Source organism: Gastrolobium bilobum, unplaced genomic scaffold, assembly GCF_033153095.1.
Source record: "Gastrolobium bilobum isolate Gb01-03AN ecotype WA unplaced genomic scaffold, APGP_CSIRO_Gbil_v1 utg4571, whole genome shotgun sequence".
Lineage (NCBI taxonomy): Eukaryota > Viridiplantae > Streptophyta > Magnoliopsida > Fabales > Fabaceae > Gastrolobium > Gastrolobium bilobum.
Window position 1 is genome coordinate 5,436 of NW_026897812.1, and position 72,089 is coordinate 77,524.

Consider the following 72,089-nt stretch of genomic DNA (forward strand, 5'->3'; position numbering starts at 1 on the left):
TGGAAAGACAGGAAGTTTGCCGAAAAGGGAAAAGGAGAGCAGTTGGTTGCTAGGCAGGCGGCTAGTCAATTCAAGAGGACTTCTTCGCAGCAGGGAGGTTTTGCTATACCTCTTTCCACTCCTAGATGTTCGGGGTGCGGAAAGGAGCATGCAGGACGTTGTGCTACCGGTCAGTTGATCTGTTTTCGCTGTGGCCAGGAGGGTTATTACTCCAGAGATTGTCCGTCGTCGACGACGAGAGCTGCAGCAGTTCAGGCAGTTCAATTTCAGATGATTCCTATGGCATCTACAGCGGCACTTGTTGTGCCAACTGCCACTGAGCGGGTTTACATTTTGGATCGTTTGCAGTCGGATAGGGCTCCGAACCTTGTCAGAGGTACTGTTTCCATTGGTTGAATTGTTGTTGATATTTTGTTTGATTCCGAGGATACGCATTCCTTTATTGCAACCCCAATTGTTGTGGGGCTTGAGTTGCCCATGTTTGTACTTTCTCCACCGTTGCGGTTGACCACCGCCACCGGAGAAAAGTGTGATACCTCCACCATACATCGAGATGTCGTGTTTCAGTGGAATGGCCATGGTTACTCGGTAGATCTGATTGGATTGCCGATGGCTAATTTGGAAATCATTATGGGCATGGATTGGTTGTCCAAAAATTGTGTGATGATTGATTTTTTTGTCAAAAGAGTGGTGATGTCTCTGTGTGATTCCACAACCAGTTCCTCGCCATATATTTCAGTCCTGTGGGCTAGGAGGGCCTTGAGAGCAAGGGCTTTTGGCTATGTTATGTGGGGAGGGTTGGTGAGTGGGGCACCGGGGGATCTCACTGGCATTCCTGTGGTGAAGAAATTCCTCGAGGTGTTTCCTGAGGAGATTCCTGAGTTTCCACCACAACAGGAGATAGAGTTCTCCATTGATTTGTTGCCTGGTGTGGGGCCTATCTCATTAGCTCCATATCGGATGTCGCCACCAGAGTTGGCTGAGTTGAAGTAGCATTGTGAGGGTCTTTCGGCGAAAGACTCCACTCGACCGAGCGTGTCTCCATGGGGAGCACCAGTCATTGTTGTTAATAGGTAAGATGCCTTACGCCATTACTATCGTGATGGTGCTTTGTTCGAGAATATAGAATTCTCTTCTAGGAAGACTAAGTGTGTAACACTTGGACTTTGTGGCTAGGCCACGCGTGATCTTGTATATGCGAGGCACTGCATGTACAATTCGTTTGTGAGTTGAGTGGTCTCCATGGCTTTAGGATCGTATGTTGATTAGTGATATGCTTCATAAGTAGTTGGTATGTTAACACCATGGGCAGTGTAAAGCATGAAATAAGTACGATAAACTGTGATAATATATCAATGTTATTTCACCTTTGACTGACTCTCGATTTTAAAGATACCATGGAGATTGAGGTATACCGTTACATAGAATTTTTGGTTTATTATGTTATGGAAATTGAAAATTTTGCAGGTGTACGTGAACTAAGGTACATTACTATGTAAATGAGTATGTTAACTAGCATGTATTGGTTGAAATGAACATGATTATGATTTTGTACTGTGGAATGAATATGAATTTGTTTTGGGGATATTGATTATAAATTGTAAGTCTTGTCGAGGTTAGAGTCATGGAATGAGACCAAACTCACTCAAGTTTTGTGTGGATTAGAGTAGGTAGGGTCAGATCACCTCTATTGAGAAAGTGACTGATGATCCCAGAGAATCAAATGACGTTTTGATGTCATTGTGAAACTTCGAGTTTGGACGGTGACCTCTTTGTTTGAGGGTGCACATCTCGAGATTGAGACTGTGAGAGTCGGGAATGAGCATATGGAGAAGAACCAGGACGGTGTGTCTTTGAATAAGGAAGGACATTGTTGTTGTGTGTCCAATTGTTGTGATGCCTGAAGGTGAAGATTGAACACCAGAAGCTGTTGATAAGCTTCAACCTCTTGATGTACCACAGTGGAAGTGGAAAAATATTTCCATGGACTTCGTTGTGGAAAAATAAGGAGCTATTCGGCTTGGACTTTGTCCAAGATACTACCCTGCAGATCCAGATGATCAGAGAAAAGCTGAAGCGGGCGCAGAATCGTCAGAAGAGTTACTATGATGTTAAGCATCATCCACTAGAGTTCAATGAGGGTGAGCACGTGTTTATGAGACTTTCACCTGTCACCGGTGTTGGTAGCTGAGCCCGCAATTCTTTGGGCCATACCAGTTACTTGGTAGAGTAGGACATGTTGCCTACCGGCTTGCCTTGCCACCAAACTTGGCCAACATCCCCGACGTGTTTCACGTGTCTCAGCTTCGCATGTATGTAGCAGATCCTTCGCACGTGGTACAACCGGATGATGTGGAGGTTCGGGAGAACTTGAAAACTCCCGTCGGACCACTCAAGATTCTTGATCGTGGCGAGAAACAGCTGAGGAGCAAGATCATTCCGATGGTCAAAGTGCAATAGTCAGGAAGAACTCCTGAGGAGTGTACCTGGGAGCGAGAGGACGAGCTTTTCTGGCAGTATCCCGATTTTCAAGACAGGTATATTCTGATTTTGAGGATAAAATCCTAAAAATTTGGGGTGAATGTAAGAACTCGCACCGTTAATTAAGGAATGTATGGTAATTCCATAATTGACCCTAATAATTGTGTTAAGGCTTATATAAGTATGGTAAGTGAGTAATAATGTTGAAAGTCGTTTTTCTAACGAAAAGTGCAGATACCGGTTCTGCTACTCGGTATAAATGTGTACCGATGAAGTATCCCGGAAAATTATAATAAGTACATGAATATTCCTAGAATAATATGTAGGACTGTGATTTCAAGTTTCAAGTTAAAATAATGAGAACTGGTGCCAGAAATAATACTGACTATGAAAAAGCGTGTACCGAAAAGGTGCTGCGAAAAATATAATAAAAATATGATAAATCTTTTAAAAATGAGTAGGTTCAGAATCCTAAGTTTGGGATTAAAATGCTAAGCGTAGCAATTGGCGCTAATACTGTGTGTTAAATTCCTATGTCACTATAAATGCAACTTTTGGCACATAACCCTAGGCCATATTGGCTTCCTACGTGAGTCTTCAGCAGCCGAGTGTTTCTCTTCTTGTCACCTTCACCTTCCCTCACTCTTTTGAACCAAAGGTGTCATTTTTACTCTTGGTTTCTCTACCAAAACACCATTGCCTTGTGTGGGTTGGTCTTGTGAGGTTGTGAGTGGCTTCATTGCTGAGTTGTATCCTCTGATTGTGTGTGTGGAGGTGCTGAGTTTGAGAGTTTGTTTGAGGGAGCTTGGTTCTTTCATTTTAAAGCTCCAAGGGGTGATCTTTGGTACAAAGAACCAACCTTTGATCACCATTTTCGTGCACCTTGTAGTCAAAATCTTTGGAGCTGGTTGGTGAGTTCCAAGAGCAACCTTTTTCTGAGTTTGAACCTTGGGTAAGTTGTACAACTTTTGATCATGAGTTTTAATGGGTTAAAGTGGAGTCTTGCCATGTTTAAGGTGTTAAACAAGTAACCAACTGGTATATGAATTTAAAAGAGGATAAATATGCATGCTTTAACGTTGGAATGGGTTAAAAACCCAACCTTTGGAGTGATATCTCGCGAAATGCAGAAACTGCATTCTGTTGCGAAATATCCGGATATGGGTTTTGAGATATCCGAATATGGATATCCGGATATGATATCCGGATATTGATATCCGGATATGGCCCCGACAAATATTCGGATATTCTGGGTTTTCGAGAACAGTGAAGGTACTGTTCATACAAAATGGTATTCTGGGTTTGTGGACCCTAGATTGATGAAGTTGAACTTCTGTAATATTTAATCTAAGTCAAAATCTATGTGATTAAGAGCTTATGGCTTTGTGAGAAGCCTAAAGACTTGAAACGTAAAGGAAATGCGTTGTCTTTATGTTGTATGCTTGTAGAGTATGTTTATTGATATGTTAATTGGTTCATAACAGATTGTGATTCTGCTGTGTTTGGACTTTGAGCTTGTGTGGACTCTTGGATTGGATAGTTAGCTTAAGAGGTAAGCTTTCGTGTTCTCGGTTTAGCTATTGTTGGTTGCACCATACCCCATGGGGGAATGGTTTATATGCATGATGTGTTTTCATGCTTTAATATTTGATATTTGAAATGCTTGTGAGTTGTTAAGTGCAAGGGCCTTATAATATGCATGTGTTGTTCCATCTAGACGGTAAGCCTGAGTATGTGGTGTCATACAAGACGGTGATCCGTGGGTGGATGTAAGTGGCGTCTTGCACTATTGTAGGATTTAGACGTACGTAAATCCTGCATTTCTCTGGCCAGTAGAATAGTATTGACACACATGACATGATTATCTGTTTGCATTGCACTGATTTTGGGAACTGATATTATATGTTGCTTTTAGAACTTATTTTGCACATGTAAGTGAGCTTGGGGTGGAGAAATCCTTGAGGACCCTTTGCCTTACTGAGATTTATGTTTAGAGATCTCACCCTACGTTTGGGGCGCTTATTTCAAGTAACTTGGGGGTTGATGCCTCTGGCGGCAGGAGGCCGGAGCTTAGTTGATTATTTTATGTTGTATGATGACATGACTGGATATTGGATGTTGTTTATGTTTTCTGTCATTATTATGATATTTGAGTTGAGACTCTTGTTGGGCTTGTTGCCTTATTGGGTGAGAATAGGGTTTGTCCATGCCGCTTTGATGTTAGTACTTTCTAGCTTGAGTTGTATAAACTATCAGGGTTGTCCGGTCTACATGTTATAGTTCCGTGACTAGATACATATTTATGTTATTTATATATTGAGGTATTTCAGTTAGCTGTCTTTTGCAATTTACATACAGGTGATGTTTTGAAAATGATTAAGTAATCAAGTTGGTAATGATAATGACGTCATAATTGAAAAGAAAAAGATATTCTGCAATATTTAATTAAGCGTAGCTTAATACGATGACATGTTAACAAACCGGGTATACACGGGGTGTTACACCCGGCTTTGAAGAGTGTATTTTTGTTGAACCACATGTCACCAAGACTTAAACAAGTGAAGTTTTGATGATTACAAAGCATCAATTAGCTCAACATACTTGCATAATATTAAAGGCAGTATAACAAGTTCCAAATGAAGTTAGAAGTCTAAAGCAACATGCAAAAGTGAAGGAACAACTTAAAAGTATAAAGTCAACTCTAAAGTCAAAGTTCTCAAGTGAAGAAAAAGAACTAGAAGACTCAAAACATGAAGACATCTGAAGACTCAAAGCTAACATTGTTTGTAATGTAAATTGGAGTTTTAGGAAGAGTCAAACAATGGAATCTGTATATCTCTTCCTTTGTAAAAAGGTAATTATATATACTAATTTCGGGCTTCAATCAATTCACAAATCACTCTAAAAAATAAAGTTAAAATCAGAGAATTGATGTCTCCTATCAATCAATTCTATTTACAATTAATTCCTATAATTGCTACACAATTAAAATCAAATTAATTACGGATACTATTAAATGTATTCAACTCAACACTCCCCCTCAAGTTGGAGCATAAATATCTATTATGCCCAACTTGCCAATAGCATCTTGAAACACCTTCCCTAACATAGCTTTGGTCAATATATCAGCAAGTTGATATTCAGATTTTACAAAAAGAAAGTGTATGATTTTTTGATCTAATTTCTCCTTGATGAAATGTCTGTCCACTTCCACATGTTTAGTCTGATCATGCTGAACTGGGTTGTGTGCAATTTAAATGGCAGCTTTGTTATCACAGTGCAGGTTCATAGGATGGTCATAACAAACTCCTAAATCTTTTAGGACACTTTTGATCCATAATAATTCACACACACCATGAGCCATACCTCGAAATTCAGCTTTTGCACTTGACATTGTTACAACTTTTTGTTTTTTACTTTTCAAAGTCACCAAGTTGCCTTCCACAAAGGTAAAATAACCAGAAGTGGATTTCCTGGTGGTTTGATCTCCAGCCCAATCAGAATCTGTATATCCCTCAATGCAGGAAGTGTTATTTTTTAGAACAACAAAACTCGGCCGGGGGCACCCTTTAGGTACCTAAGAATTCGATATACAGCATTCATATGGTCCACACTAGGAGCATGCATGAAGCGGCTCACAACATTTACGGCATAAGCTATATCTGGCCTTGTGTGCGATAAATAAATTAGTCTACCAACTAACCTTTGATACCTGCCAATATCGGTTGGGACTTGATTAGGGAAGATACCAAGTGTATGGTTCATCTCTATAGGTGTTTCCACTGGTTTGCATGCAAGCAATCCTGTATTAGCAAGAAGATCAAGTATATATTTTCTTTGAGAGAGAAAGATTCCCTGTTTAGATCGAGCAATCTCGATGCCTAAGAAGTATTTGAGTTGTCCCAAATATTCCATATCAAATTCAGTTACTAGAACTTCTGTAATAACTTCATTTCGCATGGATCATCACGAGTCAGAACCATGTCATCAACATACACAATCAATGTTGTTACCTTTCCATCTCTATTCTTTATGAAGAGAGTATGATCTGCATTACTTTGGTTATACCCAAAGTTCTTCATGGCATGAGAAAATATTCCAAATCAGGCTCGAGGTGATTACTTGAGCCCATATAAAGCTTTCTTCAATTTGCAAACTTTATTCTTTCCTATGGAGCTTCTCTTGACACCTGGTGGTATCTCCTTATAAACCTCATCTTCAAGATCTCCATTTAGAAAGGAATTTTTAACATCAAATTGTTTTTTGGGCCAATCTCTGTTTGCAGCAATAGACAGAAGGATTCAAATAGTATTGAGTTTGGCAACCGGGGCAAAAGTGTCTTGATACTCTACTCTGTACTTCTGTGTATATCCTTTTGCTACCAATCTAGCTTTGTACCTATCAATGCTTCCATCTGCTTTTAGTTTAACTGTGAACACCCATTTGCACCCTATGATTTTGTTTCCATTTGGCAAGGGAACCAGCTCCCATGTTGAGTTCTTTTGTAATGCATCCATTTCCTCATTCATTGCTTTCTTCCACCTTGGATCATGTAAGGCCTCCTACAAATTGTTAGGAACATATACATTAGACAATTGATTAACCATCAGAGCATACGATTCAGATAGCCTATGAGTGGATACATAGCTACTAATTGGATATTTAACATTCTCTTTTGGGTCTGGTTCATATTGATTTTTTGGCACACCTTTGTTAGGTCTGAAGGAACACATAATATTAATATGTGGAGGATCTAAGATATTTTCAGTAGGAATATGTGTTTCAGGTAAATCAAATGGAGTTGAGAAAGAAGGTACCTCAGTATTTTCCTCGGGTGAGGTATCAGTGACATCCCTAGATGATTCTTCTGTTATAGGTGTTAAAGTTGGAAGTTCAGTAGATGGAGTATGCACCATATCAGTAAGGGCATGATTAGGGGTAGTGATAGTAGGTGGAAGTCCATCAAAGAGCAGACACATTTTCAATTATTGGGGAAGAGTTGCTCTTGGTTGGATTCCATCCATCAAAGAAGACTTCTTCTCCACTATAGCTCTCCCCCTGAGTAATAAGGCTCAGATTCTTGAAAAGATGCTTCTAGAGTAATATGCATTTTGTGAAGGATGGGATCATAACACCGGTATCCTTTTTGAAGATCTGAGTAACCCAAAAATACACACTTCTTGGCACAAGGATCTAACTTGGTGCGTAGAGGTTTAGGGATATGAACATACACAGTGAAACCAAAGACCCTAGGCTCCATGTTTGGAATATGAGGGATAGAAAAAAAAAGATTGCAACTTTTGTTGAAGAGTTTGAAAAGCCAAGACCCGAGAAAGAGTACGATTAATCAAGTATACAGCTGATTTTACAGCCTCTCCCCAATAAGTCCGAGGCATATTCATGCCAAATAGGGATACCCGGACTACTTCCATAAGTTGTCGGTTCTTCCTCTCAGCCAAGCCATTCCATTGTGAAGTATAAGTGCAGGAAGTTTGATGCCTTATGCCATGATGACTAAGAAAATCAGTAAAATTTATATCAAGATACTCCATGTCATTATCAGATTGTAAAACACGAATTTGGCACTGATATTGGGTTCTAACCATGCTGAGGAATTATTTAAAGGCCATAAAAACATCACCTTTTTGTTTAATAAGCTTACCCAAGTCATCCTGGTGCATTCATCAATAAAAGTAACATAATAACATGCCTTAAAAAAAAAGGGAACTTGGCAAGGTCCCATATATCCGAATGAACAACTTCAAAAGGAATAGAACTTTTATTACTACTTGGAAAATAAGGAACACGATGGCTTTTAGCCAATTCACAAGTACTACAATGGAAATCATAGGAATTCAAAGTTGAAAACAAATGTGGTTGCAATTTCAAAAGGTAACTAAAGGAAAGATGTCCTAAATGCCTATGCCAAAGCCATATGGTTGCTCGAGCCTTATCTTCACTGCTGGTGTGATATGCCTTGCCCAACTTATTCAATCCACCATTGGTGATCTCAAAGTAATAAAGCTTGCCTCGTTTAACACCATAACCAAGAATGATCCAAGTGGGAATGTCCTGAAAAGCACAAAATGTAGGAAAAAAAGTGACAGTGCAGTTAAGTGCAATGGTAAGTTGACCAACAGACAACAAAATGTAATCAAGAGATGGAACAATCAGAACTAAATCAAGTTTAATATGGTCAGATATGATAATAGACCCTTCACCAGTAATAACAAATGTGCTACCATTAGCAGTATGTATGATAGATTGAGAAGAATGGGATAAATAATGCAAGTTACTCGTATCTGAAATCATATGATCTGAGGCACCGGTATCGATTATCCAAGTATTGTTCCTATAATTTGTAGAAAGGACAAGAGTTTTACCAATAATACCTGATTGGACAACATTAGCAATGGGAGAAGGTGCGTCTTCAGCGGGGGGAAGCAAGCATAGCCTTAACAGGAAGCTTTGTTCGGGGACGTTTGGTGAAGTCCCACCATTCAGGGTAGCCAATCACTTCATCGCATCGTTGCTTAGAATGGCCAGATTCACCACAATGAGAGCAAAGGAAAGTGTTGGATTTTCCAGAAGAGGAGTCCCTGCGAGGCTTGCCTGGTGCAAAAGTTGGTCCTTGGCGTGGTGGTTAAGTGAGAAAGACTGAATGAGCTGTACATGTAACACAAAGGAATGAGCTGATCAGGCCCACACTGAGGAATCACATATACATTAATCATAACGAGTCTACAGGTAGCTATGCAACACAAAATACAGTCATACAAACTCAGAGTTCCCTAATAAACTGCTCTTATACCATAAAATGTAACAGCCTGTTACGTACCGGTAATATTATCATTGCATATGGTATTAAGCGCAGTTACAATCATAGTAATTGAGCTAATTAAATTACGGGTAAAATTTTTCTTTTATTACATCCTTATCTTTAAACATTAACCATTTTCGTAATCAATTAAAAACAACACCGTAATTGTAAATGCAAAACTCGCAGAAGCATAAAACTTATTTATTATAACCCCTCCAAATAATACCATTAACTCTAGGTTATAAAATCCCTCATTTTCAAAATATGCACAGTGGTAATCGATTACCATGTTTGAGGTAATCGATTACCGAAAGCTACAATAACGGACAGTAGCTCAATTGGGCTCCCTGGTTTTGGGTAATCGATTACCTTGACATAGGTAATCGATTACTGAACTAGGTAACTGATTACCTATGCAAAGGTAATCGATTACCTTGATCACAGTGGCTCAATTATTTGCGTCCCCTGTTTCAGGTAATCGATTACCACACTGAAGGTAATCAATTACCCTACTGCAAAAATCACAGATGACAGCTTTTTCTTTATAAAATGGACCCAATGTTCTACCCTTAACACCTTATTGCTCAATTTACAACTTGTACAAATACCAATGTAGGCTCTAGGCCCTTCCATCATGCATAATCTAATACCAAGTATCATTTACAACATTCACCATTTGTTTTTCCATTTACACATTATATGGCTTATTTACAACACTAAGTCTCCAAATGCCTCAAAACATAATGTGTGGCCATGGACAAGTCTCATGCTCACCAAAAAGGTCAATGTAAACAATAGGCATAAATATACATCAACTACATAGACTTAGAATCTAGTCATGAACACCCAAAAGCATGACAATATCGACATGCAATATGTTCATGATCTAAGTTCAAAATACTAAATGTAATGCTATGTGCATCAAATATAATCCTCCAAAATGCTATGCTCTCCACATGCACATCATGCTCAACTCCTCCACTAAGCGGGCCTCTTGCCCGAAGATCCTCCGTGCTCTCCATAACCTGAAATCATGTCCCCAAACGCAGGGTGACATATACAAATATATCTCAGTAAACCAATAGTACTAGAGGATCACTCCACCCCATGACTCGCTCAATGTGCATACAATGATCATAATATAAAATGCATAACATACAAAATCACAACACACTGGGCTCACATCTAAGAACATCCATACAAGGATTCCGTTCAAGGACCCCATCGTATAACTCCCGGGAAGCTTCTTAGTGCCTCTCCCATGGATGAGACGATCTCATGGCAAAACCCAACTGAAACTCCTCAAGAGACCTATCCAGCGGAAGTCCCATGTTTGGATCATCCTGGTACTGCTCCCAGAGACGGCCCCACGGCAAAACCCGACCGGAATCCCCCAAAGGGATATCTCAAGCGGAAGTCCAAACCACACACATCTACTAGCCAGAGACCACAGATATGTCACACAATCAAAGCAATAAAGCATGAACATACAATTTCACACAATGTCATAGAGCACAAAATCCAACCACAACCTTCCACTAGGTGTGGCGGAACACACAAGGGGATAAAACCTTAGTTCCAAAAGTTTACCTTAACTCCGTAAGGAATGCTCCACAACGTAAGCTCCAAGCTTAGTCCACCTCTATCGAGTCTGTGCGAGGTAACCTATACTGATCAAATAATCATGATCAGCAACACTTGCATACAATCAATTTACTATGCAATAATAATAATCAACATAATCACTTAGACCTAATGGCCACCTCACATTTAATTCAACTACCTCAACCATTTTAATCATCAAACTAACTCACCATTCCACTTCTTAGGAACCAAAGTGTCAATCATTGATCACACCCTATTTTCCACACCATTTTTCCCTATTCTTTCCTTATAGGTCGAATTCCTTATGGAATATTACTCCAAGGTTTTCAATTCAATTCCACATTATAGACATCATATAATCCTATAATTAATTCATACCAACAACAAACCATTAATTCTCAACCATCACATTTATGATTTTCAAGACAACTCCCATCATAATTTTTGCCTAAGTTACTAAACATATCACTAATAATTTTTATTGCATCAATCATCATTATTTATCATTCTAAGCATTTAATTCCAATGGAGAAACATCATTAAAAGCCCCTAACTACCATAACCCATCATCACATAATCAAAACCCTGACCATTTTATGATCTCAATAAAAACTCCATGAGAGTGTGAAAACTTACCACCAATAGCTTCCTAGGATCCAAGGGAATGGTCTCCAACCAATGAATCCAACCAAAAAGTCCCAAAATTTCCCCAAAAAGCTTCAAAATTCGTGGATGATTTTGGAGGATTTCTCCTTACACAATGATCCCCACAAGATGCTCTCTACATGAAAGGCATTCACAAGATGATGTGGAACAACTTTGTAGTTGGGAGTTTCTCTCAAAAGTGTATAGAAAAAAAGGTAGAAGTTCAAAGCTTCAAATGCCCTTAACCATGGAGAAGGCTCGACGGGAAGGAGAAAGAAAGGAGAGAGAAATGTGGGAAAATCTGATTTCAAGTCTATTTACCCACTTAAATCACTTAAGTGGGTCCCACAAGCCACTTAAATTTTTTAAATCCCCCAATTTAACCCACAATTTCATAACCTACGTATTTTCTCGTTCACGTCATATTTTTACTTCCTAGAAATACTGATCATATTTTCGCACTTATCGATACAATTGTACCGTAGTATTTTACACTAGTAAAATCACTATTCATCAAATTTGCCGAAACTTGCATATCCACTCAATTTTTCGTTCTGAATCCATTTTCAGTGTCCGTTTTTGAATTTGAGACCTCCTACTCAAATTTTATTTCCTAGGGTTACGTGTTTGGTAAATTACCATTTTACCCTTTTTATGCAATTTGACCCTAATTTCAGGATTTTCACTAATCCTACCCTTTAAACCATATTTTCATATATAATAATACATTTACGAAATACGAGGTGTTATATTCACACCTCCTTTTTGAAATTTTTTCTGCAAAATTAAGTCATACATGTCCGCCAACTCAGGATACAATTGGAGAATCTCATCCTCTCGTTCCCAAGTAGCCTCCTCAGGTATACGACATTCCCACTGAATCTTTAACATGGGAATTACTTTGCTTCTTAACCTCTTTTCAGTGCGGCCCAGTATTTCCATAGGACCGATGAGAGTCTTCAAGTTCTCCCGAATTTCAATATCATCCGGTATCACCACATGTGATTCATCCAGAACATAACGCCGCAACTGCGACACATGAAAAACATCATGTAGATTTGACAACTATCGGGGAAAGGCAAGCTGATAGGTCACCAATCCTACACTTTTCATAATCTGATATGGCCCAATAAACCGAGGACTCAACTTCCTCACACCCAAAGCAAGGCCAACACCCGTGACCGGAGATAACCGAACAAATACATAGTCACCTTCTTCAAATTCTAGCGATCTGTGCTTATTATCATAATAGCTTTTCTGCCGATTCTGTGCCTGTTTTAGTTTTTCTCTGATCATTTCAATTTGCACTGTGGTCTTCTGCACAAAATCTGGACCAAATCTTTCTTTATCACCTACCTCAGTCCAACAAGTAGGAGTACGACATCTTCGTCCATACAATGCCTCATATGGTGCCATGCCCAGATTGGAATGAAAACTGTTATTATAAGAGAATTCCACCAATGACAAGTATCTGTCCCAAGCAGTACCTTGCTCCACTATGCAAGCTCTCAGCATATCCTCAAGTGTCTGTATGGTCCTCTCAGTCTGACCATCAGTTTGCGGATGATACGCAATGCTCAGCCTGAGCTGAGTGCCAAAAGCCTGCTGCAAGGCTCTCCAAAAGCGTGAAGTAAACTTCGGGTCCCGATCGCTTACGATACTAACCGAAATCCCGTGGAGCCTTACAATCTCATTTACATATAACTTGGCTAATCTCTCCGTAGATAAATCCTCTCGCACTGGCAGAAAATGTGCAGACTTCGTAAGTCTATCCACAATAACCCCAATTGAATCGTAACCAGCCTGAGTCCGGGGCAACCCAACAACGAAATTCATAGAGGTGCTCTCCCATTTTCACTCTGATATATCCAATGGCTGAAGTAAACCATCAGGTTTTTGATGCTCTGTCTTCACTTTCTGACAAATTAAACACCTTGATACATACTCTACAACATCCTTTTTTATCCCAAGCCACCAGAACTTAACTTTCAGATCTTGATACATTTTTGTGGCACCTAGATGGATAGCATACTAACCCTTATGGACCTTAACCATAACCTCCTCTGCAAGCTCCCTGGGCACAACAATCCTGCCCTGATATAGTAATAACCCTTGTTCATTCACAGATATGCCACTCTGGCCTTTTAAGTATTTGATACTGTCATTCTGTATCTGAGTTTCTTTAATCTTTTCATGCAATTCATTCTCAATCTGAGTCAATTCAATATCACACATTCTACCTGCAAAGAAATCTGTTATTCTCATATCCCTAAACTGCTCAATCACTTCATTATCCCACATCATCATTTGAGACAAACTGACAGACTTCCTACTCAAGGCATCTCCCACCACATTAGCTTTACCTGGATGGTATTTCAATTCAAAATCGCAATCCTTTAGGAATTCAACCCATCTCCGTTGTCTCATGTTCAGCTCTTTCTGATCAAACAAATATTTTAAACTTTTGTGATCACTGAACACAACAAACTTCATCCCATACAGAAAATGTCTCCATATTTTCAAGGCAAATACAATAGCAGCAAGTTCCAAGTCGTGCGTCGGATAATTTTCCTAATGAGGCTTCAACTGCCTAAACGCATAAGCAACCACTCTCCTTTCTTGCATCAACACACTCCCTAAACCTTTCTTGGAAGCATCACAGTATAACTCAAACTCACCTTCTGGATCGGGAAGAGTCAACACAGGAGCAATAGTCTTTCTCTTTAAGCTTCAGAAAATAGTCCTCATATTCATAGGTCCACACAAAAGGAGTATCATTTCGTGTCAATCAGGTCAACGGCAATACCATAGCAGAAAACCCCTCTATAAACGCGATAATAACCAGCAAGACCCAGAAAGCTCCTGATCTCAATCACAGTCTTAGGTCGTTCCCAATCACTTACCGCTTCAATCTTACTTAGATCCACCGCAACACCACTAGCAGAAATCACATGACCCATCAATTGCAACTCAGATAGCCAAAATTCACACTTACATGGCTTAGCATATAACTTTTTGTCTTTCAACACCTGCAACACTGTCCTCAGGTGATCGGTATGCTCCTCCTTGCTCTTAGAATAAATCAAGATGTCATCAATGAACACAATTACAAACTGGTTCAAATACGGTTTAAAAATGTGGTTCATATAATCCATGAACACCGCAGGGGCATTAGTAGGCCGAAAAGGAACCACTTGGTACTCAAAGTGTCCATATCTGGAACAAAACGCCATTTTAGGCACATCCTCCGGCTTAATTCGGATCTGGTGGTATCCGGACCGAAGATCAATCTTAGAAAATACACAGGCACACCTCAACTGATCCAGCAAATCATCAATACGTGGCAACGGGTACCTGTTCTTAACGGTAACTTTATTCAACTGTCGGTAGTCCGTACACAATCTCATGCTACCATCCTTCTTTTTCACAAATATTATCGGTGCTCCCCATGGAGACACACTCGTTCTGATGAAATTCTTTACAGATAGATCTTCAATGTGCTTCCTCAACTCAACCAAATCCAGTGGCGACATTCGGTATGGAGCCAAAGAGATAGACCCCACACCAGGCAACAAATCAATAGAAAATTCAATCTCTCTCTCAGGTAGAAACTCTGGTATCTCATCCAAAAATACATCAGCAAACTCATTCACCACCGGAATACTAGAAATTTCTAACTCCTTGTCACCAAGTCCACCCAAAAGTACATAACCCAGATCACCATCCTTCAAGGCTTTAATGGTTTGACAGACAGACAGATAAGGGGGCGGACAACCAGGGGGCTTCTTATGAGATAATATCAACATCTTTCTGCAGCAATCAATCATTGTGCATTTTTGAGACAACCAATCTATGCCCAAAATCAGGTTGACAGAGGCCAGGGGCAAGATAATTAAATCAATGGTGTTACCCCTGCCTTCAAAGACAAACTCGACCTCTCTACAAATAAAGGAGGATTCACTTACCTCTCCTGTAGCAGTAGTAATACGCATGGGGATAATCATTCGTGTCACACTTAAGTTCAACCCCTTCGCCACATATTTCTCCATGAACGAATGTGTTGCTCCCGAATCAAACAACACAGATAAATCAATATTAACGATGAAAATTATACCTTTGACCAGATTCGGTGCCTTCTCTGTGTGCTGCACATTTGTAGTATACACTTGTCCAACCGTAGGAATAGCAGCAACAACAGTAGTAGTAGTAGTCGGTAAAGCCTGCAGATTCGCAGCCTGTCCCGCAGTAGGAGCATAATATGGCCAAGCCTGTAGATTCGCAACCTGCCCAGCAGCAGATGGACAACTCCTAGCAAAGTGGCCAGTCTGACCACACTTGAAACACGCCCCCTGGGGCCGCACCACACACTCCGTTGTGGTATTTCTTGCACTTCCCACATTGTGGGGTATAATATCTATCAATCATTCCACCACGTATCTTAAATTGGGCAGGAGGTTGCCTTACTCGCAACGCCTACCTCTGCTATTATTATTGTTATGACCATATCTGTAATTAGAACCAGAAGGATTATTGTTCTTCCTCATCTCTTGCTCTTTAGTAGAATTAGACTTGGGATATCTACCCTAAACAGTCTCGACCCTCTTGCATTGGGTCACAAGATCAGTAAAATTTCTCACTGCCGTATTTGACATCCTTTTGGCAATCTTTTCACTCAGCCCTCTTTGAAACTTAGCAGATAAGAATTCGGGCGTAGGCAGAGTACCCCCATAATAGGCAAGCTTGAGCAATTCATTGAACTTGGCCAAATAAGCATCCACAGATAATGAACCTTGCACAAGTTTATCAAATTCTCCTTGATTTGCCTCCTTGTTGTCACGGGGAAAATATTCTTCTTGGAATAGGCCCTCAAACAAGGCCCATGTCAGCTCCTCACCCTAAATAATAAAAGGGTGAGATACGTTGCACGACCATTCGTGTGCATCTCCCTCCAACATATAGACGGAATACAACAACTTCTGAGAATCGTGGCACCTCATCACCTGGAATATCTTGTCCATCCCCATAAGCCAAGTAGTAACCTCCTTCGGGTCCTATGACCCCAGAAATGTTGGCGGTTTATGTTTTCGAAACGAAATGAGTCTACGCTCATCCGCAACAACATCAACAACCTGTTCAGTAGGCGCAGAAGACTGAGCAACATATGTAGGATCAACAGTGGGCTGACTAGCCTCACTAGTATGGTGACTAGCCCCACTCTCTCCGTGCGGGGGTGTAACAAATGGCGTAGGTGTAGGTGTCACCGTAGCCGTATGTGGAGGAGAATCATCCCTTCTATGCTAAGCTCTCTCAGCCCTCATCTCAGTCATGAAGGCCTGCAGCATATCCTGATTATTCTTCATCAAGTTTTCAGTTATAGTCCGATTAGTAGCCGTCTCCGCCTGCAGAGCATTAAGAATTGTAGTAACTGAATCAGGCGCTGGAGGATCTGCACCTCGTGTCCCACGGCGACCATGAGTCCTCCTCATGATATCTGTACATGTAACACAAAGGAATGAGCTGATCAGACCCACACTGAGGAATCACATATACATTAATCATAAAGAGTCTATAGGTAGCTATGAAACACAAAATACAGTCATACAAACTCAGAGTTCCCTAGTAAACTGCTCCGATACCATAATATGTAACAACCTATTACATACCGGTAATATTATCATTGCATATGGTATTAATCGCAATTACAATCATAGTAATTAAGCTATTTCAATTACGGGTAAAATTTTTGTTTTATTACATCCTTATCTTTAAACATTAACCATTTCCGTAATCAATTAAAAACAACACCGTAATTGTAAATGCAAAACTCGCGGAAGTATAAAACTTATTTATTATAACCCCTCCAAATAATACCATTAACTCTAGGTTATAAAATCCCTCATTTTTAAAATTTGCACAGTGGTAATCGATTACCATGCTTGAGGTAATCGATTACCGAAAGCTACAATAACAGACAGTAGCTCAATTTGGGCTCCCCTGTTTTGGGTAATCGATTACCTTGACATAGCTAATCGATTACTGAGCTAGGTAACTGATTATCTTTGCAAAGGTAATCGATTACCTTGATCACAGTGGCTCAATTTTTTGTGTCCCTTGTTTCAGGTAATCGATTACCACACTGAAGGTAATCGATTACCCTACTGCAAAAATCACAGATGACAGCTTTTTCTTTATAAAATGGACCCAATGTTCTACCCTTAACACCTTATTGCTTAATTTAAAACTTGTACAAATACTAATATAGGCTCTAGGCCCTTCCATCATGCATAATCTAATACCAATGTATCGTTTACAACATTCACCATTTGTTTTGCCATTTACACATCATATGGCTAATTTACAAAACTAAGTCTCCAAATGCCTCAAAACATAATGTGTGGCCATGAACAAGTCCCATGCTCATCAAAAAGGTCAATGTAAACAATAGGCATAAATATACATCAACTACATAGACTTAGAATCTAGCCATGAACACCCAAAAGCATGACAATATCGACATGCAATATGTTCATGATCTAAGTCCAAAATACTCAATGTAATGCTATGTGCATCAAATATAATCCTCCAAAATGCTATGCTCTCCATATGCACATCATGCTCAACTCCTTCACTAAGCGGGCCTCTTGCCAGAAGATCTTTCATGCTCACCATGACCTAAAATCATGTCCCCAAACGCGGGGTGAGATATACAAATATAACTCAGTTAACCAAGGGTACTAAAGGATCACTCCACCCCATGGCTCACTCAATGTGCATATGATCATCATATAAAATGCATAACATACAAAATCACAACACATTGTCTCACATCCAAGAACATCCATACAAGGATTCCATTCAAGGTCCCCATTGTATAACTTTCGGGAAGCTTCCTAGTGCCTCTCCCATAGATGAGACGACCCCGTGGCAAAACCCAACTGGAACTCCTCAAGAGACCTATACAGCGGAAGTCCCACGTTTGGATCATCCTGTACCGCTCCCAGAGACGGCCCCACGGTAAAACTCGATCGAAATCCCCCAAAGAGATATCTCCAGCAAAAGTCCAAACCACACACATCTACTGGCCAGAGATCACAGATATGTCACACAATCAAAGCAATAATGCATGAACATACAATTTCAAACAATGTCATAGAGCACAAAATCTAACCACGATCTTTCACTAGGTGTGGCGGAACACACAAGGGGATAAAACCCTAGTTCCAAGAGTTTACCTTAACTCCGTAAGCAATGCTCCACAACGTAAGCTCCAAGCTTAGTCCACCTCTATCGAGTCCGTGCGAGGTAACCTATATTGATCAAATAATCATGATCAACAACACTTGCATTCAATCAATTTACTTTGCAATAACAATAATAAACATAATCACTTAGGCCTAATGGCCACCTCACATTTAATTCAACTACCTCAACCATTTTAACCACCAAATTAACTCACTATTCCACCTATTAGGCACCAAAGTATCAATCATTGATCACACCCTATTTTTCGCACCATCTTTCCTTATTCTTTCCTTATAGGTCGAATTCCTCATGGAATATTACTCCAAGGTTTTCAATTCAATTCCACATTATACACATCATATAATCCTATAATTAATTCATACCAACAACCAACCATTAATTCTCAACCATCACATTTATGATTTTCAAGACAACACCCATCATAATTTTTGCCTAAGTTACTAAACATATCACCAATAATTTTTATTGCATCAATCATCATTATTTATCATTCTAAGCATTTAATTCCAGAGGAGCAACATCATTAAAAGCCCCTAACTACCATAACTCATCATCACATAATCAAAACCCTCACCATTTTATGATCTCAATAAAAACTCCATGAGAGTGTGAAAACTTACCACCAATAGCTTCCTAGGATCCAAGAGAATGGTCTCCAACCAATGAATCCAACCAAAAAGTCCCAAAATTTCCCCAAAAAGCTTCAAAATTCGTGGCTGATTTTGGAGGATTTCTCTTCACACAATGATCCCACAAGATGCTCTCTACATGAAAGTCACTCACAAAATGATTGGGAACAGCTTTCTAGTTGGGAGTTTCTCTCAAAAGTGTCTAGAAAAAAGTTAGAAGTTCTAAGCTTCAAATACCTTTAACCATGGAGAAGGCTCGACGAGAAGGAGAAAGAGAGTAGAGAGAAATGTGGGAAAATCTGATTTCAAGTCTATTTACCCAATTAAGTCACTTAAGTGGGTCCCACACGTCACTTAATTTTCTTAAATCCCCTAATTTAACCCACAATTTCATAATCTACGTATTTTTCTCGTTCACGTCATATTTTTACTTCATAGAAATATTGATCATATTTTCGCACTTATCGATACAATTGTACAACAGTATTTTACATTGGTAAAATCACTATTCATCAAATTTGCCGAAACTTTCATATCCATTCAATTTTTTGTTCTGAATCCATTTCTAGTGTCCGTTTTGCATTTGAGACCTCCTACTCAAATTTTATTTCCTAGGGTTACGTGTTTGGTAAATTACCATTTTACCTTTCTTATGCAATTTGACCCTAATTTCAGAATTTTCACTAATCCTACCCTTTAAACCACATTTTCATATATAATAATACATTTACGAAATACGAGGTGTTATATGCACGCAAAGGCGAGACATGGAAGACTGCATTTGAAGGACACCATTAACAGTGTCAACCTGAAAAGAGGAACGGTGATCGATTTCCTGAAAAATAGACACAAGTTCGTTAAAACAAACAGATAGAGGATGTCCTTGTTGCTTGATGGAGAACGATCTTTGGTTCAGTTCAAATAGGTAAGTCTCGTCGGAGCCATTATAAAAGGTTTCGGATAAGGCATCCTAGATCTCTTTGGCCGTTTCGAGTCGGATGAAACGATGAATTGAGACCATAAAGGAGATAACCAGCTTTGTTAGGGCGCTAATACAGATATCCATAAGTTGAGACCATAAAGGATAATTTGATTCATCCAAAATGACAGACACAGGGAGGGATGAATATTCTTGTTGGATGATTATATTCTGGGTGAGAAATTTATGATAGGGGTAGGGGTTGCAGGTCCAATGTTTTCCATATTATCGAGGAAAAATTACGAATCTGGGGTTTTACAGAAGATGTGATATGACCACTATGTGAGAAATATATTTACAAAGTCTTTTCCCTGGAAAAGCTTTGATACCATGTCAAACAATGGAATCTGTATATCTCTTCCTTTATACAGAAGTAATTATATATACTAATTTCGGGTTTCAATCAAGCCACAAATCACTTTAAAAAATAAAGTTAAAATCAGAGAATTGATGTCTCCTATCAATCAATTCTACCTACAATTAATTCCTATAATTGCTAACACAATCAAAATCAAATTAATTACGGATACTATTAAATGTATACAACTCAATAGGAAGTCTTGAGATTGAGTTTATTGAGCTAAAACTCTCAAGGTTGCATTGAGAAGCTATAGACTCGAGCATCGAGTGATTAACATACTTGATCCATCCATACAAGTCTCACACACATGGAACACTATTAGTATGATGTTAGAAACATACATTCATGTGTGAGAAGTAAGTAAAATTCATTTAGAAATTAATTGGATCGAAATTGGACCATATAGGGTTGCTGCACTCAAATATCCGGATATGGATATCCGGATATGAGTTCGATGAATATTCGGATATTGATCTAGAAGCACGTGATTACTTAAAATTAGGAGTCTAACAGCTATAACCAGTCATGTAATCCATCATGCTCATATATAAACATGTGCCAAGGGTTCCAAAACATAAATTAACACATAAACACCTCATATCATTGAAATTCAAAGATTAAACACCATTTAGGCTACATTTTGACATCTTGAGACAAAAGCCCAATACCTCTCTTCTCTCTTGATCTTTTTCTGATCTTCTTGTAATTGTGGACAGGGAGAGGCTGCTCCTTTGTTGTTTAAACGATTTTCATTGTTGTGATTATGATTGAAAATTTGGAGAGATCTTATAGGTTATAGGTTGAGAGTGATCACAGGTTTGTTCATAGTTCTTGTAAAATGGTTTTCCAATCACTGGTTGCAAGCTCTGGACATAATGGATTGACAATCTCAGTCTGGATGTAGCTCTCAAATGGTTATAAAGTGAAACATGATAAATCTTGGTGTTATTCTTTCTTTCCCTTTATCCCTTTGATTATTGCTGCAATATCTCTATTCCTTGATGTTATTTGGTATGTTCTAAATCTGTTTTTATGTTAGGAAAAGTTTGATTTTATTGTATCTTATTTTTGGTTGATTTCTTGAAAAAAAGGCTTTGTTTTCTTTGTCTCTTACATTGTAAGTAACACACAATTCACTCCCCCTCTTTTCTTTACAATTGGTCTCAAAGCTTAGGTTCTCTAATTATAGGTTTAATCACCTAGAGATAAAGATTCATAAAATGGCTAGTTTTAAACAATGAATTGCCTCAAGAGGTGGTTCAATCAATAGGCCACCATAATTTAATGGAACAGACTATCTGTATTGGAAGGATACAAATCTTCTTACATCTATGAGTCCAAGGATTTAGACACCATGCAAATTGCTACTCTCTTTGAAAAGATTTAAGAATATGAGTTTGAGATGAAGAGACATGCGTTAAGGGATCAAACCAAGAAGAAGGTTAAAAGTGTTGCTCTCAAGTCCACCACCTCAAAGGAACAAGAGAATGATGAATCAAATGAGGAGGACATTAATGTAGATGAAATTTAAACTTAGTTGTAAGAGTTGTTAAACTTTTTTTTGTGTTTTTGAACTTATGTCTTATATAATTATGTCTTATATCTTTTAAATATGAAGTTGTTCATTAAATTTTGAGTAGTGATATATATATATATATATATATATATATATATATAGGGATTTGCATTCATCATGCAACATGACAACAAAAAGTTTCCTACACACACAACATTTTGTGGGCCCGCATTTTTTAAAGCAAAAAAAAAACTACGGCACGGAAAACGAATCTCTAGAACATAACACAATCACTTTTCCTACAACATAACTTTTATAAAATCCATATATATATATATATATATATATATATATATATAATTTTGTATCTTGACCTTAAGTAATAGAAACTTTATGTTTAGTCTTATTTCTATGATTTACGTTTTTATTATTTATTTCTATGTAGAAACTCGATTTTGAAAATATTGGTGTAGACAGAAAGATTAGAGATTAAAAAATAAATAGCGTACTTGAAGATGCAATCCTGTTAATAAGGAATTTGTGATGATTGAGTGATTGCTTCGCTAGCTAAAGATGGTGACAAAGAGAGGCAAGAGGGTTCTTGCATGTGAAAGCGAAACACGGATATGAAACCATAGGGGGTATATTTGTCAAAAAAAAAATAAAAAATAAAAAATTTGTAGAGTGATTTTATACTGTTTCCTTTAATTTCACTCCTATTAATAGAATCAAGCTGTATTGCTTTTTTAATGTTATGTCCCATTTTATTCTACTTTTTTTTGTTTGGATACATATTCTACTTTTAAATTGCATCAAGAATATAATAGAACACATTATATTCTATTATCTTATGATAAGTTTACGTGTAGGGAGTACTTTATTCTCAACTAAACTACATTCTTCATAATTTTGAAATGGAAATATGGGATATAGAAGATTAATGTTGAAAGGTGAAAATTATGTTCCAATACACAAATTGAAGAAGGCTGGTAGTATAAGAGCTTAATCTAACTCTTGACTGATGCTCACCTGCGTTACACGGACACGCCAATTTTTTTCAAATTTACATGTCGGACACGTGTCCGACACGGACACGCTCCGACACGCTCGGACACGCGTCCGACACGCGGTCAACATTTGGGGACACGCGGTCAACTCTCCGACACGTTCCGACACGCAGTCAATATTTGGGGACACGCGGTCAACATTTAGGGACACGTTTTTTTATTTATTTTTTATTTTTTTTAAATCTTAATTTTATTTTGTTAACTAAATATAAAAGAAATAATTTATAAATTAATTTTTTTCCGTTATAAAATTTGACATTAAAAATTAACAAACTACGAAAAATTATTTATATTTATATTTATGTTATGAAATTTAAATATTTAATTGATTATATGACTTATTATGGACTCTTATATGTATTAAATATAAATCATATTATATATATTAAAATTTTTATTTAATATCAAAACGTGTCCCAACGGGTCCAAATATGACATTTTTTAAAATTAACGTGTCGGCGTGTCGTGTCGTGTCCCGTGTCCCGTGTCTGTGTCCGTGCATCATAGATGCTCACTCCCTATTATCGAGAGTGAGGACAATCCTTATGTGACCGGTTAGTTTGGACCTGCCTTTCATAACACAATATATTCAAATAGCTCCTCTAGAGCTAAATATTATCTTTATCTCAAATATAATGAATATTGAAATCTTTCAATTAGGGATGTAAATGTACTGGGCCGAGTCAATTTTTGGCTTAAATATATTAGGATTGTGTAAAATATGTTAAGTCTGGTTTGGTTTGTTAGTTTGATGTAGGTCAAATTATAAGTTTGACATGATTTATATTTTAAAAACAAAAGACATGGCCCAGACCTAGTAACCTGTTTAAGCATATCAGGTATTCAAGAATTAAAAAAATAATTAAAATAATATTGCTTTATTATTCAAATTATTTAAGTAATAATTTTATTATTTTATTTAAAATAAATAATATGATATAGGCTAGAATGTAGGAATATAGGTCGGGCCTTGTAAAAGAAAGCCTATGACCTAATTTCTAAATAGGAAAAAGTTCACCATTGCCCCTGTGGTTTACTCTAGAATCATCTATGCTCCTGTAGTTTTTTTTATCACATATGTCCGTGTGTTATTTTGCAAAAGGGTATATTTTTTATCACATATGCCCCTGTTGTTTTTTACTTTTTACAAATCACAGGGGTGTATGTGATTAAACAAAAAATTACAGGGACATAAGTGATTCTAAAGCAAATCACAAGGGTACTGGTGAATTTTCCCCTTCTAAATATGCTTTTTTAAAGGTTTGAACATATTCTTTGTTATTAGATGTAATAGACCAAGTCTAGTCTGATGTAGGCTGAGCCATGGGCTCTTGATAGGCTGAGTGACCCAGTAACATTCCTACTTTTTTTGTCACTTGAAAAAAAAAATATTCTAACATCATATAAGTCTGCACTCTCATCAACATCTAACATTTGACCTAAAGTTTGAAATATTTTGTTTCTATTATCCATAGTTCATCAATTACTCGATTTGTCCAATTCAAGCCAGGTAGGATTACATAAACAACAAAATTCACTTTATCAAATTTTAACATAACTGTATTTTCAGGAGCTCAAACTCAGACCATTGGTTAAACTGAGATAAATTCTTATAAATCGATCCACATATTTGATATATTTGGCGGTAAAATTTGTAATTTTACAAATAACAATACAATACTTTTCCTACTTTCCTCGTTTTAAGAGAATAAAGAGGTGGATCCTAATAATATGTTTTATGACATCAAATTTGAATGTGGTCCCATAGATACGAGCATTGGAGGTGGCCGAACCATATTTTGTCCGGAACCACAACGGAGAGAGTTAGGCTTGCTCTAATACTTTTTATGTAAAACCCAAAAAACTGTACAATGAGCAATTTTTTTTTTTTGGTAGACATACAATGAGCAATTTTAATAATATATAACAACTGGGTTGCCAGGTATAAATTAGTTAAAATAATTCCAATTCTTTTAGAAAGCAAATATTAGATTTAAATTTAGCGGGCTTGGATACTTATTCTGTGTTGGTGACGTCATCCTTTTAATTATATAAAATTCAGATTAAAAAGTAATAGGTAAGTAAGTGATGGTATACCGTACTTTTATTAATTAATTAATTAAAGAGAGTTCTAGGCATGGGCAAATAAAGTGTGGTGTTAAACAAAAAGACATAGTATATTCTTTTCTTTTCTTTTGAATGAATTATTACAATAATTTTTTTGTTTTATAAAATTAGTGTTACTCAATTAGCAACACAGTTTAAATAGGTGAAGAGAGAATTTGAATTCGATTCTCACCTCATATGTTTATGAGAAAGAATGAAAAAAAAGGAAAAAAATTCGGTAAATGAATGAAATTTTTTAATTATAACTAAATTTTAATTTAGAATTAGTTTCATTTCAATATATGATTTAAAAAATTGAAATTTGCTGGATATCCAGAGCAATTAGCTTCAAAATGAGAAAATTAATGTCAGTTTATAAAAAAAAAATCTCTTTGTTTTCATGCAAAATAATGAACGATACAAAATTTGGTAACGCTTCTTTCAATATTATTGAACAAAATTACGATTCCTCCATAACAGAGTGACAACTTAACGGCCTAAACTCAACTTTTCTTTGCTCCCTCGTAACCGCCAACCCTGTTTAACTACTCCTATTGAATAAGCTTATTACCACACGCACAGATGCACAATATGCTACTATTTTCTTATTCTTATTCCTTTTTTTTTTTTTTGGTAATCTCTTATTCTTATTCCTTTAAATATTAGTTAAGATACTAAAAAACATAAAATGTTATTACAAAAAAAAAAAAAAAAAAACATAAAATGAAAAGAAGAGGATTTAAAAAGAGACAGCTGGGAAGCACTTTTCCTTTTAAACTTTTTTTTATTACTTTTAGTGTTATTTTACCATTTAATTTTTCTGATAAGCTGAAAGCCGTCCATGGAGCTTTGTTTGGTTCGACAAAAATTATCAACAACGTCACCAATTAAATTTCGCCACGTTAGCAAAAATTCCGGTGTGCCCTTGATGAAGTTGAAAGCAAACATGTGAAGCCAGCCAGTAATATTAATTTAGTGATAAGTGATTTGGATATATTGTATTAGGATTTTTTTTAAGTAAATCAGGATCATATAGTTTTTTTACTAAAAAATTGACACTTCAAATTTTTTTTTTTTCTTTTTCCATTGTACTTATGATAAAAAAATATTCAATTTTAATTGGTCCGGATCATTGAATAAATGGTGATCCAAAACACTAAATTCACCTTAATTATATTAGATTATATATTTAATTCTTATAAATTGTGACATGGCGACAAAGTTGGGTGCATAGAAAGAGTGTGCAACGAATAGAATCAAAGGTTTGAAAAGAAAATCTATTACAGGCCACAAAAACTTGTGGCCAAGAATCAAAACCCCATGATGATGTGGCACCCGGCACTGGTTTAAACGGATCAAAATCCAAATCGTCATGTCTCCAATGTAACTTACGATCAAAACCCGAACCCCAAAAAAACAGAACACTTAAATACGTTTGAAGTAACGAACCAACCTGCTTCAACTGCAACCGGAACCTTAACCTTAACCTTCTCGCGCCTTTTCAGTTTCATTAACCCCTGTTGTGTGTTGTTTCTGTTTGGATCTCCAGAAAATGCTGGAAACTAAGGACCCTGCAATTAAGCTCTTCGGCCAGAAGATTCCCTTTCCTGGGGAACCTGAGGCTCCTGTCATTGCCGGCGACGACAAGGCCTTGCCGGCGGCGATGGATGTCGACAAAGAGGAAGAAGAAGACAGAGACGTTGATGAGTCAGAACATGAAGATGAGAAAGACCATGGAGACAAGGTAACGTTGGTAATATGATTAAGGAAAAAAAAGGGAGCGTTTTTTGTGATACGTAGGTTGAATACATGCTAAAACAACTAATGGGTCGGTTTTACCTTCTTTTCTTATTTTCATTTTTCCTTTTATTGCATATTATGGTTTTGCCTCCTTGTGCTAAATCTTCCCTTTTTTTGAAAATCTTTTCTTTTTTTACGTTTTTACTTGAGTTTTTCCAATTTTGTTTATATTGTTCAAGTTGTTTTCGGTATGCAAAACGCCTATGTACACTTTTTATTTTAACTTTTGAAAACTAGTATTTCCTTTGTTTTCCAATTGCAAAATTTAGGATTATATTTTGTCGGGGGTTGCTTCTTTTTCAGTTTTTTGTGTCTGGAATCTGGAGCCAAAGAAACAGAGCATTCGAAGCAGAGTTGACTGAAAAAATAAATAAAAAAATCAAGTTTTTTGCATTAAGTTGCAAAACTGGCTAATTTTAGATTTTGTGAACTTCTTACCTTGTTTAGAAGTGGAAGTGAAGTGTTTCTTTTTAGTACTGATTAAAACCATATACTGAATAATTTCACTCAAATATACCTTAGGAAGCTGGGTGTTTATTTTTACATCAATTAATATTTAGTTTAAATAAACTAACTGGTCCTGCTTAAAGAGCAGTGTTTTCTGTCAGCACAGTCCTACTTCTACCCAAATCTTTCTGTTCATAATCTACCATATGACTCTAAAGATCTCATTTTCATTTTTATACCTTTTATTAGCTTTGTAAGAAATATATTTTATGCTTCGAGTATTCAGCTCACAGCTAAATTATCAACGTAGCTCCTTGAGTTCCTGAATCAAAAATTTCCTTAACCCTTTTTTATTTTCAAATGGACTTGCTCGTATTGTTACATAGCTTTCTTTGTACCAATAGAAAATATATGCACCCTGCACATAGATTCAAGCATAAATGATCAGTTTTTTCTATTTTTTATCTTAAAAAAGGTAGAGCATAATGTTTTTGATTTTCTTCAACCTTCTTGATCTTGTTGTTGGTGTTATAATGCCATTTTGGAATGTATACTTAGGTCTCATTAATTAAGAAAACATTGTGTCAAATTTCTAGGATTCTCGAGCTGAAGAAGAAGTTACTAAGAAAAAGAAAGATGCTGATCCTCCTCCAAATGCTGCAGAGACTAAGAAGAATTCCGGAACATTACTGCCTGAGGGTATTCAGAACCCAAAGACACCTTCAATAGAAGAAGAAACTGCAAAATCACAAGATGGCAAATCAGAGAACGAGCAAAGTGATGCAACCAACAACTCACAAGAGAAAACACTGAAGAAGCCAGATAAAATACTTCCATGTCCACGCTGCAATAGCATGGACACTAAATTCTGTTACTACAACAATTACAACATCAATCAGCCACGTTATTTCTGCAAAGCGTGTCAAAGATACTGGACTGCTGGTGGTACCATGCGGAATGTGCCAGTGGGTGCAGGGAGAAGAAAGAACAAGAATTCTTCCACCCATTATCGCCATATCACCATCTCTGAGGCTCTTCAGGGAGCTAGAATTGATGCTACTAATGGAACTCATCTTCCCACTTTAAAAACCAATGGTAGAGTCCTTAGCTTTGGATTAGACCCACCGATTTGTGATTCCATGGCATCCCTCTTGAACCTTGCGGAGAAAAAGGTTCTTAATGGCACAAGAAATGGGTTTCATAACATTGAGGATCAAAGAATTGCTGTTCCTTGCAAAAGTGAGGAAAATGGTGATGACTGCTCAAGTGGGTCTTCCATTACTGTTTCAAATTCCATGGAGGAAAGTGGGAAAAGCACTTCCCAAGAATCATTATTAAGAAACAATGGTTTCATTCCTCAAGTTCCATGCTTTTCCAGTGTTCCTTGGCCTTATCCTTGGAACTCTCCAGTTCCTTCACATGCTTTGTGTCCTCAAGGATTTCCCCCCATGTCATTCTATCCTGCGGCGGCTTTTTGGAACTATGGTGTACCAGGGAATTGGAATACTCCATGGTTTCCCTCTCATGATGCATCTGTTCCAAACCCAAGCTCTCCAAGCTCAGGTGCAAATTCTCCTACTCTTGGAAAACACTCCAGGGATGATGACATGGTTAAACAAGACCATTTGCGCAATGAAGAACCATCAAGACATAGAAACGGGTGTGTTTTGGTCCCCAAGACTTTAAGAATTGATGACCCGAGTGAAGCTGCAAAGAGTTCTATATGGTCAACTCTAGGAATTAAGAATGAATATGTGAGTGGGGGAGGCATGTTTAATGCCTTTCAATCAAAGAAGGACGAAAAGAATCATGTTGAAACCTCCCCATTGTTGCGGGCTAACCCTGCAGCTTGGTCTAGATCCCTTAATTTTCATGAGAACTGCTGAATTAGCACCACCACAGCGAGTCTTGGATTGTGTCTGAGGATTGAGGTTTAGTCACTTCTTCTTGAGTGAGCAAGAGACGGTGACCATCTTTCAGCAAATGGGCATTTTGATTATGACCTTGGAATGAAGCGAAGGTTGGTAGTCTCTGATTTCCTCAGCATAAGTAGGGTGAACTAATCTACTAGGAGTTTTAGTGGGATTGGTGGGAACTAATTTTGTCTTTCTTTTCATGTTTCACTATGAACAGGTGTCTTTACGTGCTTATTTTGCTGAGTTTGAGTTGATGTACATATAAATGTCTGTGAAATACTGGCTAGAGATGGAAAAGATCTTTACTATGTATAAATGTTCAGAGTTAATGTATTTTCTTATGGAAAATGGAAAATGGGACTTCCTTTTGTTTTACATGTTTTGGTTCTTTGTGGAAAAATCAATGCAGTTTGTGAGTAGTTCAACATCCCTCTGAATCGAACAGCTGAGGAGGTATCTGCTTTTACAAAGATTAGATAAGAAAAGGGTCCAAAACTAGAATGTAACCACTTGCAATAGGACGCGAAAGCAGTGGATGCTATTTTAACAATCATATCTCTTATGAGTTGTTACAATGCTAAATAATTATCAACTTTCTGAATTTATAACAACAAAACAAAAAGCATTATACTTTTGGGGTAAATATTTCAACATCCACTTTAGATAAGGTAGGGAATACATAGTTATAATTTATTTTTTTCTCACTTTTCAGAACCTGTTTGTTAATGTGGAAAGAGAGAGAAAAAAAAGTAACTTTAATGTTATAATTATGTATTTCTAGATAACTTTATCTAAAGTGACCGTAGAAATATTTTTTTCCTTATATTTTTATTGCTTGTTTTGTCTTGGATGTGATTTCCACATATGTATTGGTAATAGTAAAGAATCAGTTCAATCCAAAAGTTTAAGCTGTTGAATGAGACTACATTAATGGTTTTATATATTTCTGATACACTAGAGCCGATTGAGTTTAAAAGGTGGATGATGCATCATGCTCAGTTATCTGTGCTAAGAAATTTCACAAAGAAAATAGGTGGTGAGGATCGAACCCGAGACACCGAGATTCTAATACGTTAGAAGGTAAAAGAGACACAATGATGATTAAAACTAGTGTTTTAAAACTCGGACCGGTCATCGACTTGGTCGATGTTCAACCGGGTTCAATCGGATTTACTGTTCACATATTAAAAAAAATATAAACATATTACTTATATTAAAAATTCACATAAGAAAACTATCAATGAGCTTCAAAAAATAAATTGGTTCTCAATGATAGCAAATATTATATACTTCTAAGCTTCTAGCTCTAGACCATATCCTAATATTGGATTAAAATTGCAATGTAAGCTAAATGTACCTTTTGTGCCTTGACATAACACGGATAAATTAAATCATGATAGCAAATAGTAGGTATGAAATATACACGAAGGAGAAAGTTTCACCATTGAGATGAGACCATTAGTGTTTATCCCCACTTAACTTCTTAAGATCATTATAAGATGCAACTAAATTACATAAACGAATTGCACTAATCCAAAATATCTTCTTATTTGCACCTTACTTATTAATCATATTTACCTCAAACTATAAAAATGATTTAATTCAAGAGTTTTCATCAACCAAAAAAAAAATTACCAAAAAAAAGAGGGTCAACCGGTCTAACCAGGGTCAATCGGGTCACCGAGTCGTTGGGTCTCGACCAGGTCAACCGGTTCAAACTGGGTTAACTGCAGAACTGGTCCCAATGACCACTCGGACCGGGGAACCCATCAGGTTACTGAGACTTGAATCGACCCGGTCGATCCGAGCCGATTCTTAAAACACTGATTAAAATTATGAAAATTTGAATATTCTTATGATTACCAATTAATCTTTTTAAATTACTTCTAAAGTTAAGAAAAGATAAATCATCTATGCAAATTTGAATATTCAACCTTAAGCAGAACCTATAGTTACAACTAGTGGCGGACTCAGGAAGTTGTATTTATGTTTGCACATTTAGTGGTGAGGGTTGCTGCCCCTGAATTTTTTTTTAAAAGCTCTCGCTATGCACAGGATCCATGAAAGGATATACGATAAATAGCCTTATCTTGCATTTGCAAAAGGTTAGATATAATAATTAAAATTGTGACTTTTGGGTACATGACCACAACACCAACTATTAAGACAAGATAAAGTAACAACTTAATAAATCTAAACTAATATAAGCACACTAGCACAAATATAAGCACAACGATACTAATTTCAAGAACGTAGTATAACATATCTATTATTCAAACATACAGGTTATAAGTAATTGAGAGACCGAACACATTTGGTTGCTTATAAGTTGGCAACTCCAGAAGCAAAATAAATCAATTTTTTAATAAAAAAAATAGTTACTTTTGCAAGTTAGTGTCTCATTTGCCCACATGGACAATAGTGCAGGTCCGCCATTGGTTACAACTTACAAGTGACATCGTAATAAGATCGTATCCAAAATTAAAATTTATAAAACCATCTATAAATATATGAGATAAGTAAGGACAAGGAAAAAAAAAACAACAATAAGAATTATTTCGAAAGGGTGTCATGTAAAAGAAATAGCTATAATTTTATTTTATTTTTTGAAATACTTAATAAATATACCTTAAGATTTATAGGTCAGAATTTTTAAAATAGGATTATGGCCTGCTTGCTAAATATTATTTTTTTCTAACCCAAAAATACTCTATTTTATTATTTGGATGAGATTAAGTTTGGCTTGAAATAGGTCAACCTGTAAGCTCTGGTATCTAATCTTTACAAATTTAAAAGATACAAAGAAAATTAAGTTAAAAAAGAAAGAGAAATAAGAGGAAGGATGAAAATTTATTCTAGCGGTCCAACTTTTACAGCAATTGTTTAGATCCTTGGGTGCAGAAAAAAGAGAGCTACGAGGCATATTTTATATTCGAGTTTATCCTCCTAAGTAGGGGTGCGGACCGTGCGGTGTAAAGATTAGATACCTTGCGACAGGCTGCTTTAAATTTATATAAATTTTTAGAATTAAGTATTATTTCTAATTTATTAATCATATTTCAATATTCGCTCCCTTCAAAATCTACCGAAGCCTTTATTTATAAGCATTTTTTTAAATAATTTTTTTTGTCATATAAATTATTACAACTCTAAAAGAAAATTTTAGATTATAATTTTACCCCTTCAAAAAATTTACTGACTCCGCTAGACTACAAGGATAGAAAAAAGAAGCATGTTTATCTTACTTGTTACAGCCTTACAAGGGAAAGATCTTCGCGGATACATTCATCTATTTGTCAACAACGGATATTATGATTCATTACTTTTATACCTATTGTAGACTAATATAATCAAGACCATGAATACAAATTTGAGTTTTAATTTAATGAAATAGTGTGATTTCAAACTCAGTATTCCTTTAGAGGGTGTTTGGTTGAGGATAAATTTTTTGAATACTAAAAAAATGTAATTGATAGGGAAATGGTTGAAAATTGAGTTTGGTAGGAAAATGTAAAAAAAGTTGTTTGGTTGAAAAAAAAATTACTGGGCAAATTAGATAAGATTATAAAAGTCTATGTTTGGTGTGAGATAAAATATAGATGGGGAAATGTGTTACAGTTACAAAAATATCCCTCTTTTTACATTTTTTTAAATCACCTACCCTTTACCCTTCCTTCACCTTCCACGCCGCTTCAAGATGTGATTGGGGTAGGATTATAGGGATCAGCTAATTTTGCACAGCCACCATCCAAGTGGCAGAGCAATCAATTTCTCAGGGGTAAAAAAAAATCAAGCCTACCAAAATCTTAAACACCCCATTTGATCTCTTTCTCTTATTCAACCTCATCTGGAACATCCCATTGTACCTCATTCTCTCATCTGAACCCTAATGCAATGGTCTGTGCTTGGGGCAACTTCAATTTGTGGGTGGTTTGACTGGGTCCTGCTTGGGTTGGTTTGACTGTGGCTAATCTGGGTTGTGGCTGAACTCTTTCTCCTTCAATCTGTTACTGTTTTGATCTGGGTGGGTGGTTATTGGTTTGTCTTTGCCTATTGTGCTCTGTTTCAGTGTTTGGTTCTGTTTTGGTTGCTGGTGGTGGTGTGACAACGTCGTTCAGTTGCTGGTATCCGGTGCCGGTGCGGAGAGTGGTCGTGTATGTACAGCTGTCACCTTCCTTCAGATGTGATTTGGGCTCCAAGTTGAGGGTATGGTGGTCATGTGGTTAATCATTCATTTCTTCATTTAGGTAGATATCCTCAAATACCACATCTCATATGGGAATCGGTTGCCTTGCATTTAAGCCAAATTGACATGCAAACTTGATGGATGGGGAACTGATTTCGCTGGAGAAATTTTTGAAAATCTTCAACCAAACATGGTGATTCATCTTTCCCACTTATCAGAATCCTATCTATCTGATAAGATACCTCCGACCAAACGCCCCGCGCAATATAGAACCTCTACTCAAGTGCTTTGAAGATGGAATAAATTGCCCCCTGGTTTAATATGATCAATATGAGTATTTATCTAACTCTATTAAGATTAAAATAACAAAAATGGGTAATACAAAAAACAAACAAAAAACAAAAATGGTACTTTCGCAGTTCACATTTTTGCACAGAAAAATGAGTGGGAGTCATTCATGAGTGTGAGAAAAAAGAAATAAAAAAGAAAAAGAAAAATGAATTGTTTGGACTTAGGATTGGATATTTCTGAGTTCTATAATTTGCATTTTCTGTGAAAGACTGCAAGCATCATAACCCTTTAAAAATTGCTAACAAATGTCAAAGTTTAAGTAATGTTTGGCCTGCAGTCTTAAAATTTTAATTGAATTGAGCAAGGAGTTTACAACATTTAAGACTTGTTGTTACGTATAAGGTAATAAATGGTTAAAAAGTATTCATCTATATAAAATTCAATAATAATATTACTTTTATATTATATTTTCTTAATTATTTAAGATGAATAGTGACAAACCTTGAACGGTTCTCGTTTCTCTCAGGGATGATATCTCTGCGGAAACTTGGGTCATTTTATGAGGTAAACAAATGAAAAATATTTATTATTTTAAATGATATAAAGTGGTGTCATTTTAAAAGAAATAGACATAAAATAATATTTTTATTTAAAATTTAAATTAAAAAAAATCATTCACTTTCTCTCCCATGATTTTCATTCTTTATGTTTATCTTTCTTCTAAAATGACATAACTTATGTCATTTAAAATGATAAACATCAAATCTATATTTTAATATTGGGAAATGTATCTCTACTGTTGTACGATATATGCGCCAACTTTTAAAAAAAATAAAATTTATGGGGCTCACTTTTTGGAGAAAAAACACAAAAAAAATTAAGCCGTTTAATATTACTTTTAAGGATTTTTTCTAGAGTTAATGTAGATAAGTTATTTACGTTGAGTCCAAAATGAAGTATTTTTGTAATTATATTTTATTTCAGGATTATAATAATCTTTTTAATTATAATTTTTTAAATTTTCAATCCTAAATAATATCATTTTGGAAGTGAACCTATATAACTATAAAAATATTAAAGCCTACTTTTAATACCACTTTTTACTCCTTTTTTTTTTTTTTTCCTTTTTGTAATGTCTCACGCATGATCTGTTTTCTACAAGAACTGGATAAATTTCTATATAATAATTGCAATACCTTTTATATTTTGATAACTATAAAATTATTTTTAATTTGAAAATTATTAAATCATTAAAACATTATAAAAATATTTCTACATTTACTGCAGATGAGTTATCTGTATTTTCTCCCTAAACGACATAGTTTTAGAATTAAAAAATTATAATATTAAAGACTATAATAATCCCGAAAAAAATTAAAATTATAAAAATATCATAATTTCGGTCTCAAAATGACATCGTACTAAATTTACTGTAAATAACTTATCTAAAATAACTGCAAAAAAAAACGCACCCTTAAAATATATACTTACCTCAATTAAAATTATGTTAAAGTTAGATATTAGGAGATAAGACGTCCATTCATGCCGTATAAGCTTGTCATGCGTATAATGATCGCGTGATGTGATTTAATTAATATAATTAAAGAGATTTAATCTTCTTGGGTCTAATTTAACCAGTGGCAGTGCCGTATATAATTTGGACGTGATTTTCACTCTGGTTAAATTTTAACAAACTGTATTTATTTATTATAATTAATTAATTAATTATAATTTGACCTGGGTTAAAATTATAATTTAACTCAGGCTACAATTTGTAATTTGGCCTTATCTAAAATTTAAAATATTTTTGATGAAAGATTTGGGTAAGTTGTATTAAATTATGTGTTCAATTTTCACTTGTATAAAAAAATAAAATATTTTTAGCAAAATTAAAAAATATTTAATAAAATTATAACTTCTTTGAGTGCCTGCTCAGGTGCTCTATATTTAATATAATTTAAATATATTATGATATGAACTAACTAAAATTAAGAAAAATAAATACACATATAATTTTTTGGCCCGAACTTAAATTGGAGCTCGGCTCCGCCACTGAATTTAACATTATAAATGATTTCAAATATTATTTTTTTCTCACTTCCTAACCTAATGCATTCTCTTTGTCTTTCTTAATCATTGATTTGTTTATAAATAATTAAAGGATTAATCTAATATCAAGTTATATGAAAGAAGATTTTTCATGTTATAGATACATATGTGGTGGGACTCACAATTTACAAAAAAAGAAAAAGAAAAGAAAATGATGTCACAATTTTCGATGGGTCTATTGGAGATAAACTACTCTTATGTTGCATAAGAGTAGTTTTTTTCCATAATTATAATCTTCTTATATAATTTTTTTATTAGATAAAATATAAGAGAATATATTTGTATATAAAAAAAAAAAAAAAAAGGTAATACGTTTTGTAGTTGGTATTATTACTTAACTAGATTACGTACCCAAAACAGATATTAGTATTACCACTTAAATTTCTATATACAATACATTAGTGGTGGAAACATCACAATCAGGGTAATTAAGCAATCACCCATATGAAAACATTCAGATATTTTCTCAGTTTCAATCTAATACAAACCACACGTTGTGAATAAGATGAGTTTGGATGGGACCCTTTTTAAATGCTAAAAAATGACGCGTTGACGATATGCACTGCCACTTGCCATTGTACTTTGATAACTTTTTTTTGGCTTTTCTCTCTCTTTTTTCTTTTTTCCTTTCGCTTTTTTTTTTTATAGAAAGCAACCATTGATTTCTTTTCCTCCATATAATGTGTATGCCAAATTTCAATTATTAGGGGAACTGAAATAATAAAGATAAATTCGTTGGAAGCAAGCATCATCATCCATTTCTAGCCTTCACTAATTAATATAGCTTCCTACAAATTTCATATATCTATACCCTCCTCCATTGCAAAATACTATCAACTCACTATTTTAGGATATTCAGTAGTTTCCATTTCCCATTTATCTCAAGACTGTGAAATGAAAAGGACTCCTAACATTTTGGCAACCCTTAGCCACACATCCATAACATATCAACCGAAAAGTCATGACCAAACTAGAGGCCAATATACAATGGTTAGAGACTGCCAAATTATCGGTTTTTTAGAGACTCGCCAAAATTTTAGTTAGTAATGGGTTTTCCGGTTTCCTAGTTTAACACGACAAAGTTTCCGTTCAAAAAGAAGGGGCAAAGGGAAACCAAAATAGAAAGCTATCTCTTAGGGCCTATTTGACACATTTTTTTTAAGAGTAAATATTATTTTTAGTCCTTAACAAAAAATACGGTCTCCACTTTAGTTCCTTACAAAAATAAATTAGTCAGTTAGTCCCTAACAAATTTAAAGTGGACTCATTTAGTTGAAATCGTGGTCCCTCACAAATTCAAAAAAGACCCATATTAATCCCTCAAAAGGACTAAAATGTGTCCACCTTGAATTTGTTAGAGACTAACTGACTAATTTATTTTTGTAAGGGACTAAAGTGGAGACCGTGTTTTTTGTTAGGGATCAAAAAGGGTCTTTACTCTTTTTTTAAGTTAAAAGTTACTCTTAAGAATAGTGGTTTAGAAGTCTCACATCATGTATATCTTATTGTAATTCCGTTCTTTTTAGTTATATAATAGAATATACATTGTATAGTTTAAACACACGGATTACTCACAAATATCTCGGATCCTGATTTAACATGATATCAAAGTCTCACGAGTTTGATCCTCGCCCCCAACCCAATTTTCTTTATGAAATTTCTTAGCACAAGTAGGCTGAGCCTAATGCATTATCCATCTTTCAAGCTCAATGGGCTCTCTTGTGAGGGGACGTGTTAGAGATATATAAAACTATTAATGTAGCCTCACCCAACAACTTAAGTTTTTGAGTTGAATTGATTCTTTATATGGTATCAGAGTCTAATGAGAGAAATTTGAATCTGCGTCTTAATTTCTCTTTTCCATAATTTCAATATGGTTGTAGAGAGATATCACCACTTCCCATAGGGATTCTCGTTGCCATCATTTTTGTTCCGGTGACTCCTTCGTCGTATGGTCTCTGGTTTTTTAGTTCGCGTCTCCGTTCATGCTGCCCATTGTCTCTGTTTGTAGCTGTTTAGAAAACAAGTCGGTTTGTCTTCATTTGTGCTACCCTCTACCCATTTTTGTCACAACCACCGTTTGGTTTATCTCCCGTCATGTTTGCCGCTCGACAACCACCGTGCCAGCTTGTTCAAGTAGATCTTCTGCCTCACCATCGTTCCTGCTCTCAGATCTGTTTCCTCTCTTTTTTTAGCATTGTTCGTCCCTCCAGCAACGGTGAATGCCATGCCTCGCCGCGCTGCCTATCTCTGCTAGCATCGTTCCTGTTCATGCGATTTGTTCCCATTCTGTCCATTGTACCTCCATCGGATCATCACCTCTTCGTCTTCATCGGACCTCTGGATCTAATCCTGTTTGTCAGACATTCATCGCCAGCCCTATTGTAGCATCTTCTCGCTGTCCCTATTCAGTTTGTCCATTGTTCTCCCATGTTCCGGCCTGGTTCGTTGTGTTCGTGAAGGTGTTGTTCGTTCCTTGTCAGACACCCTCTTCAACTATATGATTGTAACGCCCGGCCGCTTCAAGAATCAATGATTGTCCCACAAATTAACATGAGACTTTTTTGGCGTGCTTTGTCCTCACTCATACACTTCCTGGAAAAACTTCCAAGGAGATCACTCATCTTAGAATTGCTCCAAGTTAAGCAAGCTTAAACTATGGAGTTCTTCTGTTCTGGGCTACCGAAAAGTAGATGCATCTTTTTAGTGTAGGTAGTACCAATTAATTCTTATAAGCTATCCCCAAATGTAGAGTCATATACATGTACATTCTTTGGAATCATTCTCTTTCGGGTGTGTATTTGATTCATTTATGTACCCTTCCGCTGGAGGCCTGCCAGGAGTTGCTCCTTGTGCGTGCCTCTTTGCACCGGCGATCACTCATTGCCCTTTTCAACCACCGGGATGTTACATGTACAATCTTTGGAATCCTTCTCTTTGCCACGTCGGCCCTGTTGCAGCATTTTCTCACTGCCCCTATTTAGTTCGTCCATTGTTCGCCCCTGTTCCGGCCTGGTTCGTTGTGTTCGTGAAGGTGTTGTTCGTTCTTTGTCAGACAACCTCTTCAAATGACAAGATCATCCCCTTATTTTTCAGTTCGTCGGCCTTGTTGCCGCATACCACTGTTGCAGCAAAGACCCATTGTTGGTTCTCAAATCAGCCCACCGTTGTAAATCAAACTGTTGCTGCCACTTGTGTCATTGGTCTTTTTGTTTCTTTTACAAGTGTTTTTTTTTGTATTTTTGGTGCCATCATTGTCGTTGTTTCAGAACTGGTCGTCCACCATCGTCACTATCGAAGACCCGACCGTCTTCTAGTTCGCACCTTGAAATCAGATCTGCCGCCGTCGATTGTGTCCCTATTGTTCACATCTCTGTATGCGTCTCTCCTATTGCACTTGTCGTCCCAGCACCAGCAAGTCCCCTAGCCATCTTCGATGGTTAATTTCCTTCGTCGTCGGTCTACTGCCTGAGTGTGCCACCACATCCGCTACCGATTCAGCTTAATTCACGGTCATCATCGTCTTCCTTCCGGTTGCTCCTCGCGCCAATGTTTGCTATGGTCATCTGTTGCTACCAGCTCTTCAAACTAATGGTCATTCTAGTTGATTTGTTGCGCTACTGATTTCTCCAGCATATGTTTTGTGAAGCTTTGTTTTAGTCTTTTTTCTTTCCAAGATGAAGTGTATTTCCATCTTAAGGGGTAGTGTTAAGAAGTTCCTCTTGAGGGGGAGCATTGTTCATGTTGCTGATGTTTATTCCAGCAGCTCAGTTGTTTTTGCCGATGTTCATTCTGGCACCATTCATAATGCGAATGGTCATTCCAGCATAGTTGTCTTTGTCGTTGTTCGTTTCGGCAACATCTATGTTGCTAATGGTCATTTCAGCCCAATTGTCTCCGCCAATGTTCATTCTAACCTCGTCTATGTTGCTGATGTTTATTTCAGTACAGTTGTTTCTGCCGATGTTCATTCTGTCACTGTCCATGTTGCTGATGATCATTCCAGAACAGAGGTTTAGCCGATGTCCATCCCGGCACCATTTCATTTCGTCGATGTCCATCCGAATGCCATTTTAGCGCACTGTTAATTTTGTTTCCTCATTCAGGAGGAGATTTATTTTGATGTTATGTTTCTTATTCTTTTTTGTTCAAGCTCGTTGCATATAATTTATATGCTCCATCTTGAGAGGGAGTATTAAGAATAATGGTTTATAAGTCCCACATCATGTATATCTCATTGTAATTCCTTTCCTTTCAGTTATATAATAGAATCTTCGTTGTGCAGTTTAAACACAGATTACTCACAAATCTCTCGGATCCTGATATTTAACATAGTATCAGAGTCTCGGTGTCCCAGGTTCGATTCTCGTCGCCCCTTATTTTCTTTGTGGAATTTCTTAGCATAAGTAGGCTGAACCTGATGCATCATCTACCTTTCAAGCCTAATGGGCTTTCTTGTGAGGGCACATGTTAGAGATATATAAACCATTAATGTAACATCACCCAACAACTTAAACTTTTGGGTTGAATTGGTTCTTTACAGTTATTTTTAAGATAAAGCTAAAAGAGAGCTTAAAAAAAACTACAAGCTATTTGATAATTATATAAAAACTTTAGCTTAAAAATTACTTAAAAGCTATTCATTTTAAAAAAACACACATTTCAAAAAAAGCTGATACAACTTAAAAAAAAATCTCCTCTTAAAAGCTTTTGGTTTTTGGCTTCTTCTTTTTTCATTATAAAAAAAGAACTGTTTTTATTATAAATTTTTTTGTAAATATCTATTTGTCCTCACTTATAGATAACCTTAAAAAAAGACCTTCCAAATAAACACTTTATCACTCATTTTTGGAGTATGATAAATTATGGCAAAATTGATTACCATGGAGAAAGTGCATCAATAGCATCATGCTTTAGACCACCCATATGCAAATGGCTCAATACAATTGGTCCCACGAGTTTTCTTTTCTTCTATTGGTTTAAAGTGTTGAGTACTCTTTATCACGAGGTTTGAAAAATGCAGTTGCTAAACCATTTTTATCTCCCTCTTTGTCATCTGCAATATAATTATAATGAAAAGAGTAAAGTAGAATCACTTAGACAATGCAACACGGTTTATGAAGTATAGCAACTTATAAAGCTGACTCACTACCAAACCTAATCTATTATCATCACTTGTTTCTCTTATCCCTCTTTTTAATCTGTTATCAACTCCAATGGACTCGGAGTCAGCTTCCCACTAAAGCCTCCCGCTTATTCTATATTTTAAATTGATTTCAATGTAACATATGGATGAACCACAATATGTTTTATATCTAATGGCTAGGTACGCATGTATCATCTTATTATTCGGTGCAAATTGATTTCTCTCATCTTTCCTTCTTCTTTCCCAGAGGATTGGGTGACACTTGAAGTCAACAATTCATCACTATTTTTCAGTTTGAGTGGAACATTTATCTCAAACATTCAACTCAAAAGCTTAAGTTAGTAATTGACAAGCCTATAATGATTTTCTATTCTCTCTAACATATTCCCTTATACAATAGTCATTTAGAGTTGAAGTGTAGATATTGTAAAGACCTATTTTTTGGTTTTATCTTGTACTGACTCAATTCCTTTAGAAAAGGGATGTTGAGGAGCGAACTCATGACCCCCTTAGCCATAGAGATTCTAATACCATGTTAAGCGTCAATTCAATCCAAAAATATGTGATGAATTTAATGGTTTTATATTATATTTCTAGAGTCTCTACCCCTTTAGTGTCCAATTATGCTGATATACTTAAGTACTAACAAAATATTAAGGTACTTCCCACGAAGATTGGTACACCGTACCTGATTGAACCTTTCACCCACGTTAACCATTACTTGGGTTTGATTTTTAAGTTTATCACCTTGGTAGGTGTTCTGGATAGCCCACATACATAGGCTCAACCACTGGGTCCAGCCTAAAAAGTCCACTTCTAGAAGACAGTATAGGATTCTCCCTCTTCCCCATGCACATTACTGCCCCTACACATTGGCAGAGGTTTAGCATGCCTAGCCTGAAAAGGCTAGGCTAGCTAGGTTGACTACAACTCTCACTCTAAATACCCATTTCATACTGAGGTATAGGCTCTTCTCCTCCATTGAACTTGATGCTCTGCGACCATTGAGAGTGATCCTAATTCCTAGCCACTCCCACACATCCCCCTTATGCACACCATGGGAAGTTTCACTAGTGCTTTGGTCTCTACCATTGCCACTATTAGCACCCCTTATATCAACATACTTCACCCTCCATGAGACACATTTTATGTACACCAATAGTAGATTGGCGCCGTCTGTGGGAATCTACAAATTCCTATTCCCACCCAATTGCGGAAAAAGCTTTCTGCATCTACCTTCTCCGTGTTTATCGTCTCCACCACTAGTTTGGGGTCAAACCCTTTCTTTTCAGCTCTGAAGACAAAACCAGAATAGAGAAGGAAGAACCCGGATCTACGCAAAAGAAGAAGAAGCAGAACCAATCCAGAAGAGCCAGACATCGAGCATTGAAGAACCAACCACAAATGAAGCAACAGGTGAACTGGTCAGAAGAGACGAGCAGGAATGAAGCCAATCGTTAACCGACCTGTAAGAAAAAAAGGGATGAAGAAAAGAAGCCACAAAAGAAAATCAGAAGAACCGGCCAGAAACAGCAAGAATCATGCAAGGACCACACCAGAAATAAATCAGAAACCAAAGATCAAACACTTATCAACCAGAAAGACCAGAGATTCAAGACTGCCACTCAGTCGGGCAGAGCACTAACATCTTGTCTCCATATTCATCTGCCTGACACCCTCTCATCAAGATATATACAAACCCATCCGATATACCATCAGAATGTTTCGCAAACTAAGAAACATGCTCGTCCATTAATTGGTCGCCCATAAGGCTGTCTCACCCATCAAGTTCTCCAAACATCAATTGATCAACACCCTTTGGCGTTCCCATGCCCTCTTTGGTGTTCACATACATTGTTTGGCGTTCACGTTTACCCTTTGGCGTTCACATGCCCTCTTTGGTGTTAACATGCTTCCTTCACATCAACCAGACAAACTAGTCGCTCCACTACTTGTTCCTGTGCTTGATCTTCCCAAAAGATTGAAGTCTCCGTAATGAAGCTCCTACCAACCGCCCATATGTCGGTCGCCCACTTGCAGACTGTTAGTATATGGATGTCCTAGAGACAATATTTTGATTAGTTTAGGACATATTTGGACCTTTTTATATTGTCGCAAATAAATAATAAGCACTCTTTATCATGTTTCATATTTTGTCTCAATATTATTGTTAATATATTATATGAGTAACTGGATAAACCCCTTGGAATAAAATAGGTATCTCTTGAGTATTTGTAATGAGATCACGATCGTGAGGATTTAAGGATACCGGATGTTTATTCCTAATTTTATGTTTCTAGTCTAGAGACACTGAGAATGGGGATCAGTAATCTCGGGTAAGACTAGCACGACTTATCTACTTGTATTCGGATACAAGGTAAAGACCTCATGAGCTACAAATATGGAGATGTCTTAGCTAAAGTCGTGGGTGGACCTATAAGGGTATAACTCGCACTGAAAAGACCCACAAAGAGACTCTATGAGGAAATCTTACAAAAGTATCATTAGAGCAGTCTCTTAATATTTGGGTATGTCTTTCCTTAGACCATAAGTTGTCACCTAGACTGTGTTCTAGAAGGCATGTTTTGATTGTATACCTCGTCTGCCTGAAACATGGAGACTCATAGGTATACTTTTGGGCATGTTCTGAAAGAGCACAGGCCTAGGGTGATAAACTGAAGGAATTCGTCAAATCTCTGTAAGATATTGAGTTATCTGTAAATCGGAGAAATCGGGATGACATTTACAGGACTCGAGAATCTATGCATAGTAAAAAAGATCATGAGATGATCTGCCTTTAGAGTCAGTAAATTGAAGATTCCTTATTTCGAATTAAAGCTTACCCTAAACCGCAAGGGTTGATACGTATCCTCACCCTAGGTTTAAAGGGAAGGTAACCGAGACAAAAGGAAATACATACAGTAACCAAATATATGTAATAGGATGATCATGTCATTAACCTAACTAGCTCTGGGGCAACAAAGCATTGCTAGTGCTCTGTGTTGTCATTAAATGGGTTGTGGACTTGTTGGGTCCAAGCCCATTTATGTCAGTGGCTATGTTGGGCTTAATGGGTCACACATTAACACCTTATTGTCTTGATGATATAACATTAAAGGTATTGATGATATAACATTAAAGGTATTGGGCCTAATATTACAAAAAAAAAGAAGGTATTGGGCCTAATAAAGGTTGTTAGCCCAAGAAGAAGTTTGGAAGCCCACCTAAGAGGGAAAAGGCGCATGGTAATTGTAATGGGCTTGGATGGTTCAAGACATTATTAATTAATTTAATTAGTTAAATTAATTATCAAATATTTAAATTTAGAATTTAAATTTTGAATTTGAATTTTGAATTTAAATGTTTGAACGTTTGAATTTAAATGTTTTAACGTTTGAATTTAAATGTTTGAATTCGAATTTGAATTGGCTATGAAAAGTTGTTTCATAACAAAAGGATAAGATAAGATCTTGTTGGAACAAATCCCTAGTATCAAGATAAGGTATTTGAGCATCATCCAAGGTTGTTTGGGGCGCTGATTTGGGTTGTTATGAGTGTCATTTAGTCAACCAAATAAGCTCCAAATCAGATTTGGTTGGTTGAGAGAATAAGTGAGTAAGTTGGTTCAAATTTGAATGCAACTACTCAATGTATTTGGACTGCATTGTGAACCAAAGGGGCGCACCATATGGCTGGCCATATGATGGTCATTAGGTCATAATTTTGACAAGGTTTAGACCTAGTCTCATGAGGATTAAAAGATAGGTTGTTGAGAAAATTTGAATTGCAACAACTCCACCGTTTTCTCCCTTGATGTGCGCCATTTTGATAAGATTTTTTAAGTGAAAAATTTGACTTGAATGCTTAGACTCTCTCATCTCTTTTGGTTATCCTTTTGTTAGGTTTTTCTTAAGAGAGTTTTGAAGAATATCCTAGCCACTTCTCATCAATTCCATGCGCCACTTTTGTGAAGTTTTAAGCTGAAAATTTCACTCATCTAAACACATTAACCTTGCCTCCTCCTTCATCTATTGAACGCCTAGCCAACCTTCTTTGTGGTGTTTAATTGGTGGCTTTTCAAGAAGGGTTCTTGCATCTTGACGTAAGGTGGTGTGGATCAACATTAGAGGGTTTGAACCCTTTCAAACCTTACATTGATCACCTTGGACTTTTAATCACGAACAAGGTATATCATTACGTCCTAAAGTACATATCATGATTGGCATGTGTGTTTTCGCTTTTGAAAATTTTTGTTTTCATCCTCACATGCCTTCGGCCTTCAAGGCCCAGACTTGGTCAGTCTCAACGTGCAATTTTTATGCCTTGCCGAGGGGTACAAAGCAGATCAGGTCGCCAGCCACACCGGTCGCCAAGCATTGGTCTTTGACAGTTATCAATCTTGGTCTCCAAGCACCGTCGTCAAACCCATACCGGTCGCCAAGCACCATAGTCAATACCAACCAGTTCATCCAAATCCTACAGTGTCGTTTCGTCCTCCCTATCGGTCACTGGCCGGCTTCCCTCCCCGCCAAGATCGACCAAGATGACCATCTATCCCAGCCAGTTCTTCAAAAGCCCACCATATGGATCTTTCCCATGTCATTTCGATGCCAAGACTGGTCAAGAGCATCAATAGTTCATGAGAGTTCAATCGCCAACCACAGGGATGAAAGAATAACGAAAGCGAGCAAGTTTAGATGAAGAAAGCAAGTTAACTTCACAGGGCCAACCGCACCACTCCACAATGAAAAAGAATAAAGACTGAGAGAAAGCGTTGAAGACTTATGTTTAAAGCTTATTTGTTTACTGGGAGCCTCATGAATTCAACAAGAAACTAATAGCCAAGCAAATTTTACAATTCAAACGAATTATTATTATTATTATTATTTTATTTTATTTTTCGTAGGTCCCGCCACTCTTCAAAGCACATTTAAATGAAAATCATCAACGTGGAGCCAAGGAAACCGTGGAAGTCATCAACCTGGAAACAAAACAATGCAATTCAACAACAAAACAAAGCACATTTCCGGATGGTTCCTCTTACTCTGAAGTTTCTGGCTGCTAAGTTCCGCAGAGGCCTTAGTGAGGTGATGGCTGAGCATATTGCTGGAGCTGCTTCGAGGGATTTTGGTACACTGGTTCAACAGTGTAACGACATTGAGGATGTCTGCATAGCGAGCAAGGCCAAGAGGGCCAAGGTCGACGAGACCAAGGGGACTGTTAGTTCCACTCCTGCTCCTACTTCTTGGAAGGACAGGAAGTTTGCTGGGAAGGGCAAAGGTAAACAGTTGGCGACTAGGCAGGCGCCTGGTCAGTTCAAGAGGACTGCTTCACAGCAGGGGAGTTTTGTTAGGCCTCCTTCCACTCTGAGATGTACGGGGTGCGGAAAGGAGCATGTTGGTCGTTGTGCTTCGGGTCAGTTGATGTGTTTCCAGTGTGGCAAGGAGGGCCACTTCTTTAGAGACTATCCGTCGTCGACGGCGAGAGCTGCAGCTGTTCTGGCAGTTCCTTTGCAGATGGATCCGATGGCTTCTACTTCGGCACCTGCAGTGCCACCTTCTGTTGGGCTTGTGTACACCTTGGATAGGCAGCAGTCAGACCGCGCTTCGAACCTTGTTAGAGGTACTGTGTCTATTGGTGGTATTACTGTTGATGCATTGTTTGATTCCAGGGCTACGCTTTCATTTGTTGCGACCCCGATTGCTTCGGGGCTTGAGTTGTCCATGTCTGTGCTTTCTCCACCGTTGCGGGTGACTACCGCCACCGGAGAAAAGTGTGATGCTACCATTGTACATCGAGATGTCGTGTTTCAGTGGGAGGGCTGTGACTTCTCGGTAGATTTGATAGGGTTGCCGATGGATATTTTTGGAAATCATCCTTGGCGTGGATGGATTGTCCAATAGTTGATTGATTGATTGTTTGTTGTGCCTAGCGAGTGGTGATGTCTCCGTGTGATTCCACAGCCAGTTCCTCGCCTTTTATTGCTACGGGCTAGGAGGGCCTTGTGAGCAGGGACATTGATTATGTCATGTTGGGAGGTTTGGTGAGCGGGACACAGAAGGATCTCAGTGGCATCACTTGACAATACTCACAGTTAACCGAGTCAATTTAAGTTGTAGAGAGTTGCAACTTGTCTAACTTAGCATTCATAATTGCTATTTGTTGAGATAGGATCTTTTGTTCTACAAGTGATGCATCATTGTTTCCCAACTGCAGGATTCCCTTTCTTAGTTGAATTGGTTGAACAGGTGGAACTGTCATTGATGCGTTATCAGCTCTTGCCATGAAGTCAATCAGCTCAATAGTTTGAGCTGCTGTCTTCTTTTCTATGGTCCCTCCAGCTGCACCATTGACCACCATTCTGGATTCCGGCATCATTCCGTTATAGAAGACTCTGACCTTCTTTCCGTCCGGCAAGTCGTACTGGGGACACTTCCTGATCAATTCTTGGAACCTGGTCCACGCTGCACATAAAGTTTCTCCCAGATGTTGAGTGAAGTTGGTGATCTCATTCACCAATTTGTTGTATTTCTCCCTGGAGAAGTGCTCTGCAAAGAATTTAGCAACCAATTCATCCCACGTTGTGATGTTGTTGGGGGCTTGTCTACCCAACCATCTCAGAGTTTTCCCTGTAACAGCAAAAGGGAATAGTCTGAGTCTAATTGCATCATCGGACACCCCATTATGCTTGGTTGTATAACAGATTCTCAGAAATCTGTCCATTAAATCATGGGGGTCTTCATAGTCTTCTCCGCCAAATGGATTTTTCTCAACCAAGTTTATCAGTGCTGGCTGGATGTCAAAATTATTGGTGTTGAGTGGTGTTCTGATGATGCTTGAATTTGGCCTTGTAAACATTAGAGCCAAGATTGACTCCATCAATTCCTCCGCAGGAGGTTGTTGATTATTAGCGGCCATCTCAGGTTCGGCTTTCGGCACTGAACTCGAGGATTCCTCTATCTTTCTTGCTCTGGTTTGCTTCTGGTTCCTATTAGCAGTCTTCTCAATTCTGGATCAAACTGTAAAAGTTCCTTGTTAGCTTTACCTCGCATAAAAAGAAAGAAATCTTTTAGTAACAAAAAGAAAAAGAAAAATTCCAATCTCAAAGATCGAAAGTTAAAACTAATATTGACGTATTCAATCCCTGGCAAAGGCGCCAAAAACTTGTTGTGAAATCGGTAAGTATACCGATCGTTCCAAGTAATAAAGTGATAAGAAAAGTATCGTTCCCACGGGGATTGACGCACCAAGTACTAATCTAACTATTCCCTTTAATTTGGAACAGAAAAGTTGTTTGTGTTGTGAAATAATTGAGTTTGAAAAATCCAAAACAGAAATTAAAACAATTAAATTTAAAAACAGAATTTAAATAACAGTGGACTTTGAACGTATGCAAGAAAAGATCAAGAACGCGAGAAAAGATTGATGAAAAATTCGTAAGAAAATTGTAGCCAGGATACACTTTACCTCTGATCCTCCCTTGTATTCCTATATTGTATTTTATAAATAATTAATTCGTTTGTTCAGACAATTCATTATTCCCTTATAAAATAGTTGAACCCTAATGTCTTAGTGATTCAACCCTTTAACCCAATTAGAACCTTAATGTCTTAGTGATCCTTCTTGAATTAAGCATTAAGCAAATGAATTATGAGTCTGCAATTTATGTAAGCCTATGTCTAGATCATACATAAATTGTTATTCTACCACTGTCCAGGTTAAAACCCCAATATGTCTATTGTGAATTCTAACCCTCAAAGCCTTATAATTTAGAGTGGCCTATTCTAAACAGGATATGGAAAAATTAAACCAAGTAGAATAAAGCAAACAAACTAATTAAATTATAAAATATCAATACATAAAATATAAAAGGATTCACATCGGGTCCGTGATCCCAACTACATAAAGAAATTAGCCAGACATGTTCATGTCTGACTTAAACAAATAAAAAGAATGAAAATTGTTCATAAACTAAGAAGAAAAGAAGAAGAAGAATAAAAACTCAATGTCTTCAGCCTTCAACTTCAGTGGAATCCTGATCTTCAGCGCGAGTCTCCAAGAATTCTCTCAATTCTCTGATCCTCGCAATTTGCTCCAGCCAAAGATGATTGTTTCTGGGAGTCTAAGCCTCTATTTTTTGACTTTGTATCGTGCTCAGATATCTTGATTAAATCTTCGTCGTAAATCTCAGTGTGATCTTTTTCTGATTCAAAACAGGATTTACTGCTGATTTGTCCGCACCTCCCACGCTACTAGCGTGGGAGTTTTGTTCGCAATACTGGTTTTCACGCAACTAGCATGGTTCCTATAACACCTCACATTTCTAAAATATAATATTTAAAATATTAAATGAGAATTAAAGAGAAGGATTAGTGAAAATCCTGAGTATAAGGCCAAAATACAAAGAAAGGGCAAAACGTAATTAGCCAACACGCAACCCTAGGAAGATAAAAATTGAGCATAAGGTCTCTGATGATAAAAATAACCCTAGGAAGATATAATCTGAGAAGAAGGTTTGGTTGCGAGCGGTGTGTTCGCAGAAAATTTAGGAGTGAATCATGTTCGAATAGGTAAAAACGTAAAGTTTGGAAATTGGCTAAGTGGGTTTATGGGAACCCCTTAGTAACTTATAATAAGTAAGGTAAGTTGTAAAAATAGTTTAAATAAGTCTTCCGCAAGAGTTTACGGTTACGATCACAACTTTTAATTATTACGCTTTTTATGTTTCAAATGTTCGCGTGATAATCGGAAAAAGTTTATTCGCATTTTTATAAAAGAATTGCTGTGATTGTAACTGCGCTTAATATCATAATTAATGTTAACAATACCGGTGTACAACGGGCTGTTACATTTTATGATGTCAGAGCAGTTTTGTTAGGGAACTCTGATAGTGTATAGTTGTGATATGTGCTACATAGTTGTATGTAGATTTTTATCGATTACTGCATCTGTGATTCCTTAGTGTGGGCCTGATCAACCCATTCCTTTGTGTTACACGCGTGGTCATCGTAAGAAGCCTGCATGGCAACCCTGAAGCACCGAATGTAAGTCCTTAGCCTGATGTTGTGGATGCAGTGTTGACTGCTTCATGGACAAGAGATGGCAGTAAGTAAAATATGAATATTATAGGACTTAAGGGAAAACAGACTTAAATATTTTGTCTGACTTTTGATGAAAGTTAAAAAGATTGTATTATGAGTAAAAGTTGTAACCAAACCTATTATATGTACGGTATTGCATGGGTGAACCTTGTAATACTATGAATAATAAATATATATAATTGAGATGAGTCTATAGTATGAAGATGACATTGGTGAAACTTTCGAATAAATGTGTAGTATAGTATGTACAAGTGGACTTGGTGAATAAACTTCATCAAGATGAGAGATTTAGAACCTGAGGAATTATTGAGAAATGAGAACAGATATGCGTGAGTATGAGTTAAGTATGTTATGTTTGATTAGGAGTTATAAGTCCCCTATATGGTGTTAAAATATGAGCCAGTTATGGGTTGTACGCAGCCCTGTGGAATTTATTGAGTTCAGACTGTCCAGGGACCTCTGATGCAGGGGCTGTTCTGGCCAGTTTTTGGGAATTTGATTTCCGCTTCATCTCTCAGTAAAATGGAGCGTGTGATACACCAAAATGAAGTTTGAGATGTCTAGTTTGTGGGATAAAAATTTGAGAGAAATTGGATGAGTGGATTGGGTGCAGTAATTCGAGAAGTGTGAGTGGTTTAGAGCTGTTTTGGGGTTGGTTGGCTATTTTGCTTATCCAACTTCAAACGGCGATAACCGGAGCAAATGAGCTCCGAATTGAGCGTGTGATAGCTTGTTGAAAAGGGAATTAAGTAAGACAAAGATAAAACCTGATAATGAGGTCTGGTTGTGAGCGGTGTGTTCGCAGAAAATTTAGGAGTGAACTATGTTCGAATAGGTAAAAACGTAAAGTTTGGTAATTGGCTAAGTGGGTTTATGGGAACCCCTTAGTAACTTATAATAAGTATATTGTGATGTAAAAATAGATAAAATAAATATTCCGCAAGAGTTAACAGTTATTGTCACAACTTTTAATTATTACGAGTTTTGTTGTTTTAAATGCTCGCGTAATAATCGGAAAAAGTTTATTCGTATTTTTATAAATGAATTGCTGTGATTGTAACTGCGCTTAATATCATAATTAATGTTAAAAATACCGGTACGTAATGGGCTGTTATATTATTGAAACAAATGGATGGTTAATATAGAGAAACAAATGGAATGTTTGATATCAGATCTTAAGGGATTGGAAATTTAAAAATTTGTCATGTTAGTGAAGTGTTAAATTGAGAGATATTGAAATATGACATTGAAATCCATAAGGAGTTAGTACTGAGTAAACATAGATGAGATGAAATAATTATGAAGTATGAGTAGAAGGAAGAAATTGAGAAAATCGCCATGGATGGCATAAGGTAAATGTACTATGAAGGCACTAATGTGGTTAATGAACGTTGATTCAAATGGAAAGACTTATCAGTGATAAATGAATAGTATGGTTGAATTGTATAGTTTAGTGTAAGACAGTAAGGAAAATTGTAAAGAAACTATGATCTTGTGGCCTATATATAGATACTACTGATAGTGGTGTGCTTGTAAATCGTTGGTATTTAATATGGATTGATAGACTGTGTGGAGGTATTTTCAATGTAAGGAATATTCTACAACCACCAAGGGTGGAAGTGATTAGGAAAATTGATGGGTTGCTTTATAATATTGAGTATAGGTTTATGTGAGCTGTAGCAGACAATGGATTAGAACAGAGACAGGATTTTATGAGTGATTGTTGTACTATCACAAAGTGAGGGAGTATGATCGGAGAATGAGCTAATGTGTAACCTAAGGTGAAATCATGTGATTACTGTATGAACTAGGTTGCAATAAAGTGTGAAATTAAGTGGTTAGTAAGAGAACGGAATTGTCAAAGGTGCATAGAGTGTGAATTTATGTGTTTAGCAAAAGAGCTAATGTGTAATGTCAAGACGGAAATGATAAGATTAGTTAATGAGATGAGGCATGATTGTCAGTGCAAGGACTGACGAGTAGTTTTCAATGTAAGGACTGATGTAGAATTTTAGTGCAAAGACTAATGTAAAATTTCAATGTAAGGACTGAGGTAGAATTTCAATGCAGTGACTAATGTAAATTTCAGTACAAGGATTGAGGCGAAGTTAGTTATCTATGATTGGACGGAAATGATTAGGAGACCCCTGTGTGATGGAAAATATAATACTTATATTAAGAGATGTGAGATGCGTACAAAACCTTGAGAAAAGTTTAGGATTCATGGAATAGATATTATGCTATGAACCATGCTAGGTGAATAGTCAAAGTAAAAGAGTAAACAATCTTTGAGAGGAATAATCAAGGAAGAATTAAGGGACTATATGTATATGAGATATGAGTATAATAATACTACTACTATGATTATGGGGGGTAACCCCATGTGGATATACAAAATATTTTGCCGTTATATACGGGTATGATACAGACACTAAATGGACAGGGTCCAAGTGTGATCTGGTGTGTACTGGGTACACGTTGGTTGTGATATACAGATATATTGTGAATATAAATTTCTCTATGCACTGGGTGCATGTGGTACGACATGATATTATGGATATCTCTGTGTGGCTTATGTGCCCGGAGGGTATGGTTATCTTCATGTGGATTACGTTCCCGAAGACAATTATTATCTTATATGAGTAATGGGTGACGAGGAAGGGTTCCGCATTGATGTGACTGTTAGTATAGTTGAGTTGATTTATATAAATGCACCAATAAGAAACGTTGGAAATGCTAATAGAACAGGGTCAACAGGTGGTAGGTTATCATTACTGCATGGATCATATGGGTGGATTCTCTGATCGGTGGGTCATTACATCTGGGGCCCTGAGGACAGCAAGAGCTCGAGTGGTTAAAACCTAAGAATGTTTTTACCCACTGCATTGGGAGAGTTTTGCCATAGGATTAACGCAAAATATGAGGTCAGATATTTGTAAATCAACAATAATATGTCAGATTTGGATATAAGAGGTGAGGCATAGTGTGTAAGAATTTAGAAGTGTGATAGTGAAGCACTATTGTGGGTGTAAAGTAAGTTCGATGAAATAACTCCAAGTGAGGTAGTAAGTTTGTGGGAATCCTCGCCTTATGATAAAAGAGATAATAGTGTGAATTTAATGTTGACAGATGGAGTAAGTGTCCTTCTAAGAAGGCTGGTGATGATCAAGAGTTCAGGTTAAAACGGTGAATTATAAGCCCTTATAAAAGGTAAACTGGGATGGAATCAAGCACGAATGTGTAGTAATAGTTGGAAATTAGAATTGCGATCGGTTGCCTAAAAGTTGATAGCTTGGTTGTACTGATAGAGTGGATTGAGGAGTGTTATATATAATTGCATATGCCACTTATGGTGGAAAGTGTGTGAAAAATGCACAATGTTGATGTTATTTTGGTTAAGTATTAATGAGGTATGGCTGAGTGTTTGTGGTAGCTTTGAATATTCTGAGAGACTGATATACCAACCAATGGTGAATTGTAGAAGCAATGGCAAGGATGGATTTAGTTTTATGTGACTTGATAATTAAGTTTCAAAGATTTCTATAGAATAAGACTTGCATGTGAGAGACATGGCATTTTAAGGGTCCATCAGTCAGTAGTGAAATGGCTTGGTGTGGTTGATTGATTCGAACAACCAAGATGATTGGTGAAAGTTGGTAAAAAAACTGTAAGGTGATATTATATTGAGTTTGACACTCAGGATTAAATGATGATGGTCATGAAAAAGTGATAAATAAGTGGAACGTATGGTTAAATTGCAACATCGGAATGGAATGAAAAGTTAAAAGTAGTTAGTGGGTGAAAATATTAAGCATGATGCCCTGATGTGATGGTCATTGATGAGTGTTGTGTTTAGACTGTGAGAGGTCTAAGTATGGAGTTGAGCTGACTGAGTTGATAAAGTTGAGATGGTTAAGTTAATAAAGAGAGCAACAATGAGCGTAAATTATGAATATGAGTTTGTAGATGGAAAAATTCAGAAGTGTGTTTGTGGTTAAAGAACCTTAAATGGTTAATCGGAAACATACACTATGGTGAGGATTGTTAGTTTCGTATCACAAAGAGAAAGATATAGTTGTGAGTACCTAAAAAGAGGTGAAGACACGTGACGAGGAAAAATAATGTATATGATTATAGAATTTAATGTGAGTCGAAATTGTAGGACACGACAAAGTGCCTTTGAAACTAGAAAGTATGTGCTTGGGTGAAAGCCAAGAAAACAACGAAATGATAAGAGTAGTAACAGTAATGGAAAGGACTGGTATGTTTGGAAATGGTATTGGTTGAAACAGTGAGGACAGCGAAAAAAGTTAAGTACTAAAGAATGTGAGAGTTGAAAATACTCTAGGAATAACTAGTGAAGGTGCATGAGAACGGTTAGAGCCTAGTATGGAAACGATTAGATGCTTTTGAGAACGACCATGGGTCAGAAAGATAGATAGAGATGAGAATGAGGTGAATTGATACCAATAAATCCGTAATATTGTTATATTATTACCTACAAATCAGCGAAAGGGTAACGGGAAACCAGAGAAAGTGTAAAGTATTGTGAATTAAAAGGTCACAGAACCATGAGAGACAAGTAATTGTGAAGGATCAAAGGATAATGAGTATCATAAAAAGGAGATCATGCTTGTGATAAAAGTAATGTGGTAAAGAAACACACTTGAGGATGCTACTTGGGAGCGGGAGGATGAGATTCTCCGACTGTGTCCTGAGTTAGCGGATGAGTATGAGTTAATTTTGCGGACAAAATTCTAAAAGTTGGGATGAGTATAACACCTCACATTTCTAAAATATAATATTTAAAATATTAAATGAGAATTAAAGAGAAGGATTAGTGAAAATCCTGAGTATAAGGCCAAAATACAAAGAAAGGACAAAACGGTAATTAGCCAACACGCAACCCTAGGAAGATAAAAATTGAGCAGAAGGTCTCCGATGATAAAAATAACCCTAGGAAGATATAATCTGAGAAGAATGTTTGGTTGCGAGCGGTGTGTTCGCAGAAAATTTAGGAGTGAACCATGTTCGAATAGGTAAAAACATAAAGTTTGGAAATTGGCTAAGTGGGTTTATGGGAACCCCTTAGTAACTTATAATAAGTAAGGTAAGTTGTACAAATAGTTTAAATAAGTCTTCCGCAAGAGTTTACGGTTACAGTCACAGCTTTTAATTATTACGCTTTTTATGTTTCAAATGTTCGCGTGATAATCGGAAAAAGTTTATTCGCATTTTTATAAAAGAATTGTTGTGATTGTAACTGCACTTAATATCATAATTAATGTTAACAATACCGGTGTACAACGGGATGTTACAGTTCCCACGCTGTGAGCGTGGCTTTCAGGAAAGTATGGCGCTACCAGCGTGAGTTCCTCGCTAGTAGCGTGGATGTCTCGGGATGATTTTGAATTATGGCACTACTAGCGTGAGTTCCACGCTAGTAGCATGGATGTATCTGTATGTAAAGACTCCTCCACGCTGTCAGTGCCACACCCACGCTATCAGCGTGGGCCTTCAGTTTGGTATTTTCCCATTGAGCTCCAGTTTGTCTATTTTTCCTACGAAATCAGCATAAAATCAGTTGTACAATCTCTGATTGAGATTTTAACAAATCAACAGTAAATATTGCCTTTTTACTCAAGATTAACCAATATTCTTTCTCTTTTTGGCTTGGATATACCCATATGCTGGATGCATATCACCGGGCTCCATTTACAACCTTTTCTCTTTCTGTTATTCCTCCATCCTTGTGTTTTGATTAGATATTAGCATAATTTTCCATCTCTAATATACTTTTCAATTGCATCCTTCAAGTCCCAACATTCATCCATGGTATGCCCTTGGCTATTGTGGAAAACACAATACTTTGTTTGGTCTAGGCCGCCCTTGTTTATTAGAGACTGAGGTTTCTCTACCTTTTTCATCTCGGTTAGAGCTACCTCCCTCCATATCTAGGAGTGCGGCAAGTTGAGTGGAACTTATTTTTCATACCTTCCTCTTAGTGGCAATCTTTCTTCAGGTTTCTTATCCTGGAAGTCACCTTGCCTCTTATTTCCAGGCCTCTCTGTTCTACCCGGGCTTTTATTTTGATCAGAGTTCTCTATCTCCATTTCTTCCAACTCAAGGTACTTTTTTGATCGAGCTGTAAATTCCACCAATGTCCTAACTGGGTCTTTGTAAATGGATTTCGCCAGTCTAGAAGACACATGCAACCCAACCACCACTAAGTGCACATGAACGTTTTCAAACAATCCCGGGACTTGTAGCACCGCTTCTTTAAAGCGGTCCATGTATTTTTGGAGAGATTCACTGGGTTGCTGCCTTATCTTCCCAGAGCAAATTTTGACTTCGACTATTTTTTACTGGTGGCGAAGTTTAACAAAAATCTCTCGCCAAACTCTTCAAAAGACCTAATAGATCCTGGTGGTAATGAAGAGAACCACATCTGAGCTGTCCTCGTCAGAGTTGTCGCAAACAACCGCATAATCAATGGTTCTTCTATACCTTTGATACACATGGTTGTATTAAAAGTATCCAGATAGACCTGGGGATCCTGACTTCCATTATACTTTGGCAACTCCGATAAGTTGAGATTCTCAAGAAATGGTGCATCAACAATTCCATCAACAAAGGGGCTATCATTGTACTGCTCCCTGTGATACTTCCTTTTGTAGAATCATGTCACATCATCCAGGTTCCTTAGTTTCCTAGGTTGATCATCATATAGCCGAGTATTCTCAGCTCTCCTATGTGCTTCGATGTCATCCCCTTGGATATTGCCTCTCCCTCCATCTTGCAAGTGACTTCTTCTTTCATTTCTATCAGGTCGTTCATTTCTGGTCTCTATATTACTTCTTCTTTCCAGTTTGCCGAGTTATTCATTTTGGGTTGTCCTATTCATTATGTCTTCGAGTCTTCCATCCTGGCTACGACTTACATTATCACAGGGTTTTGTCGTGGCTCAAGATTTGGCAATGGTGGCTGTCGATAACCACTTCTGTTAGTGCGTGCCATGATTTTCGAGGGATTTGAAATTTCTTTCGTTTTCCACAGTCGGCGTCAATGTTCTGTCGATGTGATAGAGATGTCTAGCCTAGGGCTAGTAGATCAATATGAGATTTTGTGCTCTCTAGGTATCTATGAATTAGATACCTTAGGTATAGTGAATCACCATACACAACTATAAGGCTTTAGCCAATGGAGTGGTGTGCGTGTATAGTGACAACATAATAGTAAGAGAGATATTAGTCTATACTTGTGGTCTTTATCTTTTATTTATAGAGTTTACTTTAGGGTTTGAACAATCTGGACTCATTTCTTCATAAGTCTAGTTGTCATCTTGTATAGCTGTCAAGTGTCTGTCTTTTATTGAACTTTTTAGGCATATGGGTCTTATGTAGATTGATATCAGCTTCCATGAGTTTTATATTGTTCTAGATTAATGTGACCAATGTTTGACTCTTTTGAGACAAATTTAATAGTTAATTAACTATTAAACGTCTTACCGCTCCTCGAGATCGTCTGATAGTTTCTTATAAAATGAAAATAGAAATATAAATCAGTGTTAAAGTATTAATAAAATACGAAATATTATCCCCCCTCTTATTTTGTTTAGATGTTGAAATCGTAAGTAGCTCATTCGTCATTAATAAAGGTCTCACATGAAAAAAATGGTCTTACCAGAATACCAGTACAGATCCTATACGGTCCAATAAATCTTAAAACCGATTTAATACCTAATCAATAAATCGGTAGAAAAATTGCTATTTGCTTTGCACAAAATATTATATTCTATATTTGGATTAATATTTTTTATGTTGTAAATTATCTCCTGTACATATATATAAATATGTGGGACTCATGTAAGTAGAATAGAGGAAAAAATAAAATTTAAATCCCATATATTTTATATATTATATATATATAGAATAAAATTTAATTTCTACCATATAAAAAATATTATGCTATTTTATATTTTACATTATGAATGGAATTAATTTCATTCAAATGCAACACCTTAAAAAAATATTATACCTTAATATAAGTTTACCTCTAAACTGGAGCCAGGATCATTCATAGAGGTATGTTAGACCGACTTAATAAATAAATAAAATGAAGTTTTCACTTCTCCTACTGACTCAATGTTCCCAATGTTTTTTTTTAAAAAATAAAAATAAATAAATAGAAAATGATGTTGAATCTGTCACACGAGGGGGAATCTGCACAGTAGTAGCAGAAGTGTTTTTCCCAAAGTTTATATATAAAGAAGAAAAATTGTTTATAATTTTAAGGATTTAGTATTTGTTATTTTAAATGATATAAATTATGTCATTTTAGAAGAGAGATAGACACAGAAAAATAAAAATCATTAAAAGAGAAAATGTGTGTTTTTTTAATTTAAAATTTAAATAAATTTTTTTTCTATATCTTTCTTTCTCTTAAAATAAAGTGACTAATTTCGAAAAATTGAACGGCGTGGGGGACAAATAAATTGTTTTCCTAATTTTAAATAATATAACTTTACGTCAATTTTAATAAAATCATGTTATTTTGATGTAGTTTTGCATTCTTTTTTCTTTATTTTTTTTAATTTTATAAAAATAAAAAATATCAAAAACACAACAAAATAACATAATTTTATTAAAAAATAATACAAAGTTATATAATTTATAATGATAAATATATAATATTTTTTTTTTAAAATGGTTTTGTTAGGAGTCACAGAACAAAACGTGGCAACACAGAAGCTGAATGTAATGGAAGAGAGAGAGAGAGAGAGAGGCTTTCATGGTAAAGAAGCTGTTTGCTGCAAACGTTGCAAACAATTGGGTTCCGACAATCTCACCGTCCATTGCAGAATCTTAAACAAAATTTTAACCTTGGCTGGTTCCCCAAACTTTATAGGCCGAAATCACAGCTACACCCACCGTCCTCAAAATCTAGTTAACTCTTATCATATCCTCTTCCAATGTTTTCTTCTTCTCTCCTTGATCTGCTTCGGTGTTTCAAATCTTCTTTTGTTGCTGTAAACTGGGTGCCATTCAAGACAACGTCTTCAGTATCTCAACAAGGTTCAATTTTTGCATCTTGGTGTCCACCAATTTGGATTTCCTTTTTTTTTTCTCTCTTTAAAATTTGTTATCTTGGTTTACAAGGTTTAAATTTTATATGTTTTTTCACGTGTCTAGCTGATGAAATAGAAGCTTTGAAGTAGAAGCTTGTATATGCTTTATATATGTTTAGGGCTTGAAATAGAAGCTTTGAAGTTTACCCATATGGTTATCCTTTGCTTCAATATGAGATACTCATAATTGTGTAGTTATAAACTTAATTAAGTTGATACTTAATATATTGTATCAAAAGTAGTCACTACAATTATCTTAAATTGATCATGTTGTTTTGTTGTGGACAATGGGATGATTTACATGGTACCTAAGATGTTTAGTTTTAAATTATTTATGCAGGATGGGAAGAGTTAAACTGAGGATCAAGAAATTAGAGAGCACGAGTACCCGGCATGTGACTTATTCGAAGCGGAAAAGTGGAATATTAAAGAAAGCAAAGGAGCTATCAATATTATGTGATATTCATATTGCCCTTCTCATGTTTTCTCCTACAGGAAAGCCTACATTGCTACAAGGACAGCGCAGGTTATAATAATGATTAAGTCATTAGGTGTCCTGTTAAGAGGGAAATTGTTTGTAATGTGTTCAACATTTATGCCTTAGACCTATAGATCAGAAACCTTAATGGCATTTGGTTGGCATATAACTTGCAGCTAGCTTTAATGGTTTCTTGTGTTGAAAATATGTTGAAGAAACATGCAGATAATCTTATATAAGGATGATGAGATTTTGTTTTTGTGCATCTCTTATGAGTCGTGACACCATTGTGTGATTCTATTTAAGTACTATTTCATGAAGAAAATACACTGCTTGCGAGCAAAGGCTTATGTGACTTGCTTAATTCTACCTTCTATATAAATATATACATGTTGCAGATTTGAGCCCATATGTTGCCGCATTCTCTTATAAGGTGATTTTGACTAAGAATGTCGTAATTAAATTGTCATGGAATCAAAAACATGGAAGTATATTGTTTTAATTGTGGCAGTTAAGGTTTGTAGCATCACATTCACAGCCAGTCCATCCATGTTGGAATTCTTCCACTTAAGGCTTAGCGGAATTGAATTTAGCTGTTAGATCATGTATTGTGTTAGAAATAAGAATACGTCATACCTAGATCATGGCATCAAATCTACCCTGTTATCTTCTTAATTCCATGGCTCTAAAGACTACAAATGTGTGAATTCATAAGTTAAATTACTTTTGTTTTATAATGGTAAATAGGGGTGCCAATGGTCTAGTCTGTGGTTCACAAATTAAAAAAATCAAAACAAACCACCATTCGCTGTTTGGATCAGTTCCCTACCAGAGGTAAGTTTTTAGTACAGCTGGTACCCTGTCAATACTTTACTTTAGATTTTCAAAAGGTCTTGTCCAGTAGCAACAGTAAATTAAAATAACAACAGAAACAATTGCAGTAATTGAATAGTAGAAAAGCAAATTAGCAAGTCAGCTCATCCAATCTTCGGTGTAATATATGTATACTCTCTTTTAGTTTGATTTAACCCCCCCAAACCATGGAAATGGATCGAATTGTACGTTTGTTTTTCTTAAAAAACAATGGTTTAGTTGTTGACCTGGTTTGGTTTGGTTTTTGGAACACCCTTAGACCCTTAATTTTAAACATGATGTTCTATTCATAATCTTATTTTTCTTTCATGCCCTAAACTCTCTTGGAAGTTGGAATATATATATATATATATATATATATATATATATATATATATATATATTCTTCCATAAGGCCGGGTACAATCAACTCTCACCCTACCCTTGCAAAATCAGGGAGCCTTGTGCATCGAGGTATGCCCTAAATGAAGACGAGGCTTCCTTGAATCTTGTTTATTTGTAAGAGAGAATATAAAATTCATCTTTAAAATATTTAAAATTCTAAAATAAGTTTAAATTAAAGCCATGTCAGGTTTTTAATTTCTGCATATTGGTTGTTATTTCAGTACTTTTGAGGAGGTCATTGCAAAATTTGCTCAACTTAACCCACAAGAAAGGGCCAAAAGGTTTGCCAAAATTTCTTCTGCAAGTTTTATGGTTTTTATTTTTGGTATGTTGATGACAAAAAAGCTAATGGGTTTCTCATTTTAATTGATCAGGAAATTGGAAAACCTTGAAGTAAGATGAATCTTTTCTTCTCTTATATGCCTTTTAAATATACTGCTTTTGTTACATCAAATGAATAATGTTGTATCTCAACTTCAGGTGATGCTTAAGATTCTGGTTTTGTTTAAAATATAGGCACTGAAGAAAACCTTCAAGAAGTTGGATCATGATGTAAAAGTACAAGATTTCTTGGGTTCAAGGTAAGTTATTGTGATTGTTGACATTGTCAACTTCTCAAAAGAACTTTTAAAGGGTCTGAATTTTCCTATTTTCACCTTGCAGCAGTCAAATAGTGGAGGTACAATGTTCATAAACATCATCATGGTTAATTATAATTTACGAATCTTAAGTTCATAGTTAAACAGCAGAAATATCTGGTGCCGAATTGCTATTGTACAGGAATTAACTCATAAAGTGAGGATTCTACAAGCTCAACTTTCGGAAGTACATGAGAGACTGAGGTGCACATTTGGAGCCTTTGGTTGTTAAAGTATTGCCTTTTCTTTTTGGTGTTATTTTATTGCTCTCTTGTGTTATAAAATTTGACTCTTATTCATTTGTTCTTGGTCTTTAAGGTTTGGTGCTTTGTAATAATTAGGTTATTTTTTATGCCTCAATGTGACACACTCACACACACACACGTATATGTATGTATGTTGTATGTATGTATTTTTTTCCATATACATTTAAATTTTGGCATATTCCTTTGTGCCGTAGCTTGAATACATGTCCTCATTCACACATAAACAACATATGATATTATAACATTTCCCAGGCACATAAAACATGCCTAAATGGAATATAATTTTATTTGAAAGATGTTTTTTGTGTGCTTGGTGGTGCTAGTTATGGGCAATGGCCAATGAGGATGTTTTTGGAGTATATTTGACACGAGTTCTCTCCATAAAATGATCTGTTAAACGGATTATATGATCATTTTCATCTTAAGAAGAGTTAAAGAGATATGATATACTACTAAGGCTTGATGGTTACATAATTCATGTATTCCTGCTGCATCATCGTTTTATCTGTCAGGATCAGATTGTTGTTTCCTCTATGTCCTAAGATTTCCATACTGTGAGTTGGGGAATTTATATTACACTTTTTGGTCCAATAACTTTGTTGCATTAAGGCAAGTTGGCATCAAAACGTTATGAAAACAATAATTATATCTTTTGAATTTTAAATTGCATATTTTTTCCACTTTTATGTTCACTAATGTCTTTCTAGCTATGTCGAAAATAATAATAACAATAATAAAGTTATTTGTGTAAAATTGGCTTTTTCTATGTGAAATGAAGCTGGTGCAATTGATAATTTGTTTTATGTTCTGCTAATAGTAGACCTATCACTAAAATATTATAAATTGGTTAGTCTTACAAATGGGACAGAGTTGTGCGATTACATGCATTATGTACTGTGGGCTTTATAAGTAATGGTTCACAAAAAATCTGCTCCTTTGTGTCATATATTTTATCATTAATGAATTTTGACTAACCATCAGTTTTTGTCACAACTTGGGAAAAAAGGTTTTCAATTCATAGACTAGTTTAGTTGACTTTTCTCAAATGGCCAGATTTTCACTGTTGTATAACATTAAACTGTCCCATCAGCTGTTGGACAGGGATTTGCTTTGTACATTTGAACAGTTCCTGTGCATTATTCTTGACCCAACTTCGACCCCTACTTTTCTCTATACCAGTGTTAACATAATTGCAACACACTCAACCCAGATAAACTCAGATGCAAGTACTAGGGTTGATGAAATTCTGAATTGCCATCGAGGAGTAATCTAGTGTTACATTGGCATATGTTTTTTCAGTTATTGGATTAATGTAGAGAAGATCAACAATTTAGAACATATTAGGCAAATAGAAGACTCACTCAGAGAATCAATTAATCGAGTGCATCTACAGAAGGTATGATTTTGTTTCATGACAAGTAATCATATTATTCTTTCATGTTCAAGCGTCGGATGTACCAGTTCATTAAATAACTTCTGAAGTATTAGGTTGGTATTTTAGCATGTCTACATGCCCCAGATGATCCTAGCTATTACTAGATACTAGAGTTATGAATTGGTGTATCTTGATGTTGACAAATACTTTCCATTTGCAGGAAAATATCAGAAAACACCAAATGATTTCACTTGAATGTGCAAGCCAGGTAGTAATGCTGTACTCTCTTTGTCTCTCTCTCAAGATCTCTTTACCTTTTCTCAAGGATAAATCTTATTTGGATAATTTTTTTTTTCCTTCATAGTTACAGGAAGGGATGAGTTTACCCCTGATGATGTCTGACGTGCAAGAATCCCAACACCTTCCTTGGCTTTTGACTAATGACAATCATCAATTGATGTTTCCCAGTGAACCAAATTTTCTGCCATTTCGGTGGGTTGCTATTATGCATTTTGTGTTCTCAATTTTGCTTAGCTTTGTGCTACTCTAGCTCTAACAGAAGTTCTGTTTCATTATTTCCATGAAAACTATACCTATTTGTAACCAGCTATTAGCTATGCATTCTAAATAATATAAATTCCATTATACTAATAATTTAGCACTTCTTTTTTTTGCTCAAAACTGATGTAATAGCCTTGTAATCTAAGTAATGACTAGATTTTCTAACATACAGATATAATCCCAATAGAGATGCTGAGTGCTCCCCTGATGTTTCACTGCCAGGCTATTCTGGTTATATTGGCAGCAATAAACTTGAGGTTAGTAGATCACCTCAAGTCTCTACATTGTGTCAGGGAGGTGGTGCATTGGATGAGTTAAATGGAGCTGCTTGCTTAGATGTACAACATTGTGAGCAGTTTGCATATCCTCCTCCACCAGATAATGAGCAAGTAAAGCATCACCCAGAGATGAATAGTAAACCAAACCCTGAGATTTACCAAGTTCATAATGGCTTTGATACTCCTAGACCACTGTTTGAGACTGGATATCAGTTCTGGAGTTCTGCTTCTGGGCCTTGCGGTATTGCAATGTATAATGAGAATGGCTACCATAGGGTAAGATGTCCTTTATTATATTCAATTTAGTTCATAGTCCAGGGTAGATTGTGAACTTAAATTTGTCAAAAGGGGCTGGGATAAGTAAATATTCAATTGTTTTATTTTTATACTTTTTTAACTCTCTAGTTTTCTAGCTAATTGCATGTATTTTGCAGTAACTCATTGCTTTCACCAGCAATGCTAAGCTTTTTCCAATTGAGAAGAAGTATTTTAACCGAAATGATGTGACCAATACTTGTGGATGAGCTTCTCACACAAAACCCAGACTCAGCTTCTTCTCCACCTATAAGGTCAATGACTCCATGGTCAATGGAGTTCATATAGGTGGGTTTTAGCCACCAAATATGTTAACTGTATATATTATAGTGTACAATACTTATAGGATTACAGTTTGTCCACATATAAATATTTCAGTTATCTTGACTGACTGATTTACCATTGGTAGAGTTTTGAAGTTTCATTCAGTGATCCAAGCTGTAAATTTGAATTTTTAGAAAATGGAAGTAAATTTTACTTACTTTGGAAAAGTTGTATTAGCAGTTTGATTTTTTTTTTTTAAAGTATCATTGTTTAATTGCTAATAAATGGGCTTGAATCTAAATAAATAATAATAATATAAAACCATCTTAGTTCCTCTGTACATGAAAATAGATGGATCTTAACAATCATGCCCAAATCTCTCTCAAAATTCATCCACTGAGGATTACACGAGGAGGACACATGCTTTCAATTGGATACAAACTTAGTTGCCACTCAGTGTTTGGACGATGGTGTTGTGCCATGGATCCGAGAGGTGCTGCAAGAGGTTGTCAAATGGTCCTTTGCCTGTCACATTATGCTGAACTATAAATCCCAAGAATGCCAACATCGCCAATCTCCCTATATACATTATAACAAGACAAGGTTAGATAAACAATTTCACCTAAAAAGAAGGGACTGTGGTGAAGTGTAGCTGTAGCCAGATTAAATAAAGGCACTTACCATTGGCAATTTCCTTCTCTTTGGCTTCAAGAGTTGGAGCAAAGTTCAAGGGGTTAAAAATGCCACCAGGGTATCCAACCTCATTAGGTGGCAAGCTGTATTGCTTAAAGATGGGATCTTGGTTTACACTACCAGGGTTCTTAATGTCCTGCCATCTTCGGATTTCCACATAATGGAACAAAATGAACTCAATCACAAAGAGGGTTGAGGATGATGCAAAGTATTCTTCTTTCCCAGCATCATACCATTTAGGGACATTTATGATTCCAATTTTGCTAAAAACCTCAGGAAGCAACATCCCTGCAACACCCAACATGGCCCAACGTCCATTGACAAGCTCAGCTTGAACATACCACCTCAAGTTCTCTGGGTCCTCAGCAAGCCCCAGGGGATCAAACCCATTGTCACCGGGAAGACTAATGTAGCAGCATAAAACAAATATGCTAACCAGTTAATAATTGTAATAAATGCATTCATTTTCAGTTTGAATAATGGATATATAAATGAGAATATTGTTTCTCCCAGAGCACACTTCCGGGTACATGAAAATTGGGGGATTCCATTTTTTCTCTTTTTCTCTATTATCCTCTAGGGTCTCACCCTCTACCATGTGTGCCGGAAAAACATTAAGCCTTATATAGATGTAGTTTGATTTTCTTATGTTGCATGATAATTGTTCAATTCTCATGTTGTGACTCAACTAATGGTGGACCTAACATTTATTAAAAAAAAAAAAAAAATTGCACGCAAATCGAAGAATCACAACATGAGAATTCTCATGCAACATAAGAAAATGTTTTCCCTATATAGATATAAAGGAAAGATATTGTGACAACCAAGTTGTGTTACTACTAAGTGACTACCAATTAATCTCATCGTTAGATCGATTATGTTGATCCAACGATTATATTTATTTCCATCTTTGTATGGTCATGATTCCCCATATTTAAAGTAAAATCATTAAATATGAGAAATCATAACCATACAAAGGTGAAAATAAATATAAAGTATTAAATTTGGGGAATCATGACCATACAAAGATAGAAATAAATATAACCGTTGGATCAATATAATCGATCTAACGGTAAGATTGATTGGTAGTCACTTGGTAGTAACACAACTTGGTTGTCACAATATCCTTTCCCATAGATATATAGGAAAAGAAACTTTCACACACTATATGATTTATGTCCATTATTTGTACTATTCACAAAAAAGCTTAGTGTAAGTCTTATATTTATTATTGGAATTAATATTTCTTATATTGCTGGAGTTCATATTTTTTTTTCTTTTTTTTCTTCGTATAAAAACACATAGCCCTACATAATTTTATATGTATATAAAAGCTAAAATAAGTTTGTGTTATTATAAATACATGTATAATATACCTGCCGTTGAGGTAACCTGGGGATGCCAAGCCTGGTAACCACTCTCCTTGTTTGGCTTGAACCTTGAAAGAGATTGGAGGAGTCCACCCCATTGGCTTAATAGCCACTTCCCTGTTGAGTTTACCAGAAGAGCCAGTGAGGAACCTCGATTTAGAAGCACATGGCCGGAAAATGGCGGCAGAAGCCTGTGTGGTAACGGTGGCCATGTTGAGTAAGGCAGTGGCAGTGACGGTGAAAAGGGGTGGTGGCGGTGGTGATAGTGGCGGAAGATGAAAATGTGGTGGTTTTGTTTTGTGTGCATGCATGGATTATTTCATATGTATTTCCTTTCGGAGCCATTCATGTGGTTCTTGTGCATTGTTTGTGTTCCACCGTTGGTTCGCGTGATATTTGATATCGGACGGTCCACGTGCGTCTTGGCTTATCCTTTTATCTAAGCGTTATATCTACAAATCCATTTCTTCATTGTTGTTGGCTGGGAAAAGATTCTGTGGGGTCACAGAATACCACGACGTTGTATGATCGATATGAGAGAGGTTGAAATATCAGCATCACTATTTAAAAAAAAAAAAAAGTAAAGAAAGAAATATCAGCATCACCCAATCATTGTAATACACTTGGCTGGCTCACCATTTCCTCCAATTTTAGCTGAGATATATTTTTAAGCCATATTGATATTATTTTATGGGTATTATGTTTCTTATACCGTAGGATATATAAATTATTTTCTACACATACATTATAGTGTATTGGATTCATAATTTCTTTTTCTCTCTTCTCTTCATATAATCTCACATAGATTCAACATATTTTTATGTATGTATAGGAGATAATATTATCTCCTACAACATTAGAAATATTAAATACTTATTTTATTTACTATTAATTTACTTTAAATTATATTATAATTTTAATTAATTAGATATAAAGAGGTGTATATATTTTCATTTAATTGTTTTATTGACAAATTCATTTTAAAAATTCTTCATTTGTTATGATCTAGAATATGATAATAAGAGTTTAATTATTTTTATGTTATTCAATAATGTGTTACCAAATTATTTAATAAACCTGATGATCCTTTCCGAATGATTTTAGGTCAACCATGATTAATGAAACTTCTTTTGTTGGTGGTTTGATGTAGCTCTCCCATGGTCTTTAATGGAATATGGTGAGGGTGTACGTGTAAGAAATTTTGACGCTCAAGTCAAATTTTGTATAAACAGATTTTAATATCAAGAGAAATTGATCATCTCGTGTTTAAAACACCGGTAGTCATAATGAGGATGACCAGCTTTAGGGGGACCCCCTAACTGTTCCCAACAAGTGGGAACATATTTTTGGTACTACTGTAGTATGTATTCCTTTACTAAAAGTAGAAAACGATGACGGTTTTGAAGAAAATAATCATACAAGGAAGAGTAAAATGGTAAAAAATATATATTATATTTTTTAAATTGAATAAATGATGCACCGTGTCTTCAGTACTACTGTAATACTGTAGATATTTCCAACAAGTGCGTGAGATGGCTAAATCTTCCCGTTTGTTGTTAACGGAGGTGGCTTGAGATGAGGTTGCATAAAAAGTATAAGTAACTATTGTTGAATTGCAAAACTTTTTTGAAGATATTTTCTTCCCGGTGAAGAATTTTATGGTCTTTTGGACATTATATAATATTTCATTCTAAAACACTTGATAACATGTAAAATTTATTAAATAATATACTAAAGTGTCAAAAAAAAAACTACATTAATTTTATATTTAAATTAAATTCTAATAATAATGTGATGTTCACCAAACCAATTTTATTTTTTGGAATCGAATCGCTATTTGATGTTTTTCTAGGAGGAATATACCATGACCTAGTGTGTAACTAATAAACCAATATTTTGTACATTCTCTATATTATTATTATTTTTTCTATTTTTCACTATTTCACTTAAACATAGGTGTCACAATTGAAATGGCGACCAAATGACAAGTCAAATTTAAAAATTTTAAAGAATGGAATCACCACTGATATTATTTAATTTTAGGAAAAATTAGAAAACCTTTATTTTTGAAAATTGGTTTTTGGAAAAATTAGATTAGGTTCATAAATCTGATTATGAATAAGGAAGGGTGAAAACTTAATTTTATTACCTTAATTAAACATGCAAATGATTAGTAAATTTTTAAAAATTAATTTTTTATCCAATAAATAAATAAATGAATGAGATGGTTATTCATAAAGAAAAAATAAATTATTTTACCTTGATGAAAGAATTCCCGCTTCGACATATCTTTTGGTGCAATATGGAACTCAAAGCTATCTCATTCTTAATAAAATATATGAGTTGATTAATTTAAATATTTTTAATGTTTCTGGAGGATATGATTTCACCTAAAAAATAAGTTTGATTCAATTTAGAAATTGTGATTCATGAAACTACTATAGCTCAGATGATCAATGATAGAGTGTATCAAAATTAACAAACTGTCATAGTTTAGTAAACCTTTGGTTTGTTAAGAATGTGATCGATTTTCAAATGTATTTTTGATGCACTTACCGTTGGCCCATTGCATATGGTCCAACATTGATTCAATAAGTTTGGAGTTAACTATAATTATGGCCCAATAAGTATGGCTCGTATGTTCAAAGAAACAACAATTTCAAATATAACAAATTACTATCAAATCCATGTTCAAATGAAGTAACATACGTGATTGTGATTTGATTGGCCAAAAAACGAAAACATTAAATTTGGTATGATTTGAGATATAAGATTTGGGATGTGTTTTGAATGATTTAATTGTAATTATTTATTTATTTTTAGAAGATAATTATCGGTATATTTATATCTAGGATTTTGAATTGATTTCTAATTAGTCTAAAAAATGGTGCTTAAAACCCTTATTATAAGAAGTTGAATTTTGTTATTTTGATAATTATAATTGAAAATCAAAGGGTTACTCTTTTATGAGATCGTAACTTTCTATTTATTCACTTTTTCTATGCGCTTCAGCATCATTTGGTATTAGAGCACTAGGCTGTCTTTCACCATTGGCTGAACAAAATCATGGAGGTCGTCGATGGTGGAGTTGTAAAGGTAAATGATGTGGATTTGTTCTTAAAAAAGATAAACAACTGCGTCAGATAGACCCACGAGATATAGAAAATGAAAAGCTCTGAAGGCAGATCCAGGATTTGACGTGACAGCTTGTGCAAGCGTTGGGAAATAAAATCCAAGTTTTAGGCCGAAAACTTGTGTCGACACTAAGTAAGAAAATCCAAGATTTGAAGCAACGACTTGTGCATACGCACGACAAAAAAATCCAAGGTTTGGAGCGACAACTTATGGAAGAGCAGAGCATGAAAATCCAAGATTTGGAGCAGCGACTTACACGAACAAAATTGGACGCTCAATCCAAATAAGAAATAGAATCAAAGGGAACATTTGATAATGAAGAGAAAGACGTCAATCCTTTGAGGATTCTAAACTAGGGACGAAATTGAGGAGTATAACTAGCAAATCATTCCATTTTTCAAGATATCGAGATGCAAATCAACATTCCTAACTTTGAAGTCTATGTTCATAACCCAATTTATTATGATTATTCGATCTATGATGGTAATTTAATTCACGATGATTATCCAACTTACGATAACAATTCAATTTATTATAAGTATTTAATCTACGATGATAATCAGTATATGGTGATCATTCAGTTTATAATAAATCTGATGGAGAATCATATGATGATCTAACAGAGAAAGAATTAGCATTTGAGTTCCACATAAAGATATTGATATCAGTAGGGCTGTGCATGGGGCAAGTCGAGTCAGTTTTTTGTGCTGACCCAACCCGACTTGATTTTATACATCAGGTATTTTGAACTGACCCGATTTGATTTGATCCAAGTCAGGTCTGACCCGATTTAAATTTTTTTGAACTAGTTCTGAACTGGGTCAATTTGACCTGACTTGGTTTCAAAATTGGATCAAATTCGACCTGACCCACTTTTGAATTGGTTTCAAAAGTTGTTTTTGATTTTATTTTTTTTTTATAGTTATTGATTTGATTTTTAAACTCATGTAATTTAATTATTTATTTGTTTTGCCAATTTTTGATCTAATCAGTTTCTCAAGCAACTCAAATCCCATAAATTATTTTAATTATTTATTTTTTCTTGTTTTTCTTGACTCCTATTACTGGAAGAAAAACCATTTTTGTATCAGTTTCAAAGTTAACTATCTGATCAAGAAGTGAAGCAAAGACTTTTCTTTCTTTTGTATCATTTTTAAAATGCAGTATATTTATGCATATGTCAGTGCCACCCAACTTGTACTTCCCACAATAATCTAGACATGGAACCTATGTATGTGTCGATCATAAAAATTGTTCAGGCAAGTTGTCCTTCTGGAACCATTTGACCATTTGATGAGAGAGATTGGGAGAATTTTTGGTTTTCTTACCGTGATTTTTTTTTTTTTTTTTACAAAATGGGTCTGGGTCAATGGGTCAATTATTAGAACAAGTCAAGTCTAAAACTGACCCAAATATAAGTGGGTCAATATTCAAATCCAATTCAAAAAAAATAGGTATTTATGGGTCAGATCAAGGGCAAGACAACTAAACCTGTTTTTTTTGCACACCCCTAGATGTGTAACACCCCGTGTATACCCGATTTGTTATCATATCATCGTATTAAGCAGCGCTTAATTAAAATGCGAAACTAACTTTTTCTTTTCAATTATGATGTCAGTATTATTAGCCAAGTTGATTAATTAATCATTTTTCAAAATATTGCCTGTATGTAATTGCAAATAAACAACTAACTACACTGAATAACCTCATAATATAAATAAGTGTGTATCTAAATCACGGAACTACAACACGTAGTCCGGACCATAATCCTGATACAATTATACAACTCAATTCTAAAATAAAACATAGTCAATCAATGTGGCATGGACAACCTCTATGCTCACCAAATAAGGCAACAAAGCCC

At 36.0% G+C, this 72,089-nt stretch overlaps 3 protein-coding genes and 1 non-coding gene across 9 annotated transcripts; 3 read left to right on the forward strand and 1 right to left on the reverse strand.

The window, feature by feature from the left end:
• The first annotated feature begins 26,870 nt into the window (after window positions 1-26,870).
• Window positions 26,871-30,039, forward strand: LOC133310519 (cyclic dof factor 3-like). 2 transcript variants are annotated; one of them, XR_009751469.1, is made up of 3 exons: window positions 26,871-27,216; window positions 28,316-29,739; window positions 29,853-30,039. XR_009751469.1 is itself a non-coding variant. In XM_061511448.1 (2 exons), the coding sequence occupies exons 1-2, from the start codon at window positions 27,025-27,027 to the stop codon at window positions 29,603-29,605; spliced, it is 1,482 nt and encodes a 493-aa protein (XP_061367432.1). In that variant the 5' UTR covers window positions 26,871-27,024; the 3' UTR covers window positions 29,606-30,036. The 2 variants fall into 2 exon arrangements, 1 of the variants encoding a protein (XP_061367432.1); XM_061511448.1 differs by having other exon boundaries at window positions 28,316-30,036.
• A 17,743-nt stretch (window positions 30,040-47,782) lies between these two features.
• Window positions 47,783-47,889, forward strand: LOC133310531 (small nucleolar RNA R71). Its single transcript, XR_009751472.1, has one exon. It is a non-coding gene; the product is annotated as a small nucleolar RNA R71 (small nucleolar RNA).
• An 11,317-nt stretch (window positions 47,890-59,206) lies between these two features.
• Window positions 59,207-65,225, forward strand: LOC133310525 (agamous-like MADS-box protein AGL65). Of its 5 annotated transcripts, XM_061511461.1 has the most exons (13): window positions 59,207-59,542; window positions 59,936-60,121; window positions 60,821-60,907; window positions 61,552-61,611; window positions 61,705-61,723; window positions 61,847-61,911; window positions 61,994-62,009; window positions 62,111-62,172; window positions 63,534-63,630; window positions 63,830-63,877; window positions 63,974-64,101; window positions 64,343-64,724; window positions 64,883-65,225. In XM_061511461.1, exons 2-13 carry the CDS (start codon window positions 59,937-59,939, stop codon window positions 64,883-64,885), a joined length of 1,152 nt encoding a protein of 383 aa, XP_061367445.1. In that variant the 5' UTR covers window positions 59,207-59,542; window position 59,936; the 3' UTR covers window positions 64,886-65,225. The 5 variants fall into 5 exon arrangements, with proteins under 5 accessions (XP_061367445.1, XP_061367441.1, XP_061367443.1 ...); XM_061511457.1 differs by having other exon boundaries at window positions 64,343-65,225; XM_061511459.1 differs by having other exon boundaries at window positions 63,980-64,101; window positions 64,343-65,225.
• A 92-nt stretch (window positions 65,226-65,317) lies between these two features.
• LOC133310526 (chlorophyll a-b binding protein P4, chloroplastic) lies at window positions 65,318-67,404 on the reverse strand. Its single transcript, XM_061511463.1, has 3 exons — window positions 67,097-67,404; window positions 65,709-66,124; window positions 65,318-65,606 (listed from the first exon to the last, which is right to left on the reverse strand). Exons 1-3 carry the CDS (start codon window positions 67,399-67,401, stop codon window positions 65,470-65,472), a joined length of 858 nt encoding a protein of 285 aa, XP_061367447.1. The 5' UTR covers window positions 67,402-67,404; the 3' UTR covers window positions 65,318-65,469.
• Window positions 67,405-72,089: the final 4,685 nt, after the last annotated feature.

Excerpts from the sequence above, each read along its gene's own strand:
- LOC133310519 (XM_061511448.1), top strand. The coding sequence starts at position 27,025 with ATGCTGGAAACTAAGGACCCTGCAATTAAGCTCTTCGGCCAGAAGATT. Across the intron at positions 27,217-28,315 it reads AGAAAGACCATGGAGACAAG|GATTCTCGAGCTGAAGAAGA; the intron begins GTAACGTTGGTA and ends TCAAATTTCTAG.
- LOC133310525 (XM_061511457.1), top strand. The coding sequence starts at position 59,937 with ATGGGAAGAGTTAAACTGAGGATCAAGAAATTAGAGAGCACGAGTACC. Across the intron at positions 60,908-61,551 it reads GGATCAGTTCCCTACCAGAG|TACTTTTGAGGAGGTCATTG; the intron begins GTAAGTTTTTAG and ends TTGTTATTTCAG. Across the intron at positions 63,878-63,973 it reads CACTTGAATGTGCAAGCCAG|TTACAGGAAGGGATGAGTTT; the intron begins GTAGTAATGCTG and ends TTTCCTTCATAG.
- LOC133310526 (XM_061511463.1), bottom strand. The coding sequence starts at position 67,401 with ATGCATGCACACAAAACAAAACCACCACATTTTCATCTTCCGCCACTA. Across the intron at positions 66,125-67,096 it reads CCAGGTTACCTCAACGGCAG|TCTTCCCGGTGACAATGGGT; the intron begins GTATATTATACA and ends CTGCTACATTAG. Across the intron at positions 65,607-65,708 it reads AGAGAAGGAAATTGCCAATG|GGAGATTGGCGATGTTGGCA; the intron begins GTAAGTGCCTTT and ends TAATGTATATAG.